Source organism: Ruditapes philippinarum, unplaced genomic scaffold (assembly GCF_026571515.1).
Source record: "Ruditapes philippinarum isolate M1 unplaced genomic scaffold, ASM2657151v2 ctg6014_1_1_1_1, whole genome shotgun sequence".
Taxonomy (NCBI): domain Eukaryota; kingdom Metazoa; phylum Mollusca; class Bivalvia; order Venerida; family Veneridae; genus Ruditapes; species Ruditapes philippinarum.
Window position 1 is genome coordinate 271 of NW_026865591.1, and position 64,502 is coordinate 64,772.

The 64,502-nt window shown below is 31.7% G+C and overlaps 5 protein-coding genes across 5 annotated transcripts; 2 read left to right on the forward strand and 3 right to left on the reverse strand.

Moving 5' to 3' along the window:
• Window positions 1-8,356: 8,356 nt before the first annotated feature.
• On the reverse strand, window positions 8,357-11,242 carry LOC132729649 (orexin receptor type 2-like). Its single transcript, XM_060715454.1, has one exon. It carries the CDS (start codon window positions 11,035-11,037, stop codon window positions 9,706-9,708), a length of 1,332 nt encoding a protein of 443 aa, XP_060571437.1. The 5' UTR covers window positions 11,038-11,242; the 3' UTR covers window positions 8,357-9,705.
• Window positions 11,243-23,116: 11,874 nt separating this feature from the next.
• Window positions 23,117-33,197, forward strand: LOC132729642 (orexin receptor type 2-like). The gene is made up of 2 exons (XM_060715445.1): window positions 23,117-23,516; window positions 30,462-33,197. The coding sequence occupies exon 2, from the start codon at window positions 30,730-30,732 to the stop codon at window positions 32,059-32,061; it is 1,332 nt and encodes a 443-aa protein (XP_060571428.1). The 5' UTR covers window positions 23,117-23,516; window positions 30,462-30,729; the 3' UTR covers window positions 32,062-33,197.
• A 4,160-nt stretch (window positions 33,198-37,357) lies between these two features.
• On the reverse strand, window positions 37,358-41,184 carry LOC132729646 (uncharacterized). Its single transcript, XM_060715449.1, has 3 exons — window positions 41,030-41,184; window positions 39,864-40,001; window positions 37,358-37,561 (listed from the first exon to the last, which is right to left on the reverse strand). The coding sequence occupies exons 1-3, from the start codon at window positions 41,064-41,066 to the stop codon at window positions 37,422-37,424; spliced, it is 315 nt and encodes a 104-aa protein (XP_060571432.1). The 5' UTR covers window positions 41,067-41,184; the 3' UTR covers window positions 37,358-37,421.
• A 1,372-nt stretch (window positions 41,185-42,556) lies between these two features.
• LOC132729647 (integrin beta-5-like) lies at window positions 42,557-44,421 on the forward strand. The gene is made up of 3 exons (XM_060715451.1): window positions 42,557-42,714; window positions 43,472-43,597; window positions 44,190-44,421. The coding sequence occupies exons 1-3, from the start codon at window positions 42,633-42,635 to the stop codon at window positions 44,312-44,314; spliced, it is 333 nt and encodes a 110-aa protein (XP_060571434.1). The 5' UTR covers window positions 42,557-42,632; the 3' UTR covers window positions 44,315-44,421.
• Window positions 44,422-50,020: 5,599 nt separating this feature from the next.
• Window positions 50,021-54,050, reverse strand: LOC132729643 (orexin receptor type 2-like). The gene is made up of 2 exons (XM_060715446.1): window positions 54,008-54,050; window positions 50,021-51,327 (listed from the first exon to the last, which is right to left on the reverse strand). Exon 2 carries the CDS (start codon window positions 51,311-51,313, stop codon window positions 50,021-50,023), a length of 1,293 nt encoding a protein of 430 aa, XP_060571429.1. The 5' UTR covers window positions 51,314-51,327; window positions 54,008-54,050.
• Between the last annotated feature and the right edge of the window lie 10,452 nt (window positions 54,051-64,502).

The following is a 64,502-nucleotide window of genomic DNA, read 5'->3' on the forward strand; positions in this document are numbered from 1 at the left end:
GTTTTGTACTGAACGCAATGACGTCCAATGAATTAAATGTTCTTATGTTCTTACATACGTTAATACATTCTGCTCCATAAAGTAAACGGGGGTAATAAGACGCCTTTGACATCGACACAGTTAAAGTCAAATTCCAGGCATTTGGTCCAACCTATGACTCGAACAATAGTCTGATCAGTTTTAAGTGTATGGTGTTCAAGTCCTTCATACTTCTAATAAAAAACAGTTCCTTACTGTAATCAGTTCCTTGAGCTATTTCTAATTTACACAGTATTTATAAACAACATTGAAGTAACACTCGTATAAAATATATTATCCATTATCTCCACAACCAATGAAGGTTTAGTTACATACTATTTAGAGCGTTTAAATGTGTGTTTTTCGAGACATTAATTGCATTCTTCTAATAATTAATGGTCTGTTAATTTTAAATGAATTGAATACAACTCCAGAAACATAAAAATGTCAAATTTTAAAATCATTAACGTAGAATTAAGATATCTGTACTTATTTAAAACCTCATTTTGTATGATGACAATAGTAAACGAAACTAATGACCAACATTCATTGATACATGATTGTCTTCTTACTGATACTGCACACCTTAAGTAAACCAGTAATCAATATATAATCATGATAACAAGATAAAATTGGTACAGCATGTGTACTCTGACGAAATCCATAACTAATAACAAAGTAGTTTCAACAGATAAACTAGTAGATACCAAAATACTAAGACGTTTATTTGCAAATAGAAAAAAACAGCAACATTGTTTAAACGTTGCATGTTTTCACTTTATAATCGCACATATAGAAGTTATTATTGCAAAAATATCTGATTCATTTATTTATAAATACATAAATGACAATAGATTAACATAATAAGGCACGATCTATTCTGCTAAAAGTTGGTTTATAATACATTTGTATCAAGAATAATTTTATAGTAGAGTTAAATCTAAATGGAATTTATCTTTTGTAAATTTTCGTAGAATACCTAAATATACACATGTTTATAGTTTAAACAATATTTCATTTCAATTAAACACATAGTTATACGTAATATAATTACAATCAAATGCTAGATGAATTGTGTAGAAAGCTACAGGCATTTCTAGAAACACTCTCCTGAAATATGTACATTGATTCATAATTAAAATTTCACAGATTATCATTGAGGGGGTTATGTTAATATATACTATAGATGTTATGTTAATATATACTATAGATGATATACATTTGTTGATTGAGTTTGATTCAGATGCAAAACAACAAAACAAAGCAAAAAAACAACCCTGAAATTAATATAGGATTTAATACAACAAGTTTATTAGCTGTTAAAGGCGTAGTAGAATTGCGTGATCAGTAAAATATCAACACGTCTTGAAATGCCAATTTTCAACCAGATCGTTTAAGTGGAACTAGAAATAGTTACACAGTTTAAAAGTTACATGAAATATTGTAAATAAACGCGCCTATCCAGACTAGTTTATCTTATTTCCTGTGGGAAATCAAAGTTTAGATATGCAAGGGGGGACCAGTTTCACAATTATTGCTAGCAGTTTTTAAAGACAACATTCTATGAATTGGTTACAATAAACACTAAAACCCATATTGACATATGACAAACATTTACAAATATAACTGTAGCAAACATCAGAATTTACAATTTGACTCTTGGCTGTGTCACTCATGAAGATATTGCATTTCAATAGATGCAATAAATTTCACTCTTTTTATTTTTATGTCAATTGTACGAAACATCCCTCTTTTAATATAATATAAAGTTTTACATGTAAATGTTTAATTATAACGATATATGAACTTATTTTAAATGATAAACATGTCTAAGAAGACAAAAATTCCAAGACCGAGTCAAAACTATGCATCATCAAAGGCGAGAACAAGAGAGCATTACCTGGATGAGAAGATATTTCTAAACTTCTTGCATTTTGTTAATAATTTAAAGAGAACGAATGTAGCAGTGGGAGGAAACGTCTGGCGTCGCTGTGTGCACTGAATTTAAGTATTGGTTACCCCAAGAGAGATACCTTGATACCTATTGTCAGGTGAACACAACTACATTTAGTTTTAGAAATCCAGAAAAATATCTTATATTTTCGCTATAAGTGACTGGACGTGAAAAAAGGCAATACGTCATAAAATATAAAATACAATGATTATAGAAAATATGTTCGCAACCAACTGCCATTTTCTCGTTGATGATTGATCTCATTTGGCGGCAATTGTTATAAACTTGTTTTGTACTATAAAATATCAATTGCAAACATATTTCATTGCCCTTTGCGATCCAGCCTCGTGTCATCACTTACTAAATATCCCTGTGATAAATCAAACATAGCATAATTATATTGTAATAAATTCGATTATATTTATTTCAAATATCAACATTAAAATATTTTTTCTTCGTCATAATTTTTATTGTTGTGTTATAGATACATGATGTGCTAAATGCAAAAAAAAAAAGTTTTTACATTAGTTGTTTAAATAAAAATTCTAGCTTACTTCATTGACTACGTGCCTTTCATTTAATATTACATGACATACATTTTATTCAACGTTATTGAAGGGCATTAAATTATAGAATAAAGTGAATAACCGTTTTAAAAGTTTGGACGTGTCAAGTGTTACAATAACCTTTGATTGATTACTCTGAAAGCAAATGATTCTGAAAAGCCATTAGCTTTTAACAAATCTGGACTGATAATTATCTTGTTCAATAATAAACCAATAAACCCTCGTAAAATACGGATGCTGATAATATTAGCAATTAATATCTTATGAAAACTAAATTAATGTTTTCTTTAAAACATCTCCATTGTTTTTAAAAAATGCTTAATTACATATATAAATATAGAAAAAGTATGTTATCGAGGTAAAAATTTGTTATCAGTTTTTTCTTCTTCAATTAACAAGAGAATGTTTAGACTGTTTCTAGCTCTTAATAAATAATTCTTGTATTATAGCTCAAATTAGCTTTCAACACAATATTACTCAGACATTTATAACTATGATCAAAACAAAGTCGTACATGAACAAATTGGAAATGTAGGATTTTCGTGTTTATTAAGCAGTGCCTTAAAATGTTTTTTATACCATCTCATATTCTAATATAATGCCCTGCTTATTTACATATATAAATACAAAAAAAAATGTTATCGATGTGAACATTTGTTTTAAGAATTTTTCAATTAACAAGATAATGCTTCGGTTGTTTCAATGTCTTTATAGATAATTCCTCCTGTAATTGCTCAAATTAGCTTTCAGCACAAAGTAACTCAGACATTTATCACAATTATCAAGACAAAAATGAACAAATTGAAAATGTAGGATTTTCATTTTTATTTAAGCAGTGCCTTAAAATTTTTTTTTATACCATCTTATATTCTAAAAATAATGCCCTGCTTAATTACATATATAAATATAAAATAAAATGTTATCACATTTGTTTTAAGAATTTTTCAATTGACAAGAGAATGCTTCGGTTGTTTTTATGTCTTTATAAATAATTCCTGTAATTTCAACACATAGTAACTCAGACATTTATTACAATTATCGAGACAAAGTCGTACAACTTGAAAATGTAGGATATTCGTTTTTATTAAGCAGTGCCTTAATTAAGATGGTAAAACATTTATATAACAAGATAAAGTACATGATAATAATTATATTGAAGTCTTGTCCTTCTTGATATGCTTTAACGTTGTTTATTTCTGAAACTTATGTTAAAATCGGTGCTGGGGTGCTAAGAGACCGTGCACCTATAACTTTCTCTTACGTTTTTGACATATTGCCTGAATGAAGCAAAAGGAAAATATGACCATAATACAAAAAAAAACAATAAGTTAAATATATCATTGTTATAGATGATTGTCGTTCTTCTAAGACAGATGCACTTCCTTTCACCTCCTTATAATTACAAATGAGTTTAATTATTTAAACCTGGAAATTCAATACAAATGTGTTAAAATAGATCACTTTAAGATGATATTCGTAAGTCGACAAAAGTTGGTTTATTTTTTTTATCTAATCACGGGTACAAACAAACTTAAACCATTGTAGATTCATGGTGCACATACGTTCTCAATTGAAAGGTCAACGTGCTGTGTTTCTTAACTATATATATTTACCAAAATTATAGAGTAAAAAATATTCGTACCGTGGTATTAGCTGGGACATAACCCGCATTTGCAATGATTCAGAGTATATCTATCCCTAACCAATTATTTATTTGCATTAGAAAAACTGTTTCAGTACAGGTATGAAGGGCATATATTATTTTAGTTATAAAGATTTCTTGACAGGCATTATATAATTTGTTGATCGGCTCGGGTTATAACAACCGTTGATATACGGCCATATAACCTGTCAGGAATATCTATAATGAATTTATAATACACCAAACTTCCTTTCTTAGAAAAAAATGCTGAGATTTTTTCATTATTTCACAACAGCCGCCGTGTACATTATATTTCATTATATGCAGCTCTAGGAAGCACAATGTATGTAAATAGATGGTAGGCACCCCATAAAGGGACAATGGCCTCTTCAACAGTATATTGCATTCTTATTCGATACATGATCTTAAAGTTATCACTATTACCATGTTAAAGATATTTCTAACAAAGACATTGTTTAAACAGTCTTTCATATGATTCGTAGCAGATAAATCGATCAATTAGTTTGCTAAACATACTATTTATTATCGGTCCACTGAATACTTCTTGAAATCTCTCTGTATATATCAAGAAAATCATATTTATTTCCTTTGAATAACTTATCATACCAATTATACGGATTATTTCATAGAACAAATGTTGTTGAAACTTTTCTCATTTGCATTGAACTTACATGTAAAAATGTTTTTGAAAACATCCGTGTAGAACTATCATACACATAGCTAAAAGGCCAATGAACCCTAAAAATTCCATCATTTTTATTGTTCAAAAACCTTTTAGTTTTGGCTTTCAAGTAGTTATTAATTGGCTATATAACTGAGCCATATTCTGTTTTCTAACGTTTTGGAAATTAATACACTTTATAGTGATTTGTATTTTGCATGGAAATCAAAATACAACTTTGTTTACAGTTTGCTACCTTGATCACAAATTCAACTCAACTTCCCTCAGGTGACAATCATCTCTTTTACTTTACTCCATTTTAAAAACATTATAAAACACATATTTGGAATTTCTATAGATGTTACCATTTAAACATTTCTGAAGCAAAGTGTGTTTTAATCAATACGATATTCTAAAGATATGGCCTACCACGAACCACAAATAACTCAAAAGCTCGTTCAAATATATTCTGGACTCCGCTAAGATGTGTATGACAATCTGATATTTGTTCAAGAAAGAGTGTTGTTAATGGATTTCACATCATCGACACATAAATTGTTTCTTATAACCTCTTCAGAGAATTATACCATCACCTTTTGTTGTCGATCACTCAAAATAACACTCATGCGGTAGACATTTATTATAATCAGCAAAGCTGTCAGAATTTCTCTTTAGCTTACGCTTCTATTCTAAATTGGTTATATGAAACGCAGATTTCGTAATTATTAAATTAAAATGTAGCTTACAACAGCAAGACACATTCAACAGTTACTGTTAATTTTTAACTTAAATATGCATGTATGTGCTAATTACTCCAGTTCCGCCCCTGCTGCTTATTTTACATGTAAACAATTATATATAAACGCCCATCAAGTTTAATAAAGAGTTAAAGACTGCTTTAATCTTAACGCACATATTGTTACCTCGGATTTACATATGATATAGCTATCGTATAATTTGACAAACGTACACACAAATATAACTCAATTACTGTTATTTGTGTATTGGTGGTAAGCTATACAAAAGTTTACGTTAAGGTGTATAAATATTATTAGAACTTCTTTACGTGTAAGTAATAGCAAGAAAGTCTGTATCTGATTATAAAATTCATCATTATGACCAGAATATGTATAATCATCTAACAATGTAAGAAGTAAGAAAACCGCTTTTGAAACGACCTTCTTTTCGAAGCTTCATAGGGAAAAAGAATTACATAAAATCGTACAATCAAAGAAGCGAATAAATATAATGTTTTCTGAAGTCAACATTGTTGTGAATACCGTATAAATTGCATTCATTTACAAATGTAAATAGAATAGACTAAATTTACAAGCACAACAAGATTTATTCTAGTCGTATAAAATACCTTTCTGAAATTCTACTTAACACAGCATCAATATGGTAAAAGTGGTAAGTTTGTTCAATAGTATGTGTATAATGTCATAAATATTGCAGGTAGCTGTTTGAATATGGAGATAACATTATTGGCACAAATATTTCATTCGGTTTGATGGTGTATAATCAAAAGGGAAAACATCATAATCTAGAATGATTTAACATGTTTGATATGATGTAGTTACAATGAGCCCTGATTTTATTTTCACCCTTACCTTTGTTGTCTCATTACAAAAATATGTTGAAATTCTTTACTGATGTCCTTTATCACAACATGTGCCCTTCATTTATTTTCATTAGATAATCTTATAATTCATAAATTCAACATTTTTTTAAAATACTCAATAAATCAATATAATAAAATATTATTGTTGATAAACTATAAGATCAGTACAAGCTTTAATTATCATATTATTTTCCTGCTTAAATTTTATTGAATATATTTTAAACAATAATGTCAATATCAACATGTTTTACTGTACCAATTTGAAATGAACAAGGGTTTGTTTTTACTTATATTTGCCTTATGATTAAGTATAAATCTGGCGACGATAAGGTTGATGCGAATGTATTTAGGTTCGATTGTGTATAGAGCTAGAAGCTTATTAAAACACACTCGAGTCTGTCCCTTTAACCAAGCAGTACTTAGCAACGTGTGTAAACTTTCGTGCTCAAAAAACAACGTCATGGCCCTGACGGGATTTCAATAACACGCAGCCAGCAATCCTTTGTCCACTAGTCCGAAGATTGGCACTGTAACTTCTTTAACATCAAGCCATAGAGAAGCGAGTTAAAAGGTTCGATGAAAATATTGACATTTTAAATTATTGTAATTGTTATATTACTGCTGGTTACTTGCATACATGCATGCATGCACACACATTGATCTTGATTGTGTCGTCACAAACCAATGTTTGATTTCCATTAACTCGTATAGTTACATTGATAATGCAATACAATTAACAACTCATCAATTTCATAACATTTTCCTTTCATTAATGTTTGCATTTCCTTTTGTTCAATAAATTATAATTATAAAAAATTATTTTATTTGATCAACGTCAAATTGTTGACATATAAATACTGGTTGGGGAGATAAACTCGGCCGAAAATCAGTGTTTTAGGCATATATTTTATTTATTTGTTTACGTATTCTGATGAATCTTGCACCATAATAAACTTCAGCGCTTCGATTTTCCGGTATCACCATAAAAGTTATATTTAGAAACATAACGGGTAATTTTGAGAGGCCCTGGAAGAGTTATGTAAAAAGGATATTTTAAACGCGTGCGAGTAAATAATTCCGGCTCTTTGTTTTTCTTCTTAATAAATGAGTAAGTTAAAACGTAAAATAACATGTTAAGACATTTAATTATTTCTTTGCTGTTTATTTATGCCAAATAAAAAATATTGTTACCAAAATTGTTGAGTATTACGTTAATATAATTAATATCTATGATAACACGACATCTATATGCAACGTTCTATGTTACATATAAATCATTTTTACGTAAAAACACATGCATTATCATTTATTAACGAAATATGTAGTTAAAGAATTAGTGATTCAAATTTATTATTGCTTAGCTTAACAGAGTGAAGAAGAAATTAATTTAGTGGTATTCAACCTACACATTAACATATAAAAGGAGCATTTAACATCAGTCTTTCAATCCATTCCACTTAAAGATTACAATTGTGTAATCAGCCTTTTTTCTGAGTTAGCAAGATAAAAGTGAGTCTGAATTTCATTTACAAAATGTATACATAAACTTCGTCTGCTTTACCGGTAGTCGGTCAATATATATAAGTACCCCTGTGCGGGCCTCAAAATGAGCATCTGCTGCACGTGCGCACAACAGTGAGATTCCCGTACTTTTTATAGGCATGTTTTGTAAACAAACATGTAAAAGTCTGTGTTATTTTTTAAGTATCTTACCAAACTTGACAAAATTTCCACATATTGTCGAATTCCAGCGATAGTATAAGATAGTGAGCTTGATTAGATTAAAATTTCCGATAACTCGATTTAATTATAAAAAGCCGAGTTTATCAACCAGCCGAAGTTATCTCCCCAACCAGTACAGATATATGTGACAGATTAGTATAATTTAATTTCTTTCAATACAACAAACCAAACAAACAGGTTTATCTGACTGAAAACATTTAAGTGCAACTTTCAGCATAATGCATGGTGGAAGTGATTATTTCTTCCATCATATCAAGTACTATCGATATGATACGCAAATCTGTTCCTAAAACTTTATCTGTAAATGTTTACATTGTTATTTAACATTTGACATTTTCACGCATGTGGGGAGAAAGGTGGAAACACATATTCAACATAAATATCACATAAGTGTTAGAATCCTCAGAAAAAAGGAATTTTTTCCAGTAATAGTATAATTTAACAGGTCCTGATATATGTATCTTTTAGTTACAGGTATTCTAATCATAAATATATCTGACACAACATTCAAATGTAATTTATTTATCTTTCAAACACGCAAGCAGTAATGTAAGAAATTCTGGCACCAATTTATCTGATAGGGAAGAAATTTAATTTAATAATGCCATTTAAATTTTTATCAGAGACACACAATTTAAAGGTGAACATTGTCAATAACCTGTATCCCATGTCAAGAGTTCAGATTTTACAAATATATCTAAAGGTATTGCAGCTCAGAATTCAACTTTTATACTAAATTCATCATCACTATATTGAACATATATAAATACGTGAAAATTTCAAAACTAGATTTTGCAGTTTTTTAAACAATCAACATTCAAAGCAAAGAAAAAATCAATTTTATTTGTTGTTATCAAAACATGAATCAAGCTTGTTAGGAAATGATATACATATTATTTTACTTCATGTCCGCACTATATAAACTTTGGAATAAAACAATCATCATTCGATTAACTTTTTTTACTTTATGTCCGCACTATATATACTTTGGAATAAACAATAATTATTCAATAAACTTCCGAAGCAATCTTCACCATGCAGATGAAAAGAAGTGATGATATTGTACAACATTTATCTACGACGTAAAAGCTTTATTAACATATTACAAAGCATCTTTCATTTAAAATAAATAAGCAAGCATTGAATAAAATGGCTGAAATTGACAATGTACAAACAAAAAGTTATCTTAGTAACTAAATAATTAAAAATAAAGTTAACATTGGCTTCTTTGCATTTTATATTACCAAGTCTAAAAAACGTTCCCATTTACAAAAACAATGTTTCAAACAAAGGTAAGGGTGATAAAAATCTTTTAATTTATAGACTTGATTTTCATTAAAAGTCTTTTAAAACGTTTGTTTTCTCCAAGGAAACGTCCTACAATATTTATATGCTTAATAATTTTATCATAAACAAACTAATATGTACATGGACATATTAAAGATACATAAACGAAAGATTCAGTATACGCAAAATTCACTACTTCAAGGTAACTGCTTCAGTACACTTCGAAAATCCTACTGATGTCGCTAGTGCACTATTACCGTTTCCATTGTCTGCATTATCCCCGCCTTTCCGTTTAAAACAACAAGTTAGTTTCTTGAGTAGCAACTTTGTTTCTTTACGAAATCTATGGTCCCAAAAGCTGTATATGATTGGATTGGCTACGTTATTAACAAGATATAATCTTAACATGAAATCAAGAAATACAGATTCTATAATACCACGATCTGCCCAGAAGTCTTCATCTGTTGAATCTAAGATTGAAATTATAATAAACGGAAGATAAGAAATAATGAATACTACTGTAATAGTCAACATCATTAAAGTTATCTTCATAGTATTCTTCTCTACCGCTTTAGATCCCGGTCTTACGTGACGAACCATTGCACAACTATTTCGTGCAGCTCCTTTGGAATTTTGATTGCCACTTATATCATTAAGTTTTGACTTCAAAAGTTCCCCCTCTCCATTTTCTATCTCCGATTCCTTTACAACACATTGGGGATCTTTATCCGTCTCGTCAATGTCATCAGCTTTGCCTGTATCCATACCACTTGTACCATTTTTACCTGTCGATTCATCATCTTGACTCGGTACAGCACAACAAAAACAAAATGTTTTTGTCTTTTCTAAGGTAATCTCCCCCGACATTCGATCATGGTGGTAAATCTTTCGGCAAATAAATCCATATATTATGATTAGAAATATCACCGACATCACAAAAACTAACAAGTTTAACCCTAGGTAGCCAACAGCTAACTCTGAGCCTTGATACCCGTCAGAAATAAAACATTCCACGCCGGTAAGATTGTCAAGTTTGGTCGGTACAGTACTTTGTCCGTATATAATACCATGAGGAAAAGATATCACTATGGCAACGAAACTAGCCAGTAGACATGCTTTTCTGTCGCCAAAATCTTTTATTTGTCTCTTCAAAGGTCTGCAAACCTTTAAATATCTATCCAGTCCAACCACAAGAAGAATAAATACCGAACTAAGCGTACAAGCTCCAATTAAGAAACTCAATATTCTGCACACGTTCGTATGAGTGTATGTTAAAATAAGTGTCAAGTCCAAAACATGGTATGGTATTCCAACCACGCTTACACTTAGATCTGCAATAGCTAGACTAAGAATGTAACATCTTGCACTTGATCTTGTAAATTTCCTTTTATAAATTATAAGGACAAGAATATTTCCCACAATTCCAATGAACATTATTAGTACGAGGATAACAGTTAACGGCAAATAGTTTGATCTTTGAAGTTGTTCAAGTTCCTCTATAGTTATATTCTTTTTCGTCTCCATTTTTGGTTGTTTAGGTCAGTTATAAAAACATAAAAAATTTAAAGTAGTTTACATTTTATATGTCAACTTTATGTAGATATATTTTGAAAATTTCACCTTTTTTCAAAGTGTTGATTTTTTCCTCAAATACAATAATATATCGCATGTGTCTTGTCATCATTACATTTGTGCTTTCCTTTTAACACATTTTCCTATGTGCCTATTCTTTCTGGAAATAGAAAAAAAATCAGTTATTTTTAAAACTTTATCTGTATTGAAAACACTTCGTCGTTAGTAAGAATAATAAAAATATGCATATTCCTGTTCTGAAATTCAATCGAAAGAATCAAATTTATCTGTTATTATTAAACACTTCGTTGGAATATCAGTTATCTGCAGATGTAAAGATCGTAAGAAAAGTTGTTCAGTTAACTATTACCTTATATTTAATCATCGTTACCAATGTACACCATAACTGTTCCATATCTAACGTTTATCTCATTTCTTACATTAATCTCGAATTAAAGGTTAGAGTAAAGATGATTTAATGCAAGGAACTTTAAAGAAAGACAAAAAGTGCTTCATAGTTTTTCATATAGTATAGATTTATCGTTCGGTCACTTTTATTAAATCAAATGTACTTTGAAGTTTTATTCTTTGCAAAGGAAGTATAACTTACATTTTTTTTGTAAATTCATTATTCTGGACTTATTTTTTTATTTTTAATTATTTTACAAGTGTTAAGTAAATGCAGTAGTTTCTCCAAGAAGATATTTGACAGTCATACAACAGTCTTGTTATTAAAACGTTATGAAGAATCAGGATTTATCCAAACAGAGCATTTGTATTATCACAAATCTTGTGTAATTGTTTATATTTCCTGGCTAAATCTGAACATTTAAAAAAAAATTGAAAGCCAGTGAATCTTCTGTTTCTGTATAACAGGTAATGGTAGAAATGTAAATGAGTTAATTCAGAACTAGCCGAGTTTTGTCGCTTAACATGGTTACAAATATGTCGTAGCAAAATACGATCACACTGTTTGGTATAAATCTAGATTGTCAGAATCAAATTGTATTTCTAAATAGCCCAAAGAAAGATTACAATTCTTGTAATATTGGATTTTGATAAAATTGTTATTAGCTTGAATAACATGGTAAAATTATATCTAGAAACACTATATTGAACTTGATGTTGTTTTGAAAATTATTTATATGTTATTGTGAGATTTGATATGTCAAATAGTTTAGATAGTGTAAGGTTAAACAGTTCTCATAAATTGTGTGGACAACTATATATATTACATGTACTTAAATGTTTCTTGAGAATGGCTCAGTTGAAGATTATCTTGCAAAATTATTTGTCAATAAAATAATATATGTTTTTTTTTTCATTTTACCTGAAAATTACTCAACTGTCTCATTTCCGTATTCAGAGGATGATAATGATTTTTCAAAATGTCCAACTTTAAAACGTGTGTTATAGCATTTTATATGTAAGTAAAAAGCACTGTGTGTAGGGATTACTATCTTGATAAAATTGAACAAGGCACTTACAAACCTGGCTTAGCTATTCTGAAAATTTGTTTAATAGGATACAAAAAGAAAAAAGAAGTGCAAGGCAAAACTATTTCACAGGTATTATGTAATTGTAGACCTCGTACAAAACCAAATATTTGTAGGTAAGATAACGTATCTATCAAAGTTGAGATGTAATGATAACTTGATTGCCTACTGAAAAAAAATCCAGCTTGATTTATATTAACTCAACACGTTGATCACGTGTCATTATTACGTCAAAAACGATATTACCCGGACTACATTGACGATGAACCTGTTAGACACTTTTTTCAAATTGCATCACATTTATAAGGTTTCAAAATATGTTTTCAAACTCCATTGATTTGAAATAGCTATCTTGAATTAGGAATACTAGTGGAAATATTAATGTTGTTTCCATTTTATGGAGAAAAATGTCGAACTGATAATTTAATTCAATATTTCTTGAAATGTTATCAATAGTATTTTTAAATGTTGGCATTTTTCTTTGGTTTCAACAAGTCTCTTAGGCAAAGCATTTCTTCAACTCAATCGTTTAAATTAAAATATGAACAATTCTTATTAAATGTAGTTTAAGGAATTAGAAGTTAAAAAAAAGTATGAAATATGAAGAACTTTCTTGAACAATTGGAACTAAAACAAATAGTTGAAATCGAAAGTCATTTTAGGCAATTCGTCGCATAACTCTATTCATTTTCACAGGCTTAAGTGTAAATGAATTATCAACACTAAACTTATTTCAGAAACACTTGATAAGCTTAATCACGAATGAAATAAATCCTACTGAACTGAGCTTGATTGGAATACATTTTTTTCAATTGTGTGTTTATTCAGGCTAGCTGCTATGGGGAATGAAAGTCAATATAGACATAACAAAATTTAATGGATTTTCTTATTTTCTCTGTTTTGAAAACACAAAAAATCAAAGAACAGAAGGCGCTGAATTTGTTTGGGTCTCAGAATGTAAGAAAGGTGCAAGTTGTGAGATTATATGTATAGTGCCACCAATGCTTTCCAGCGTTTTAATTGTAGTTAATTGGCTATAAGACTAATTGCAACACTGATATTCAATCCAATGTTTATTTGACTTTAACAATTTGAAAAAAAAGAGTTACCTTTACTGGGATTTGAACTCCAGACCTCTTGCTTCCTAAGCGAGCCCGAAAACCCTTCAGCCACGGTGAATTTATATGTGAACGGCTTGAAGAAAACCATATTATTCTAAATTAGGGCTTGTAACGACTTTAAATGTTGTTTTACACAGATGTAAATAATCCTGGAGCTTACTATAAGCATGTATATTTATAAAGAATCAAAGGTCTGCAAGTTCTGTGGTATTTTCTGATCTTTGCAATATAAATCGTACTGTATATCTGTATGCATTTTCCTGTATAAGTTAATTTTTATGTATTATAATTCATTTTGCAAGGCACCAGAGTTTGATACATACGGAATTCTGCATAACTAGAGTTGCATTAAAAAATCATTTATGTTAATTTTTTACGACAGCCACACTTTATCCTTGCATATCATGGCTACTTTCTTAACAAAGACACTTAACCTTTTCCCTTATATAAGCGTGTTTCGACGGCTTTTTGCACCCCCCCTTTTTTTTGAGGCCTCAAACAGTGAAAAAAAATGCCCTATTTAGGCCCCAAACACTGTATTTCGTTTAATAAATGTTGTTAAAAAAAGTGAGCACTTTTTCGGCGCCGTCCCCCATCCAAATAATACATCAGGGGGGTGCTAGAAGGGGGATGTGCCAAGAAAATTTTGAACATGTGACAGGCTAAAAATGGCCTCAGGTCGATCTTAGGGTAACTAGTAACCGACGCTGAAAAGCCTTGTACTCTATCTCAATTCATTGAGAAGTTGCAGCAAATTTTGAAATAAGTTTTGATGGAAAAAACAATGCATAGAGTGATATTTGGCAATTTTGAGACTTCCCCACGTTGCCATGGTAACAGGAAATTTACCATTGAGCATGCTGTTACAGAGGCTATGGTGTAGTCAACATTTATGCCAAGTTTCATTAGTATTAAAACATTTTTCATAGTTTCATAGCAGTTTGAACTTGTTACAGGAGGCTTTTCAATGAAAACGGCCATTTTTCGCAATATGCTCTTGGGGTAAAAGGTTAAAAAAGAATTTAACAAAAAAAAGTTTCCTCGACTGGGACCTGTTGTTTAAAATTGAAGTAAATATTTTAGCGAAAATCTTCTCGCCCAAACAGTCCGACATGTAGAATCTATATATTCCACTACTCGGTTTGTGTAGTATTCGGTAATCGATATCGCTAAAAATAGTATTTTCATTGATAAAATCATATTCATCCGCGTAATTTGTGATTGTGCATTTATTGACAATTCTTTAAGCCAACGCTATTGTTTAACTTTGAATGCGTTGTAATTTGTTGGATACTTGTAACAAAATAAAATATTTCTTTCTTTTAAATCGCTAGTTTTAAGCTGTTTTGAGAACTACTTGTTGTTAGGTTTGACGTAAACTTCTGTGTCAGAGATTGAATTTCCGCTTTGTATTTACTTCTTTTCGATCAGAAAATACAATAAAACAATATTAGAAATCTTCGACCATTCGGGAATAACTTTGCTTGAAAATTAATGCGCCTGTCTTTGACCATCTTTACGCAGTGATCTCCCCTGAATTTTTCGGCGTTAGTGTACATACAAAAGGGAAGTAACCGCTTCAAAAAAGTGGACTACTTTCGGCATTTGCAATTAACAACATTAGACTCTGAAATTTCGCTACCATTATTTGTTTGGTCTGACGACCAAAACAAATCAAAACTGTAACTATAGGGAAAAGTTTGATGAACTGTTTTAATTATTTCAGTACCGTTCCCTATTGCAATGGTCATGTTCATTTAATTAAGAATCAGAGTTTGCTTCATGTCAGATGAATGTTTGCTCTGCCTTAGAATATTGTAAACGCGGATGTTATCCGTGGTTTGTGCCTCGTTACGAATAATTTACATTTTTTGAATTCGAATAATTCACATTTTTCTACAATTATGCTTCATTGATGTTTGTAATGACAAATTTGATTTTTCATTAAATCTTATTCCATTTGTAAATACATCTTGTAGGCATCGGCCTTAGAATAAGCATAAAGCCATCTCTTGTTTTCTTATAATCATTTAAAGATCAAATTTTGGTTTAAATAAAGATTTTTTCGTTAATTTAGGAAATTATTAAATTAGGAATTCTGTACATACGTTTGTAATAATGTCAGTGTTTGTAATAATGTAACAGACCCAAAACGAGATGGTTTTATAATATTATTCATCTTACTCGTTAAAGAACTGAGACTGCGAGATGTGCTAGAAATGATATTATGCCTCGTGAGTATTTTTCCATTATGATAATGTTATATTGAAAACTATTCTACAAGATTTTTGCTTTAAAAAAATATCATCAAAAGTATTTTACAAGTAAGGTTAATAAAGTTAGATCATCAATATCAAGAAATATAACACTTTTCTTAAATCATCAAGTGTCTATCCGACGTACAAAAATTAATAACTTTTATTTACTTATTTTTATTTAACTAAAAACATTATTTATCTATTGATTAAAAACACATGTATTTTATTTATTTATATTTTTATTTTTTGTTGATTGATTTATCAGATAGTTGATCCTTTGGAACAAAATAACCATACTTTAACTCGCACATTTACTGTCTTTATATATATGTCGAATAACCATTTTAACTTTTTATTAATAAAGTCATAAAATGATCAGTAATTTATCTCAGATCAATTTCATTTTTTTCAAGTAAATACTTAAACATAAGCGACAAATTGTTGAAAATAAAGTGATACCTGTTATTTGTTTTTCTGAAAGCCTGCCTATAATATTCCCCATCAAAACTCTTCAACCTTTACAGTTTATTCCTCTCTGCCGATTGTTTATATAACAGTGTCTACGCAGAGAAAAAACTTCCGGGCTCAGAATTATTAAAACACACTGGCAGCGGGATAAACATTTATACTTCATCTGAACATTCACTGGCAAAAAAATCCCATATATCTTTTCTTTATTTTCCAGTAAATGTAACGGTTCATATCGGTTCTTTGATCGTGCCGCTGGTGATATCACTCTGACTTAATCATAAAAATTAAAGACTGTGTGAATTAAGATCATGATAATGTAACCTTTATACGTTTCTCTATGATAAATATGTGTACAATTACTTTTAAAGTCGTAAGTAATGATAAACCATCTCAAAACCCCAGTCGTGAGGTTCTTCCTTAGATATCATTTACCTAACAGATCCAAACATATTCCCTCAATTTGTTCAAATTTCCAAGCCAATGCGTGCCTAATTCGGTTCAATTATGACGTTTGATCTGTAATGCTTTGGATGTAATTTGACATGTTTGATGCGTCTTAAGTTTCTTCATCTTAAGGAAATATGAAAATAAATCTCCAAAACCGGAAAAATGAAATGGCTTGTGAAAGATCTCAAGACCTCTATGACGGATATTGAATTCCGGCAATTATAATAATGCATATTTGTAAATGAGTTTACCTTCCGGTTTTGACATTTTATTTTTATCTAGATCGTTATGAAAGCTTTACATTGAACATTTCCGTGTGTGTTACATGGAGCTAAAAAGGACTGGTTTCATATGATGAAGTGACCCTTCTTGGACTCAAACACACAATCCATGGTTTGAGATACTTTAGTTTCAGGTATTTGCAAACAAAATACTTTTAACAATTATGAATAAAGACGTGTATGCCGTATATAACAAGTGTTGCACTTATCTGTTTTATTTACATTTACAATTAGTACTTTAAAAGTAATTAATCACATTAATTAACATTTCTAAAGAAAAGGATTCATTGAAAATTAATCAAGACTTAAGAAGCAGCAATTGAAATAATAATTATAGCTCTTCATGTTATTGCATTATTAAACATATCAAGCCGTTTTTCTTACAAGAAGCAATATCGTACAAAATGTGTTCAGTCATGTTTATCTTCCACGAATGCGGTTTCTGAAATGTGAGGGCAAAATGTTAGCTGTAGTGTATTTATGAATGAACTCGTATCAGGGCGGCAAAGAAGCAAATTTGTTTGAAGGTCTTATCAACTTTTATAAGAATTGATTCTTCTGAACATTGACAATGAATTATTGTTTGTCTTGATCTTGGCAGAGCTTGATCATTTGAATTTTTCAAATAACATCAATTATAGCGCCTGTATTAACAAAAATAAAAACAAATGTGACAAAATATAAACTTATTTTAAATTTATCCTGAAATCATAATGTCCGAGAAAAAATTGCACAGATACTAATTATTTGTTTGTTTTGTTTTGTTTGTTTGTTTGTTTGTTTGTTTGTTTGTTCGTTGTTCTTTTGTTGAACATCAAATAAGTGAATTGCAACTTAACATCAGATTTACACTTTCATTCTTGTCTCTGACTTGATATTTAAGTTATATCACACACAAAAATATACCCACGGTGTTTACGACATATAAATGGAAAAGAAATTGCATACTTAGCAGGTATAATTTAATCAAAACGTTACATAGAATTGACAAAATTGCAGTAAATGTTTAGTAAGACGAGGCACATTTTTTATCATCAAAGGCGGTGAACAAAGTATTACCTGGATGAGATCTTATGCAAAAGCCTGCATAATCGTTTGATTATAATGCATCAGTGGGAGGGAACGATTAGCGTCACTATGTGCACTGAACTCGCGGAGATATTTCTTTAAATATCTTATTTTTTGTTTCCCTAGGGGAAAATACTAAAATATTTGCACTCAGGTGAATACCGTTACATCTGTGATGGATATTTTAAAAAAGAATCCTCAATTATATTCTGTCGGATCAACACAGTTGACTATAAGATATCAATATCCAAGTATACAGCATTTTTTGCAATTGATTTAATTATTATTTAATAATAAATGTTGGGATCTCCTGAAGGCGGTGCTAGGGTGCGTGCACGAAAGCTTGCTTTACTTTAACAATCTATCAACAGATTCAATCAAACTAAAATTGTAATATTTTACATATCTGCATTTATTTTGGTACAAACAGTTTCCAAAAGTTTTCTTAGAGTTTGCTCGTGAAAGATTTAAGACAAAAACTTGTTATCAAACCATATCTCAATATTAAATTGTATAAGAAGACTGTACTGTGATATATTGCATTTAAACCAATATTAACAATGAATTTATCTTATGTTGGTCACAAGTTGCGCGCTCAAAGATTGGTGTCTACAACATCAAATGGCTACATATTTTCCAACTCGTACAAATTGTTAATTAAGGTAATTGTATAATTATGAAAAGTCCAAAAACACTTTTTTTCAATGTATATTATTTCTATAATATTTTCCTTCCCATACACAGCGTATTGCATGGCGGCAGTTTTACAATTTAGAATATGTTTCCAAAAACCAGGGCGGATGATACCGTGACTTTTGTTTACGGTAACTTTGGACCACGTCCATTACTTAAAAAGTATTAATTTTGTTATAATGTTGTTATATCTTTCCATATTTGATTTAAAGATATATCATGTTCCAGGCAAAGATTTGCCAATTTCAATGCAATGTAGCTATTGTACTTTTCCTCATATGCTTCCAGAAATTATGACACAGTGTAACCGCATATTTCAATCAAAATATTGCCCGTAGAAAAAATTACTACAAGCATAATTTGAATGGTAAAAGAGCTACATTGGAAAGTTATATATCATTGGTATCGGCAACTATTTTCCTGGAACATGGTATATGTTTAATATTAAAGATATTACAAAATTATAACAAACACCTGTTGGTTTGGTGGTGACCCATTGTAACCGTAAACAAATGGCGCGTGATAACCCATTCTGAAAAACGCAAATGCACTTTTTATATTCTCTTTCTTAAGAGCTACCCTTTACTTTTTAGAATTGAGCCAATTAAAGAATCAAATAAAATATATGTTCTCAACAAAAATATTAAAAATGCTTTCTTTTGCTTAGTACTATAGTCATGGTCTTAAATGTTTCGCAAACGATCATTTGTGGGTTATAATGATAATAAAAAAGGAAAACGTGTGTGTAGTTGAAATCAATATCTGAATATACAAATTAATTTACAGTAGCTAGTTTTATATCATTATTAAAGAATTGTTAAACGTATGATATCATAATTAAATGATGCAGCTGGAAATGCATGGATATTGTATTAAGTTTGAAAAAAGAATCGTCATTATTGGCTTGTTTTTAAAGGGTGCAAATATCTTACAAACATTCTGAATGCAATAATGCACATGTAAAGAACTTCAAAGATGTCAATACGATGCTACTTCTTGCCTTCCCTTCCTTATTTCACAGATACAAAATATACTTTTAAACCGCTCTTTTCTCCCATTTAACACAGGTGGATTATTTCAAACACGTTAATAGTCTGGCATGCACTCAAAGACTTTGCTGTAAATAAACAATACGTTTTATTCAGAAATATTTACACATTTTAAAGTATGCTGAAGAAAATATAAAGACGATAAAGACGGTTTTAACTTTTGTATGATTTAGAATGTCTACAATTTACTATCTCTAAAGAAATTGAAATTTATATGTTGATGTACTATGTAAAGTTATGTAAGTCGAAATTTGTATCGTACTTGCAATATGAAATACGAGTATTTTTTTAGAAAACTTTAGTTTCAATGGGTGAATGGATGTCTTTTACGAAAAGAAAATTTTTATTTTGCTATTCAGCTGTAATAATATACCAAGTAATTTATGCAGCTTTAATTTAGACCAGATACGTCTGCCATACCCCTGTTGAATAGTTTTGTTGTTGTTGGTGGTGGTGGTGGTGTGGTATTTTTGTATATTATGATGTGTTGATGATATAATAATACGCTGCAAAAAGCATATAAAATAACCGATGAAAGGTATGCGTGTATTGAACCCGTCGTTTCAATACCTGTTACATAGTGAATAAACAGGACCTTTAATGGTTCGAGGGAAAAGAACCAAACTTTTCTCGGATTTATTGAAGCTGAACATATTTCATTTCGAAATGCAGTTTTTATTATGTCTCTCACAATTGGCACCATAGACAACATTTTGAAATCCTTACTTTCAAAGTCAGATACAGCAGTTGTCAAGTCTGGTCCTTCTCACCATTTAAGCGTTGACAATTAATGAGTACCCGCTCAAGCAGGTGCTAGGGTCGTGAAAATTTGCCTTTTTCACTTCCCCTTTGTACAGACTCAAAAAACCGAACCGCAATTTTATTAATTTTGTTGTGATTAAAAAATGCTTCGAAGGATATTTCCCCAATATTTTTGTTGAAATTAAAAAGACGAATTTGTTTTTTTGCAAACTGCAAAAACCTTTAAAAATTTCATCTTTAAATGTGTTCGAAATGTTAAGCAACTGGACTGCTTTTAATATTTTATAATTTGATATATTTTCTACCAATAAATCAGGATTATAATAAATAAAGATACACTTGATTATATTTCTACCTATTATCAAATAAAAAAGTTACCTAGTTATTATATTCATTATCTGTAATTCTTTATTAGAAAGGATATAATGACTGAATAAATTTATGCAGTTACGTAATAATAAGAAATGCATCCTTGACGCCAGCTGCACTTATTGTTCTAGACTGTATTAATTGTCAACAATCACTGTAATAGCTTAATACTAAGAAGTTGAAGTGCAGTGTATGATGAAAATTATGATGATAACCATTTAAACTATCATGTGTAATCATAATGGTTCAGATGTAAAGTAAAGTAAAGTAAAGTAAAGTAAAAAGTACAGTAAAGTACAGTACAGTACAGAAAACTATCGTAACGTAAGGCAAGGCAAGGTAAAGAAATGTAAAGTCAGTAACTCGGTCGGTCCATCGGTCGGTCAGTGAGTGTATGTTTATTATAAAAGCAATTGTAAACAGGTTTAAGAAAATTAACTTAGTTTAAGTAGGACGTATTCATCCCATATAAGTCTCTTTGTCTCCTAGTCAAAGCACCATATGACTAGAACACTGTATCAGTAGTATACAAAAAAAATCTGCAAAATCATGGATTGGTTTATCATGTTTAATGTATAAAATGTTTATTAAATCATCTAGAACTATTTTCCCGTCTATTTAAGAACGCTTTTAAAATGTATTTACAGGAAAATATAGAATTACAGGAAATAATCGTCAAGAAAACATTATTTTCAGTTGATTTGATCAAAGAGGAAATAAAGTTTGTGAAAGTAAATTGCTTACAAAACTCATTCATCCGTGTCATTATATAGATGTTACTTTTCCTGTTGACTAAAAGTGCCGTTATGCTCATAATAACTATTATGAATTGAAATTCCCGTCAAAGCTTTATAATGCATTATTGTTACATAAGGATCACATATCAATCCCTTAAAAAAATTGTCAAGGATTTTTCACTCTTTATTAATATTAAGAAGAGGCCTTAGCCTTTGAACAGGTTTGCAATGGTTATATCCATGCTATCTTGTACACCAGTAAATGGCTGATAATTTATAATTAAAGTGACAAAGGTTGTGTTCAAGGCTGTCTTGCTTGAAAAGATCCGATAGTGTTTTAATAATAAGCTTACAGTTTTACTAAATATGTTACTATAAACTAAAAGTTGAAGTTCCGTGTAGCGTCGAGTGGTTTTATAAAACATTGGAAATGTTGCCAACAACAGAATGCTTTTAGACGTCATAATGCAGCACGAGTCAAGATTTCGTTATCTTAAAAACAACTTATAAGTGGATGGTTGTCTGTAAGATAAATAAATAGCTGTAACGACATATCAGATGGCAGCACCGGAGTATTTGGAGGACTGATGATAAGCTCTGGGAGCGAAAAGCTGACAAAATCTCACATGAATTGCCAGTAGGAACTAAAGTTATGTATGTTGTACGCAATGATCGTTATTTATCTGTAGCTGCAAATGGTCTATTCAAAACAATTCTCTATTAAATACAATTAAGAGAGTTTTCCTATAAGAAACGTGTAAACTTATGACGGTCAGGATATTATTTTGTGCATAAGAAGGTGTTCGTCTACATTGATTGTTTGATTGATTGATTGATTGATTGATTGATTGATTGATTGATTTATTTATTTATTGACATGATTTAATAATACCATTTTGAAAGAAAGAAACAACATTAATCAGTCTTTACGATCATTTTCCTAATAATTGCAAAATTAATAATATTATTTAAAAATAGTATGTTGAATACTTGTAAGCACATCTAAATTTATATTTTATTAGAGGATTTTCATATGATTATATAATGTACAATAATGGTCTACTGAGGCATTGAATATAATGTGATATTTACTGGAAGATGATCACTCCGGTCAGTATCATTTTCTGCCGGTAAATATCACTGTACCAGGTTTTGAACATAACCATTCTTTTAAGGACGAAGTTGTGATTATTCTATGATACTTTATAACTAACTCAATGATATAAGTGATTTGTCTTGATTGTACACATTAAGTGTTCTTAACCAGCTTAGCATTATCGTCTCATGATAAAATCATTAATTTAGTGTAAACTTTTTCATGGTTGACAACAAAATCGTATATGTTATGCAATAGCAATGTGATAGTATTACAAAATTGTAAAACGCTTTCTTCATACAGTTTTAATATCTACAAAATAAGAAATGTTTTATCAGTTAAAATGTTTTAATTAAGATTCTTTCGCGTACGTTATGAAGAGTTATTTCCGGTAATTACATGTCATTTCATTAAACATCCTTGTGTAGTGTGTAACATTTTGTTTTAAGGACACTACTAAATAGTGAGGAATTTATATTTTGTAAAGCGGCATTTTCATCTGAAAGTCTTTTCGGTGTGTTGTGTCCAATAAAAGTGACAGTTATACACAAGAAAATATATTTATAAAGGATATAAAAATTAGGTAAGTGTTCAAATTATTATTTTTTATGAAGTATGCAAATTATCTTATAAAACATTATTTTTGTTGTATTATCTTCATTGATTTTAGTTTTAAGATATCTTATATCATGTTCATACTTGATTGTTACAGATAGTATCCCATATTGATACAGATGATAAACATTTGAACCGTGTAATAAAATGAGCTGTGTCACGACAAAACCAACATAATGGGTCTGCGACCAGCATGGATCCGCACAGTCTGATCAGGATCCATGCTGTTCGCTTACAAACCCGATTACAAGTAGAGAAACTGATAGCGAACAGCATGGATCCTGATCAAACTGCGCGGATGCGCAGGCTGGTCTGGATCCATGCTGGTCGCAAACCCATTGTGTTGGTTTTGTCGTGACACAGCTCATTTTATTTGTAGAATATTCCATTCAAAATATGCCCCTTGATTTAATGCAATTTTATTTTTACAGTTACACTTATTAAATCACGCGGCATGTACTATGAAGATACTTTAATTAAATCTTATCTAATCTTTCTTTCTTTCTTTTCTGAAACATACACATTTTAAAATGAATGTAATTGAATCCTACGGAAACGTATAGCGACCACCCCTACATGTTAGTTAAAACAGGATTTTTGACAATTTTATTTAATATATATCATATACCTAACCAATTTTTACAAACTTACTTGATCTGAAATATTTATCTAGTTATATCTACCGCCCCTGCATTTTGGTAAAAACAGAAATTAAGACAATTTATTGAACACACGATATATATCTGACCAATATTTACATTGTTATTTGATCTTGAATATATATCATTTACTCAATCTGCTGTTTAGATTGCTGGATTAAAACTTATGTGAATTTTTTCAGTTCATTTATATGTATTAGTTATAAATACTTGAGTTTTGTTTCCGCATACCTCTATCATTATGAAATATAATATAACATATTTTACAATTTATATTTGATAACGAGAACAGAAAAACCCTGCACATTACAAAGCTTTATTAAAGATTATACATGCAGCATGTGAATGAGGCTTCTGCATTTCAGAGATTAAGGAATGTGACTCCTCTATTAGGCGCGCAAATATGGCAGATCGGTTGTCTTTTTTTATCCTAATTAAGATTTCTCTCCATCACCAGCATATATTATCTTTATTAGCAACTGGTTGGTTAAGCCTTTTTTACTTAATCTTTATGATGTAACATCTTCTGTACACGCCAATTTTAAATCAATGAGTAGCAAAATTGGTGGAAACTATCATTTTAACTGCATATTATATATTTTGCAAGAAAGAGATTTTTTTCCTATGAAAAAATATAAAATATCGTGCCCTTCATCACCATAACATTTGATTTTGACCGCATTTTTGTACGTTTCTATAAATGGATAGTCTTATATGATGCGTGACACGAGAAAAGTCAAGACATTTGTATTTGACAAAGGAAGCAATTGAATCAAGTTATTTTGTAAATCATATATAATACGTATTTGTTCGTAATCTAACGTATGTTTTTTTTTATCTTCTAATGCAAGATAAACTACTTTTAACTTTCTGACAAAATGAAAAAATAAAACACTTACATCTTTTTAAATATGTATTTCTTTCCTCAAAGCATATTTACATATAACAAACATACTATAAAGCTAAAAAAAAAAAGTCATTTGATATGTATCATATAAGGGTTGTCGATATACGTTTCCGTAGAATCCAGATAGTGAAGAGTTTTGTTTACAAATCTAGGGCATATCTAGATATGTTTTATGATAATATACATTAATCATAAGGTTTAATTTCCATTATCTAATTCTTAAAACAAATACATGGAAAAGATAAGCATGAAAAGAGAACAGGCTATGGCATGAAATTAAACATATCTTGGTATATAACGTTATTATAAACAGATAAAAAATATGTAACGCTTTAAACTCTACACACTAAAGGTAATCAAACTATGATTACATAGTATCATTAAAAAACTGGCAGTTTTTATAAGAATAGACCAAATTAATTTGACAAGTAATAGGGAATGCAGCTTCCCAAGCATAGTTTATACATTCACTTATTCAAAATAGACTAGATTTCAAAAATGTTGTGCAATAAAAGTGTTCTACCGAAAGATGAACATAGTAGTTCTTTTGATTTGACAATTATAATAATTATGTATATTAAACGCTTTATCTAAAACAATCTAATCGTTTTCGCTCCGTTACTCTTCGCTACCTAGCGAAGGGTAGTGGAGCGACAGTTAGGATATGATTTTAATGATATTGTATCTAAAATAACTTACTTAGAAAACTGAAGGTCGCTTTGAGTTGAAAGTAAACAGCTAGGGTTTATTTTTATGTATTACATAACCAAAATAGTGTACCATAGTTCATTGATGACATGAACTTTTTAATAGAGAATAATTTTATACTGAAAAAGATGCATAGAACAGGAACATCAAATGCATAGTTAAGTTGTATCATTATGTAGGGGTACGTTTAGAAATTTTGCAGAAAATGTTTACCTATGGCTGTAAAGTTATCAGTTTTAATATATAACTTCCTGATTACCATTCAATCCCTTATTTGTTGTATCCATGCACTGTGTAGCACAGAATAAGTTGGTCGGAACAATTAATGTGGCATTGAATAAAAGTGAATCTTGGACATAAAAATCAAATTATTGTTTTTTCCCCTCCCCGCTACCTATCCATACAAATCTCAGCTACATAAAATATTTTATTGCCTAGCAAAATTGTATTATTACTATTATAAACATGGAAGCAGAGAGGTCCAATAAGAATCAAATACTTTTATATTTGCCTCAATGTTTTAATTGTAAAAAAATAACAAACTGGGATATATGTTGAATTAAAACTGCAAAAGGGTTTCTTATCTTTTAAACAGATCAATTTTCACAATTTTTTTGCACTCCATATAGTTTTGATAAAAATATACATATTTTATCGACCTACCTACCCTATCCAAACTGGCATGGGTCGCGGGAGGGGAAACACAAATAATTTTATTGCTTGCTTTGCCACAATGTCAGAAATAATGAGCGGAAGGATATTGTGGTTTTCCTGCTCAACATCAGTCAAAACGGAAAATAAAAGCAAGAAAGAAATTGTCAACATTGAAGGGTTGGACACACATTTGCTGATACAGAAAAAATAAAAAGATATGAGAATATAATGATATAAATCTGCAGCTTGACTCGAACAAGGGACCCTCGGAATTCCGTATCGCAGAAGTATCGACTGAGTTATCCGGCCGCTTACACTCTATCTGCCCTAAATATTTAATAGTTCTGAACCTCGAATTTCTGATGGGGTGCAGAGAAATTAGACTCGGAGTTTTATATCATTAAAGTCAGCCGTCGGGCGCCAGTTGCCGCTGTCCACTCTAACTAAATGGAAAGAATGTTGCATAATAGATTCAGGACTTGAGTGTGGCTGCAAAAATACAGAGCTGCGCTCTCAGAAATATTCATTATCGTAGAATGGAAAGTCTTGCTCGCGCCATCAAAAACCTTCAATATCAGTGCGCATGCGTTTCGGTACTTGGGTGGAAATAGAATAAATTTAGTTAATACATACATGTATGTATGAAATTGAATGAATGAAAAAAAAATGAATAATCACAAGAATGAGTGTGTAAATGAGTAAAAGGATGAATGGATGAAATATAAGAAAAGGGGAGCAAATATAGGACTAATCAAATACACTGACAAATACAACAGACATGACATGGAAAGTTATATAACATAATCTACGGTGTACAATACGAGACATGCAATGACAAACCACATATAATATGACCCTGCAAAATAGAGAAAACAGAATCCCTAAATATAGCCCAACACGGCAAAATTGAAAATGTTGCAGGCACGGTTTGATTGAGTCTGTTCGTGGCAGTACTGTCAAGTGCAAACAACGTCCACACCCCCTATCACCGGCTTAAGTAGACTTCAACATTTAAACACGACATTGGTAAAGTTTTGAATTTAGAAACATCCGCAGATCATACGGCGGTTATCAAGGAACCTTCAATGTGACACAGTAGTGCCATTCCCTGAAAAGCAGCGTATGGTCCCCAAATAAAAGAATGCGTGTGCCCTAAAGCAATGGGCGGAACTAAATAAAATGGAATTCTGAAAGGGGATCTGAGATTATGAAGCCTGCATATCACAGAAGAGACGTCAGTAGACAATTTAAAAAGCAGGCAACTTATCCTTAGGGTGATTATACAGTATTCAAGTAGGAATACTGGAACCATCCAAGTAAAAAAATGTCAAATAGAAGAAACTAAAAAATACCACATAACGTGTATACACAACAAAAATGTCGTGCTGAACGATCTTCAAGGATTGAAAATATAACATCTTTGCAACACGCTTAAACACATAATTACAAAAGGAAATTTCTGAAATCAGATATCTCATCCTCTTCACTAGATTTCGAGAAATCAGATGTGATGCAGCTATATTCTGTTTAATCCGGGTTGTCTTTGTTGACGATCTTATTTTGAAGTTTGTAGCCAGATATAAAAGATGTCGCGTTTTTTGTGCAGTTTCTTCCAAGGCGAGGCGGTGATTGCGATATCAGAAAATCTTGATAGACACATTTTCCTTTCATATGTGACGTCTGCTCTTTAAAATTACGCCTTAACATTCTTTATAGATATTTTACTTGCACTTTTATTAAACTATTAACTGTTTAGCTGAAAGCATTTTAGCACTTTTCAAAGATTGATTTAACAGGTGTTGATTATATAATAATGCCAGCTTTTATATATTATCTCTATCTATATCACATTTGGAGAATACAATGTACAATCAAAAGAAAACAAGGCTTATAGAATTTTAATCTTGAAAGGTATAATGGTCTTGTTTGCAGCCAAAAACACATAGCTCATTGTAACTAAAACAATGACTTTAAGATTTTATATATCAAATTGATATTTATAAGTTTAAAAGTAAGTAATGAATTCAAGATGAAAATGTGTTAATTTTTTTCTGCTGCATTTATATATGGACTGATAATAAAAATAAACTATTTCTGAAGAAGCTATTCAATTAGCTTACGGAACAATGGGGTCTGCTCGAGCGTGGAATAATGCACGAGGCGGCACCTGAAGTCTTCTTCAATCTGTAAAGCTGAAATTTTCCATGTGACATTAACAATGTTGTGCTGAATACCCAGCGAAACATTAACAAACATAAGATATTACCAAAATCATAATATTATCTATATTCATTATGTACTTTTTTATACTTAGGTAATACATATTTCATTATTAGAAGATCACGTTTTATATTTGTGCCCGGGTTTTTCTTCTGCAAGACAATTATGGCATGTAAGTTTATGTAGACACGTGATGTAATCGTAAACATCAAGTTGATTGCAAGCAGACGAGTGATTATCATATACTTTTTTATGCATAACCTTACCTTTGCAAACCTTCAAACAAATATTTCAGCACAAGTTATTTTATCTGCACATACCTCTTACAAGTTTTACGTTTTTAGTCCGCTGTATTTACTGTACGATATGCCTGTTTTAACGTTTGAACCGATTTGCAAAGTTCTGCTTTGAATAGTTGTTTTGAAAAACGACTTGTAATGTTTCGAAACTTACACTTTAACTTTATTTGAAGTATAAATATTGTTTTATTTTGTAGTATAAGTGTACATGTGTAAATGGCGGCATAATATTTACGTTGTTATATGTGTCTTCGGTTGCAAGAGAAAGGTGCAAACATCAACATAGAAGCACTGATTGGCGCATTATGCATCAGAAACGAATTCATAGTTTTCTAGTTATTAAATTATGGTTATAAAGTATGTCAGATGCTTATCATCGGACGAAAGTAGCACTGAATGTGAATTTTTTATATTTATAAGAAAAACATCCAAATGTAAACAAAGTATAGTATTTTGACTTCAATTTAATCACTAAGGGGCTAGCATAATATGCATTTCTACAACTCGACTTTAATAATTATCCTCTATACAAAGAGAAAGAAAATTAGTTATACTCGTTTAACTTCTTTTGACTGTATCGTTATGTTTATGCGTGTTTATGCGATGTTTTTGCGCTACCAATATGAGCAATTATACATCTGTTAATATGTGGGGAAGTAAGATTGATGAGAGGTTCTTGACTTTCTTTCCTTGAAAAAAAATCATTTTCATCCTTTATCAGCTACTAGCGGCACACATTCATGTGAATTCTTTTCACTATAATAAAAACGTAAGAATTTAAATTTTATTACACAATTTACGATACATGAGACATTTTTGTGAGCTTTATACAATATGTGTTTAATGTGCATATGTGTCAACACACTGTCTAGTAAATCTTATTATTGTATGTCTTTACAAATAGTGTAATATTTCTGTGGTTTGAGCATGCTTAAAAGCACAATGTAGTAACATTGTTCACATTTGAAAAATGTTTACTATTTTTATGAAATATCTTTTTCTTTCCGTATAAAGCATGTGTATGTGATATATTTTTTATATTGATTTTAATAATCATATTTAAAAAACATCCATGATTCTTAAAACGTAAAGATAATGTCGCTTAATGTGAAAGAGTTTATGATAAAGGTAGCAAAATATAACACCAACAAAAAAAGCTTTTGAAAAATAAAAAAAATTACCATGGGTTTTAAACATTTTTATTATTTTAGAATATTAACCATAAACAATTATCTGGATGCGTGCTGTTGTAAATGTCACGTGTCTAAAGTTAAAAACGAGGTACGTTTTACATTGTCAAGATTGTCTCTCAAAAAAAAAATAATGCTGTTGACTTCAATTAGAATTTCATAATCTAAAAATTGACCCTTTAACATAAACAGCTGTTAGCCTTATTTTGGAAGAACTCACACAATCAATGATAATGTATTGACAATGACAAGAAATTGTTTCTTTTCTCTTTCCAGAGACGTAAACGTTCATGTACAGTTACGTTGAGAGTGGATTGGATTACACTGGAAAAAGACGCTGCTGATACAATTTTCCTAAAGTCTAAATAGAACTGCGCAAGATCATCATAGTTCCCAGACATAGACTACAGACTACGGACATTGTTGAGAAGACAGAAACTCAACAAAGACTTTAATTATAAGAAAATATCCACGTTCTTAAGATAATATGTTGATAGATTATTGTTGATTGAAACAATGTTCAGCTAATGTAATTTAAGACAAAATGGAGTCAGAAAAGAATTTTACTTTAGAGAAACTAGATCAGCTAGAGAGAGCGAGTTATCTGCCCCTGACAGTATTCTTAGTAATCCTAATGTTCATTGGAAGTGTGGGGAATATTCTGGTCCTTATAATTTATAAAAGGAAATTTACAAGGTCAAGTGCAAGATGTTACATTCTTAGTCTAGCTATTGCAGACTTAAGTGTAAGCGTGGTTGCAATACCATACCATGTTTTGGACTTGACACTTATTTTAACATACACTCACACGAACGTGTGTAGAATATTGAGTTTCTTAATCGGAGCTTGTACGCTTAGTTCGGTATTTATTCTTCTTGTAGTTGGGCTGGATAGATATTTTAAGGTTTGCAGACCTTTGAAAAGACAAATCAAAGATTTTGGCGATAGGAAAGCATGTCTACTGGCAAGTTTTGTTGCTATAGTAATATCCATTCCCCACGGTATTATTTACGGAGAAAGTACTGTACTGACTCAAGCTAACAATCTTACCGGGGTGGAATGTTTTATTTCTGATGAATACCAAGGCTCGGGGTTAGCTGTTGGATATTTAGGGTTCAATTTGTTAATTTTTTTGTTGTCGGTGATATTTCTTGTCATAATATACGGATTTATTTGCCGAAAAATCTATAATCATGATCGCAAATCAGGAGAGATTAGTTTGAAGGAAAAGAAGAAATTTGGACTTTGTTGTAGCGTACAGAGCACAGATGACTGTGCTGGTATAAACGGTGCTGCAATTGAAGTGGATGAAAGAAAAAGTTGTAAATCAAATACTGGTCATCAAAGAATTGCGATGAAGAAGAAGAAAAAGGAAAATGCAGATAGAAAATCTTTAAGACAAAATATGACTAAGTCGAAGCGTAACACTAATTCTTCAAAAACTGTAAGAAATAGTTGTGAAATGGTACGCCATGTAAGACCGGGATCAAAGGCGTTAGAGAGGAACGCTCTGAAGATAACTCTAATGATGTTGACTATCACAGTAGTTTTTATTGTTTCTTATCTCCCATTCATAATAATTTCAATCTTAGATTCAATAGACGAAGGCTTCTGGGACGGTCGTACTATTGTAGAGTCTGTATTTCTGGACTGTATGTTAAGATTATATCTTGTGAACAATGTAACTAACCCAGTGATATACAGCTTCTGGGATGAAAAATTCCGGAGAGAAACAAAGCTGCTTCTTATAAGATTATCATGCTGCTTTGATGTGAATGAAGAAGACCTGAAACATTCAAATCGCAGTGGTAAAAGTGCATTTGTAACAACTAAGGGTATCAATACAGGAACTGCTAAATCTAACGACACGGCTTAGAACGTTTAATATAAAAGTGCGACTAAATCTGTCAAATTCTGATTGGCTTAAACATTTTGTATACGATGCCGTATATACCTTGAATAACGGAACCACGCATAAAACAACGCAATGTATTTCTACATGGTAGACGGTGAACCACTTAATCATTGCATACAATTTATTGCTGCGTTTTGTTCTTTATGGCATATTTCTCGACATCAAAAATAGTTAAAAATTATACCGCAGCGGTAATGATGTCCTTTATCTTCAATCACTTTGAAATACGTATGACTCATATTTACGTGAGTCAGTTTCTCGCGCTTTGATGAAAACAGTCTTAAGTTGCGGGATTTTTTTTAATTGTCTAAGTAGCTATTTGCAACGTTATAGATTCGTAACACAACTTGCTGACTTGATAAACGGGAGTAAATAGCGTTTGACTTTATCGGTTATTGTTTTCTTTTATATTTCTTTTTCTTTTGTATTTTTCTGTACTCTCATTGTTTTTTGTTTTGTTTCTGAAATCTGTTTTGGGCTTTCATATGCAAGGTGCCTTACAGGCATACATTCAATAGACGTAGACATCTGGCATTCCGATGTCTTATACAAATTGAGACTTTTCGGCATTTAAGATTGTCTTACATGATGGTTTTCTTCTTCATAAACAAAGAGTCGTTGATACGGGTGCATCATCAAGATGGAATTTATCAGATCTGGTGTTCCTCAAGGGACAATCTTTGCTCCCTTCTTTTGTTCATAATATTCAGGCGGCTACGTTTTTAGAGCAAAAAAATCTTTTTTACTATAATTATGATCTCGCCGTAACATCTTGTTTTCGTCATAACACCACCTAGCAGCGCTCGCAACGATAAAAAATAAGCCGGAGCTCCATCTTAAAGACAGACACGTTTTAGCTACTAACATGCGCTTTCAATCATTGTATATAATTTTAATCGCCGAACCTTCTTTTTTCCGTCACAACACAGCGTAGCAGCAATTGAACTGGGTAAAACAAGCCTGCGTTTTCTGTATAGTCAACCGTAATTTAACATTTAAAGATTCAGCTTGAATGAAATGTTTAAGAATCAAATGATACATGCATGTTAATTGTTTCTGATTAATTACATATGATCATTATTAAACGTTTTGTTGTTTTTTTGTCTCGGTTTGAAAGATTACCCTAACCCGCTGATACAATAGTGCGACGGTACAATGGCCGATGGCGATGATACATTGGTAAATAGCGATGATGCGACGGTACAAATTTGAAATCCCAAAATTGCGATGGTACAGTGGTAAAACGCGATATATATCGGATTTCTATCACAATGCCATCACAGTTTTACCATCACCATCCTGCAATCTAAAATTTGTGTTAATTCAAAATTCCAACATTATTATGTTTAAGTGATGAATTCTGTTTAAACCGGCGCAAGGGAGCACTTGCAATTACCAGAGCTGTCTTTGACACTCATGTGTATTTAGGTTTCGGGGTTTTTTTTGTTTCGGTTTTACATGAACAGGCTCAATCGAACCGAGCCTGCAACATTTTCAATTTTGCCGTTTTGGGCTTTCTTTAGGGATTATTATTTTCTCTATTTTACAGTCTCATGCGTTTTTGGTGTTTTTTTTGGGGGGGTGGGTGGATAAGTTTTTTTTCTGTTTTCTTTACATTGCTTGCTTGCCGAACCTAGTATTTATAATCATTATCTGTTTGATACGGTCCTGTATACATGTATAAAATATGATAAACAAGATCAACAAGGAAAGGCGGCGTTCAATGAACGCAACCCCCACACGACTTGGGAACAAGAACTATTGGCAAGGAGCTCAGGAGGGTCCTAAACAAAAAAAGGCAGGGCGCAAGGGGGAGCACGGTCAGGTATATTACTAAAATGATACATATCGAAATATGTCAATTTAATGAATTTAGTGATCATGCACCACTTTCGTTTACTGTTAAATACTTAGATACTAAATTTAATCCAAGAAATTTAAAAAGTGAGAGTACATATTTTAAATGGTGTGATGCTGACAAAGATAATTTTAGAAGGGGTTTATTAGGAAGAATGGCTGATTTAAACGATATTTTTGAGAGTTCTTCTTCGAGTGACATTGAAAATATTGTTTTAAAGTTTTCAAAGATCATTCAAGATGTAGCCTAGCCTCTTTTTAAGCGAAAAGGTAGAAAAAAGGGTGGAAACTCTGATTGTTCTTGGTTTGATGAAGAATGCTATGGAAAAACGTAATTATCTAAATGCTTTGTCGATTTTAAATAATTATAAAAACGAAACTAACAGGCATATTCTATGTGACTTGAAAAAAAAGTTTAAAAACATTGTTCGTAAAAAGAAACGACAATATAGACTTAAAAGGGCACAAGAATTGTCTGAATTGAAAACTAGTAAACCAAGAGACTTTTGGAAACATTTCAAAAAACGAAATGTATCACAAAGTTCGGATATACCTATTTTAGATTTCCAAAATTATTTTGCAAATATGTTTGAAGATATAAGGGCTACAACTAATTTTGATGCAAATATTTCAAATGATAATATTGATCCTAATATTAGTAACCCTACTTTTGAAGAGCTTAATATTCCCATATCTTGCGAAGAAGTTAGAGATGCGGTGAAGCGATTAAACCGCAACAAAGCGTCTTGTCCAAGTGATGACTTGTTGAACGAATACTTTATTTTTTCTATTGATATATTAGTAGGCCATACCACTGATCTTTTTAATAGTGTTTTTAATGCAGGCTATTTTCCAAAAATATGGTCTGAAGGCTTTATTATACCTCTTCATAAAAAAAGGTGATCATACTAATGTTAACAATTATCGTGGCATCACATTACTAAGTAACTTTGGGAAAATATTTATAAGTATCTTGACAAATTGAGTGGAAAAATGGTTTGATGAGAATAACATTTTGTCAGACGCTCAATTTGGTTTCAGAAAGGGGTGTAGTACAGTAGATGCAATTTAAGTGTTACATAATTTAATTAACCAGATGTTAACTCAACAAATGCGATTACCTTGTGCTTTTATCGACTTAAAAAAGGCGCTTGACTCTGTGAACCGCAATGCATTATGGTATAAATTGTTTAATATGGGATAAGATTGGAAGTTACTTAGAACTTTTAAATCAATGTATTCAATTGTTAAGTCGTGTGTTTAACATTGCAATACATTTTCAGAGTTTTTCAATTTATCGGTTGGGCTACGACAAGGCCAAAATAATTCGCCCGCCATGTTTGCACTATTTTTAGAAGCCTAGAATTATTTTACAAAACTCCGTCGATTGCGGATTGAATATTTCAAATAATTATGTAATATAGTAATATTGTTATTCGCTGACGATATGGTAATAATTGGTAACTCACAAGAGGATTTACAGCAAAGATTAAACTCTTTATTTGAATACTGTAATCTATGGGGCCTAGAGGTAAATACCGCCAAAACTAAAATAGTTGTTTTTCGGAATAGAGGAACAGTACTTCCTCATGAACGTTGGTTTTATAATAATGAAGCTTTGGACATTGTTGACGATTTTAATTATTTAGGTGTAGTATTTAATTACACTGGGTCCTTTGTACTTCACAATCAATATCTTATAGGTAAAGCTTTGAAAGCAATGAATGTTTTAATATGTAATATTAACAAGTATAAAATATCCCCTTCTGTTTCCTTACAATTATTTGATGCTTTTGTCGGCTCTATCATAAATTATGCTTGTCCAGTCTGGGGATTTACAAAATCTAAAGATATAGAGAGATTACACTTGAAATTTTGCAAGTTAATTCTTGGTGTGAGAATAAGCTCTTGTAATGCAGCAATTTATGGTGAGCTAGGAAGATACCCACTGTATGTTAATAGATATGTTCACATAATAAAATATTGGTTTAAAGTGATACATTCAAGCAATATCATTGTTAAATATGTGTATATAATTATATTGAATCAGTGTAAAAAAGGAGTAAAAAACTGGGCATATAAAGTAAAAGGAATTTTAGATGAATTTGGTTTTTCTGAGGTGTGGAATTGTCCTGAACTTTATAATCCAAAAGAATTTGTTAATATTTTTAAACAAAGAGTCATTGATGTTTTTAAACAAAAATGGTTTTGAGATATTGTTAATGATAACGTTTTAAATACATTGTATAGACATATCAAGGATAATTTTTCTATGGAATGCTATTTAGACAAAATTAAGTGTATGAAATCAAGACAACAATTAACCCGTCTCAGAATATCTGCGCATAATTTAAGAATAGAATCTGGTAGATATGGTAGAAACAGACTTGAAAGACATGAGCGCATATGTCAACTTTGTAATACACAAGATTTTGAAGACGAATTTCATTTTATACTTGTTTGTAATTTGTACCAGCAAATACGCACTAAATTCTTAATAGATATTATTATAAAAAAACCTAGCATGTTTAAATTCATAGAATTACTTCAGTCATGTGAAAAGTCTATATTATTAAATTTATGTAAATTTATTTATTTTGCAAATAGTAAAAGAAAAGATATGTTGATAAGTTTAGGTTATACATAAATGTAATGTTAAAATGTTGTTATTATTTTCATAGATATTGTAAACGTTTAGATTTCGCAAGTAATGTTTATATTAAAATGAGATTATTCTGATATTAAAAATGAGATTATACTGATATACATTTATTTTATACAAAATCAATTTTTTCCGCAGCAATATATGTTTATTCTCCAATATACTGTAAATCTTTGAATTATATCATGTGTTTATCTATTTATAATATTTGATATGTGTAATGTAACAAGATACTGTAGTGTATACGTTACGAAATAAAATTTCTGTTCTGTTCTGTTCATATGAAGAAATAATAGTAACCGACAAGGAAATCAAAGAAAACAAATAAATGAATGATTAAAAGGCCCACTAAGTAAACTGGCACAGGAGAATAAGCAAGAAATTCGGGGGAAGGGGGGGGGGGGTCGAAATAAAGAAATAAAACTAGGGGCAAAAGGGAAGATACTTACCATAGTCGAGAAAACAACAAGGGACACAAAAAAGTGTTACCAAAACAGTATGAAACAACAAGACATACACCTTATACACGTATAAGTCTCTTAGTCTGTTCATTTGAAAATTATAATATTCTCAATGACTTTTTTTAATATCCTCTGTCATTTCTAGATTTAAATTTTGCAAAGTTTTCACAAGCAAACTATAAAAGACCAAATACTTATATAATCAATATAAAGGCCCAAGCATGAGTAAAACTTGCCGAAAATTAAAATAAAAAAGAGCATGTAAAGAAAACTACAATTTATGACTGTATATTAAGTTTATTATTAAGTGTCAAACATTTTATTTATAGTAACTGAAATGTTTATTTGCCACCTGGCCCGCCGCCGCCGCCGCCGTTATGTCCCGTACAATGACAGTGACCGTTAACGCAGCCCCAGTGACCATGGTTACAATGATGACCACCATTGTGACAGTCACCAGCGTCCTGGCACATATGTCCTCCTGAAATATAAGTAACATGTTTCTTTTTCAACAAGCCTTTATTTCTGACATTTCTTTGAGATAGTGAGAGGATGTTAAGTCTAAAAATAAGAGACCAATGGGAGGAAACTACGTCATCGAGCACCTGCAAAATGCTCCCAATCGGTGGTTTTTTTTTAAAAAACGACATTCCGTCGACTCGTAGTTATGCATGTTTATTTTTTTTTAAATCGTTAAATCAAAATGATGTAGCGCACCAAATATTGACTTAAATACTTGATATAATTTTAAAGAAAAATGTTTAAAGTTTTACTGCCTGGGATAATCCTGGAAACAAGAAAACGTTGTTTTCCTTATTGCTCCCACTCGGACTCTCACAAAAAAAATGGTCGAGATACGAAATACAAGTATACGAAAAAAAGTAAACCTTAATTTATAAAGAGTTGACTTATGCGTGCTGTTTCTTCCCCTAGTTCGTTTCATGCAAAATTTTGCAGACATGTTTACTCTTAGACAACAATCAATATATCGATGCGACCAGTGCAGACCAAGCTTATCCGAAATATCTGTCCCGTCTGCTCATGTTCTACACTGTTCGCTATTCAGCAAGTATATACTTTGAAAAATTTACTATAATAATAAATGTTTTTTGTCCAGACTGAAATATGGACAATTATACATAAAATATTTAGCAGGGTTTAGTTTGTTTATTTTGATTTTCACATCACGTGCAGTATCTCCGTCGCGTTGTTCGGCAAAATATGCTAAATTTAACCTTATTTTGGTGTAAAATACTGCAAAATCAGTCATTCATTCCATATAACATGCAAATCATTATTTGAATTGTGGATATTTCTACTTTTCTGAAAATCCTAGTACACACTCTGTATATTATTCTCAAAGTTGATTTTCGTAATATTATTTTTTTTGGCTAAACTAGAGGCTACATCTTTAAAGTAAAAATGAACGTCTACTCCATGTTTAAAATGGTCGTCATTTAGTAAGTGGATGGATACATGCCGCTATATGTCACATTGATGTTCTCGAAATATGCTGCTATATGTCAAATTGATATTCTAGAAACATGTCACAATATGTCACATTGATGTTCTAGAAACATGTCCCTGTATGTCACATTGATGTTCTAGAAATATGTCGCTATATATATCACATTGAGGTTCTAGAAACATGTCGCTTAATCACATTGATGTTCTAGAAACATGTCGCTATATGTCACATTGATGTTCTAGAAATATGTCACTATATGTCACATTGATGTTCTAGAAACATGTCGCTATATGTCACATTGATGTTCTAGAAACATGTCGCTTAATCACATTGATGTTCTAGAAACATGCCGCTATATGTCACATTGATGTTCTCGAGACATGTCGCTACATGTCACATTGATGTTCTAGAAACATGTCGCTATATATCACATTGATGTTTTAGAAACATGTCGCTTAATCACATTGATGTTCTAGAAACATGTCGCTATATATGTCACATTGATGTTCTAGAAACATGTCGCTTAATCACATTGGATGTTCTAGAAACATGTCGCTATATATCACATTGATGTTCTAGAAACATGTCACTATATATCACATTGATGTTCTAGAGACATGTCGCTATATGTCGTATTGATGTTCTAGAAACTTGCCACTATATGTCACACTGATATTCCAGAGACATGTCGCAATATGTCACATTGATGTTCTAGAAACATGTCGCTTAATCACATTGGTGTTCTAGAAACATGTCGCTATATGTCACATTTATGTTCCAGAGACATGTTACTATATGTCACATTGATGTTCTAGAGACATGTCGCTATATGTCACATTGATGTTCTAGAGACATGCCGCTATATGTCACATTGATAGTCTCGAAACATGCCGCTATATGTCACATTGATATTCTAGAAACATGTCGCTATAAATCACATTGATGTTCAGAAATGTGTCGCTATATGTCAAATTGATATTTTAGAAACATGACGCTATATGTCACATTGATGTTCTAGAAACATGCTACTATATGTCACATTGATGTTCTAGAAACATGTCGCTATATGTCACATTGATGTTCTAGAGACATGTCGCTATATGTCACATTGATGTTCTAGAGACATGTCGCTATATGTCACATTCATGTTCTAGAGACGTGCCGCTGTATGCCATATGGATGATAAGTTGTGACAATGTAAAACAAAAGTTTTTAGTATAATAAAACTAGTATGTCTTGGATGTTTTGTTGAATCTGTGATTTATGTTGTTATATTGATGAGACAATAAACTACAATAAGAGTTAATAATCTTACCGGCGTTACCAGCACATACACAATGGTTGCCATCCGTAGATCCTATATCCATACATGTCAATGTCAATCCATCACTGCAAGTTGTTATACTTGTGTCACATGGGTTCGAGTCTGAACACAAGTTGGCATATGCACAACCTATTCAAAACACACTTTAAGATTTAGTGCCGAATGAGAAAAAATGTACTGTGAAGTAGTATAAGTTTTCATGTGTCAAACCAGTCAAATTAGCTCCAATTGTTTTATACTTTATTTTAATCAGACATGCTCCAATTGTTTTATACTTTATTTTAATGAGACATAATTGTTTACAAAGTTGTATGGTTTTTATGCTCGATACTATATAAAACATCATAGCGTTCCAGAATACTTATGTCGCACATTAATGGAAAATTGCCCTTGAGTTGAAAAAATAAAAAATAATAAAAACAAAAACAAAATATAAAAGGGAAAACAAAAACTGTTAAGACCTTTTTCAAGATTTCTTCGGGTATGTCATTATATACACGACCTTATTGATAGAAATCCTGCTCGTTAATGATTTATTCACAAGGGAATGCTGCCCGTGAATAAACAGATGCTGCAGAAAAATGACTGTATCTTAACTTTTAGTCGCATTTAGTGTATATATAAGTGTGTATCCATGTTTGCTGGCAAAATAAAACACAGGCTGAAAATGTTTACTTACATAATTTTTCAACCATTCAAGAGCATAATTGAAAGAAAATTATTTATTTATTTATTTATTTGATTAATTATCAACGACACACACAAACAATGTCCTCTTTTAAACGTTTATAAACATGTTATGTTAAACAACATTCAACAGACAACGTTAAATTCAATCGGTTAGAGCGCAAGACCTGTAATCAGGACATGATGGGTTCGATTCCCGGGCTGGCCAAATAAAATTACTTATAAGTGTCAGATGAGACTTTAAATCGAGGTCCCGTGGATGGGTGCCTTAACATTTGGCACACTAAAGAATCAGGGGAAGCTTCTGGAAATGGGGCATCTTTCATTATATGTATCTTGCACTATCCTCCAAAATATAAAATGACTGATACTCTTCTGGAGGACTCGCCCATATGGGCAACCGGTGAAGAGAAAATGTAAACTCAAATACAATACACACACAGAGACAACGTATTAAAAGTTGTACTTACCAATTACAAAGGCAAGAAAACACACTGCGACTTTCATTTTCACTTTGTCGAAATTTATGTTGAAATGTCTAAAGAGATAAAGCGCCGACTTTTATAATAGGGACAACAATATATACATGCCATCTGGAAACCAAGGTCATGTATATTTTATCGTAAATAGGCGAGTAGGGTAACTCCTTTTAGAAATCGTGATATGTGAGATAAGATAATTTCACAATTTCGTGTTTGACTTTTAAAGTAAAACAAAAACAACATGTTTAAAGCAGAGCGTTTTGTCCTATATAACAAGGAACAAGTAAGTTCGGTGCTTTTTGTTGTTTTATAAATGCTATGAAATTCATCTATTCATAACGTTAAATCAAATTTAGGGGATGTACTCCTCGCTTTTGAAAAAGAGCGCGTTTGTCAATATCTTAGCTTCCTAAATAAAAGAATTTTGACAAAAACACTTGCGAAAAGAATCTTGTTTGTGCCATTTTCCTGACAAGAAGATTTACTGATTTTATCTTTTCTAGAAAACCTATTTCATATAATTGTTTTTAGCCATTTTGGTAAGTTGTTAATGTTTTTCACTATGCCGGTAGCACTGTGATTTGACCCTGAAAGGACTGCTACTTACCCTGCATTGCTGTCACCTAAACATATATTATAATTGTTATATATAAACATGTACACCATTGTTGCGGGAAGGATCTTTTTTGCTAACAATATATAAATATATATATAATGTAATACACATGTGACTAATTATTTTCAGATATGAACTTCCCGTTAAAAATAGTATCATATAACTAGGGCTATTATACTCTCCTACTTTGTGCTCCCTTTATCGGCGGCGAATAATGCTTGCATATTGACCCCAGACGACTGATTAAATCCTGATCCTTTGAAAATGAAACAATAACATCACTAATGTCTTCTTATCTGAGTTTACACTTAATATCTATAGTGCTATATATTAGTTTAGCTAACGCTTTGTTGAACTGGAGCACGTATATGACAGTTTATTTCCAATTTATTGACCCTGAATACAATATTGCAAAATTATTATTTGATATGCAAAGATGAAAGCACAACAACCCAGACAATAAACAACAACAACAATGGCATCACAACTATAGATAATTATCTGCAGAATCGTACATTTGTTGGCATATTTATAAATTAATATTCTGCTACGATAAGTTGAAGAAAGACAGAATTCCTAAAAGAACTTCACAATTAATAAAAGAACGCCATAGGTTCTACTAAAGACAAAATAAGAATAATATATGCACGTGTTTCACATGTGGAATACAATACAGGGTCATATTTTGTTTCTCTTTAGATTTTGATCAGATTTTACATCCTAGATATATTTGGTTTGAGGCTGGCTACATGTATCGATAGCCGTATATAACAATCAATGGAATAACCCAATTTTTAAGGATTTCATTGTTTCCAAAAATAAGGACAACAAGGTCAATTAAACGTCACGTTATCGGTTCCGTGCTATTACTTCATGACAATTGTGTCACACTTTTAGACAAATTTAACGTTATGTGAAATAACATATTGTGAACTTGATCGGGGGCATTGATATAAAACAGAGTGTCCCAGGTTAATGTATTTACTTAATACTATTCCTGAAGTGAAGACATCAAAAATGAAAGTGACTCTTGCAATCTTGTTTGTTACACTAATTGGTAAGTTGATCATTACTTTATGTAAATTATATTTAAGTTGTTACACTTATTGGCAAGGTGATCATTACTTTATGTAAATAAGTTAAAGCAGTATGCAGATTCATTCCAAATTTTGAAGAACAAAAATGTAGATGAAATGTCACAATGTCTACAAAAAGAGATTTATTTTTCAAATCCTTTAAACAGATCGGGTTAGTGCGAATGAACGGGTGTATACTAGTTTACAGGAAATCTATGTGTGTCTCACATTTTACTGACAAGTTGATAGAAAAGGGAAGTAAAATTGAATGCTTCCTACGATAATATTAATACCTTCATGTAATTTTATGATTTATGAGGTATGCTCGACATAAGATAAAATGTGTGTCGGTAATTTTTCTATCATTATAATATGGCTAAAACATGCAGAACCCATTACAAATGTGAGGCACACATTTTGACCTGCAAAAATGAATACACCCAGTCATCCCCAATAACCCCCTACTCCAAAACTTCATCATCCGTAAACCACAACCATAAAGAGGGCCGTTTTTTTTGTTGTTGTTTTTTTTTATATATAATTACATGCTATTAATCAGCCATCAGCTCAATTAACGCATTGCATAATCGGAACATTTTGGCTATTATCAATGATATCCGAAGTTTGACGGAAATGGCCGAGAAGATGCGATTGATAGATGACCATAAGAGGTGTAGAATTTTTAATAGCTCAGTTGTTAAATTAGGCTCATCTTTTATGTTATTATTTATTTTGTAGGATACGTGTGTTCTGAACCATGTGGAAATACACAGGAGTGTGAACGTCACCACTTAACACACTGTCACATGCATACACATATTGTTTGCAATAGCGGCCAATGCGAATGCTCAAGTGGTCCTACTGGTAAGTGCATGTAAATATGTATATGTGAACATATATTTTTACACTTTGGTTTCAAGTCACGACGCTCTTTGTGGAGAATTTCTTGCTTTACTTGTGGATGTTAGTATATTCATGGTAATACATCAACTAAAAGTTTTTAGAATACCTGTATTAGTAGCACACAATACAAACGTAGCACACAATACAAACGTATATAAACATTGATCAAATATGCATATACTTTTGGAATAATATGTAAACTTTAAGGGTTGTGCAACATGATCGGCTTCTCTTAAAGCCGTCTTCAGCTTTTATTTTCTGTTAAAAAAACTTTTTTTTTCTCTTCAAACTAAGCATTTCAGTAATTTTATCTTTGAAAACTGTATAATAGCATTGTCAAGCTCAAAACATTGTCTTTAGAGATTTTCATAACGCGTCAGTGGCGTTCGTTTCTAAACATAGAAGTTCAGGAAACGATATCGATGCGTCCACTTAAGTAATTCCAAAATCGAGAAGGACCGGAAAATAAGAGGTACTAAGGGATTTCTTACTCTGTGACTGTATCATACGGTTGTTTAAACTGTGTATTCTCAAGTATATATTTCTGTTGCAGGCATAGCATGCACTCAGTTTTCCGATTGTAGCAGTGTTACCTGCAGAGATAATAACGATAATGCCCACTGCGTGGATGGTCATTGCCAGTGTACTAGAAGACCTGGGGGACAAGGTGGAAATTAAATAAACTTTGATACACCAAAGCATATATCATTAAACTAATACCATAAAATGACATGTTTTTGCTTGTTTCTGTAAAGTCACTAAACAATTAAATGCACACAAACATTTCTGTATTTTGATCGTTTTGATCAATTTGTTCCCGTGAAATTATGATATAATTCTGCTTTCAAAAGGTCTTTTTTTTTCTTTATTCTTATACGGGTGCCAATTATGTTAATTATTGCAGACAAAAGTGTAGTTAGTAGAGCCACCGTCTATACACTAAACTAACTAACATGAAATAATACAACTATGTAATTTAGTTTGAATCTAAGTTTACAACATGACTAACTCAGCCCCACCTCTAAATAAATTACACACAACTGGCAAAAATACTATACAAATGAAAAATCATCCGTTTTAAAGACGTATTTAACAAAACTATCATCATCAATATAGTTAATTTGAACATATCGGCTATTATTCATTAAAATCTCGGATTTAAAACGGATTATACGTACATGTAGTTCCAACACATGGTTTAAGATATAAACAAAAACACGTGTAATCATTCATAATTTATATGTATATAATGTGTATAAAATTTCGTAAAACCCCTAACATTCAAAAAACAAATGTTTGACCACCATTTGTCTGATTTCGTTGCGGATTCGATTTTGGACAAATAAGTCTCGAAGCCCTAGTCCAAGAATTACATCCGTGAGGTCTCCGCATGGCATGGTCGTTTTTATGACCGGCGATTTGTTTTTGTATATAAAGTGTAAAAAAAAATCGTTAAAATAAACCCACAATATTCTAAGTCTAACTGGTTAAACAAAATTTGTTAATTTTGTCCTATGAAACCACCAAGGCTAGGGCTACGATATTTGGCATGGAATATTGTCTAGTGCATCGGTACCTTATTATATAGCCCTAGGTTCCACTTTGGGGTTTCCTTATGCGTATATAGAAAAAGAAAAGAAAAATATTCTCTGTCAATCTAAAATGCTAGATTCCCTTTTTTCATGGATCAAAGCATTTCTAACAAATAGAACTCAGTGTGTTGTTGTTAATAATTATAAATCTGACTGTTGTAACAAGTGGTTTTCCACACGGAAGTTATTTTTGGACCAATATTGTTTCTTATATCCGTATTAAGTCCGCGGTCATTGGAGAGATTTAGGGTTTTGCGAATCAAATTGATGTTAATGAGTAAATTCACTCTCTGAAGTTGTGGTTCCCGCGGGGTTTTTCGTGAATAAGGTATTGATTTTCATAGTCTTTTAGTGTAAGAAAAAGTCCCTAATTTTACCTAAAAATTGAGGCATTAAAGAGGAATGAAATGGTTGACACATAAAAATGATCTTGTTATATAGGGGTAGCCTACCAATTTCTTCGCAAAACGACTTCAAATGGGATATCAACTCAAACAGTCTACAGTGCTTCCATGCAATAGTTGTAAACAAGTTGTTCACGGCAGTTTTCAAGTGAAGATAGCACTAATAACACTATTTGAGAGGATAATGCTCCATTTTATACAAACAAGCCATGCAGATGGAGGTTTACATGATGTACTTTATAGCTAGGGAGCTCTATACGTTTGGCCTACCATACTATATAGACTTGTATAGGACTTGTTACTTATTCCAATACTCAATTAAACTTCATATTCGAAGACACCTTGATGAGTTCTACCTACCACTTACATTGTCAGGTCAAAAGGTCAAGGTTACTTGGACTTGATATTTCAAAAACTCAACGGGTCATAAAGGGAAAGTGCGTATACATAATGACTTGATTCGTTCTGTGTGGATACGTGCTTAAGTGACCACTTTTTTTATATTTGTTGATGTGAGTAAATGATTTTATACGTTAGGAATATCTGGTCTAAGAATATTAATGATGGTTTAAAGTGAGAGAAAATTGCTAGGGTGTCCAATTTTAAGCAATATTACCAGAAATGCCAGTATAAGATTACAATAGTTTTTTTTCTTATATTAGTTGTAATATGAATATGAATGTGGAATGAAAAGAGAGAGAAAAAAACAAAAACGGACGTTGCGTCATTTGTCATTTGTTATTTTATAAGCGTCAATTTTTTCCGAAGAAAGCTTGTGAAAAGCGTTTGTTTTTATTGAACTGATTATATATGAATGAAAAGAGAGGAAACTCTACAGGTTATATTGTTGGAATTTCTTGCAAAGTTACTTCCCTTATTACGTTAGTCTATTGTTATTCAGAATAGTAGTAAGATTATGTATTATGTTGTAATGACTTGTATGGATGAGTATATATTCAAAACATCAGCTTCGGTAAATCATTCAATGAATATTATACATGAAGTAACTCATAACCAATCATCAATATATATACATGTATATGACATGACTAAAAAGTTCCTACACATCCCTCATTCCTTTCACTTTAATATGTTTCGCTATTAAAAGGAAATTTGCGGGTTGTGTAGCCGCTTAATGTACATGTATTCAAAGTCAAAAATCTATGTGCGTTTGCAAAATTCGTAGACAACAGGAAAATGCGTTAAACCATTTCATGGATTTCAAATTTGTGTGTCTCGACGTTATTGCCACTGTCTACTTTCTCACTATTTCAATTGTTTTGCTTCCAACAAGTTTACGCGCATAATTTAACGTTAATCACAACTTATGACAGGAGCTCATATATGTGTCAGGACGCTGGTGACTGTCACAATGGTGGCCATCATTGTAACCATGGTCACTGCAGGGAGTGCGCTAACGGTCACTGTCATATACAGGACACAACGGCGGCGGCGGTAGATGGCAAACGCAAATAAACATTTCACTTAGTACTATAAATTGAATGCTTGATACTTCAAATAAACTATATATATAAAAAAGGTATACTGTGGTTTTCTTGACATGATCTATTCTATTTTCTGTTTTCACAAGTTTTTTTATCATGGTGGGCCTCTTGTATGTATTGATTTTATTAGTATATTGTCTCTATTGTTTTGCTTGTGAAACCTTTGCTAGAAATGAACAACACATGCTAGGCTAAAAGTGTCGCTTAAAGCTATAATAATAAATTTGTTATACGTTTCAAGGATTAAGTATAATAAATCGTACTAAATGTAGCACGTGGTAAATAGGTACACCAGTGTGACGCCCTTGATTTTGTGTATAAGATTGTACTAACTGGGTACACATACCGGCAACCTCGCTGACGACCTTCCTTTGCGCTACAATCTGTGGACATGGAAATAGGTACACAGTGTGGCGCATTGGTTCTTGTGTAAAATTGTGGCACGTGGTAACAATGTATCACTTGGTAAAATATGCTCTGAAGTGAGAGGATAACCGTGACAACACGTAAGACGCAATTATATACTCTTTTTTGCAAAACTTACCGGATATGCAAAAGGATTTAAAAACATGGCAATTTTTTACAGACATTTCTGAAAATATAATATCAAGTTAGAAAGAGTCACAGAAACCCTTTCAAACCAGTACTTTAGACCCGTGAAATGTACTAGAAGTCGAGAATGACATAATGTCGATTGACACCTAGATTCCTGTCTAATGTTTAATTGAATTTTGAATATCGATCTCATGGCTGGCTAGAAATTCAAAGAAAGCTCGAAATTGATTACTTTTAATTAGGAAACAACCATACAACATGGTCAAAGTTAAAGTAAGCAGGAAATAGAATTGCGGATTTCATTGTCAATTTTTCCGGAGCTGATATAAATTGTAGTAGTAAAGGAGCAGGATCGTTCTTACGATCTTGGGCTTTGTAGTCCCGTAACAATAGTAGCACATTTGTAGTCAGGTTACCATAGTTAAACTGACGTCGTTATCAAACATTATTCTTACAGTAATCGGTGATGGTATGCAATTAAACGTTACACCATCATAACATTACATGTTGCACAATAAATGATTGATTTCAGTCTCAAGAGGAAGTAATGGTATTGAGTATTAAACACAAAATGATGATTAAAAAGGTCTTTTACATTAAACGCATTCAGTAATTTTCCAGCATAATGATAAGTTTTGGTAATCAATTAATGTAGTACAAACTCGAATCAATTGCATTTACAATCAGTGGCTTTTATTAGAGGATATTAATTAAAACATAAAATAGTAATACGAGAACTTAATAAAGTGGTCTCCTAACATTATAAAAACAATTGCAAACATTACAGGTACAGTTTTATGGATCGTGATAGTCGAGAATGAGAGGTTATAATTTTAAAATCTTTGCTGGTGCCAATCCCTACTCCCCCACACCGCCCCATCCACCCCACAAACCTTCGCATATTACGCGGATTTTGGCCAGATTCTCGACCACAGTCTTTATACACTACACACTTTACGAATACATTAACGAAAATCTACTTGAGAAACTCACCTGCACACAAATACACATGCAATATTCTCATGTCTTCGGTATTTTCTATTGTAAAAAATATTTTTTCGCCTCGCAATCGCAAATCATTTCCCGATCTTTCACTGGTATCTTTACGGACTTACTTTCTCTTCCTAAATTTCAGCCGATACATTCAGCAATTAGGCGCAATTTTCTAACAATAAGGTCATGTAAATAAAAAGTATGTAAAAACACAGATATTTGAAGTTTTTCTATAAATACTGAATTAAATTTTTCACTGCCACACTTGAAATGTTCATTTTCATATCACTCGGTGAAAATAAATTCCGTATTCTTAGAAACGCATATCAATAAATATAATTGTGAGAGTGTTATTCAAGACATGTAATGTAAACAATCCTTATAAAATTTTAAATATTACAACATGGTGGTCTTATATATCACCTTGCATTCAATGAATCAAATCTTAATTTAAATATATACTGAAGCTAATTTTGGTTACACTAAACTCCTTTCTGAATTCAGCAATTCTAAAAATGTAAACATGCTAGGGTTTCTTGCAAATAGTTGTATATATACTGTTTCCTAAAAAAAACATACAAACAGTAAACCAACACAAAGTGGTATTCATCTTCCATGTCATTATTGTTGCAAATAAAACATTTTCAATCACAACTGCTCACATTATAACAGAATCCTTGTTCATGTAAAATATGAATATGTTTTATTTCAATGCTTTTCACTAAATAACATGTTACAAAAGATAAGTCTTCATTTGGAGGATGAGAAAACAACGTTAAATTGGCTGCATATACAAAATAACTATACACAGAAAAGAACGATTTCATACAAAAGTTCATTTTGATAACACATAAAGTAAATTTGTATTAAGTGAAAAGTTCAGTTTTACGGGTTAAAAAAGAAGTGCCGCTTACGTTATATCTTAGAATGGTTGCGTTTAGTCTAAGCATATTACAAAACCTTCCCTAAACATGATAAATGGTTGTGTCCAATAAGAAGGATGGACAAGTCCACTTTAGCAATTTAGCAGGGTAAGGGTTAAAGGAACTCCACTGAGGTCTAAATGCCTAAAACATAAAATTTTAATTTCATACTAAGATCAACTGGGGGCGCTTAAAAAAAGAAAGATATGCAAAAGATAATGAAGAACTGTAATCCGAAATAAATTGAAAATCGTATATTTGTGCTAGTCTTAGACCGATTTGAGTGAAAAGCGTTGAAGTATAGACCTACATCGAATGGAACTTTAATTCCGAAAAGACATTTCCTGTCCCGACATGTTTAAAAACTTTAATCACATACTTCAGCATTTTTTTACATATAACAATTCCCGGCTTATAAATTGTATTCTGTTATTTTCGTAGAACGACTATAGGATGAATACTTATTTTTACATCTACTTTCGTTTTTAATAGCTTGTTTCCCACAACAAAATATTTTACTAAGAAGTATTGCAGTTTCTTTCCTAAATCGGAAATCCCAGAAACTGTATATGATAGGGTTGACTGCATTGTTTATTAGATATATACGCAACAATAAATCAAATATGATAGCTTTAGATTCCGTCAACGTGTCCCAAAATGTTTCGTCTAAATTATCCCTTACAGAAATAATCATAAAAGGGAGGTAAGAGATGATAAACACAAAAGTTATCGTCATCATCATCAGAGTTATCTTTCTTGTATTACTTTCCTTGTCTTTCCGTTTATTTCTTCCGGCATGTCTAATCAAGGTTTCCCTTCTTGCAATGTTTTCCTTTGTAGATAAGGATTTTTTATCTGAAGGAAGTTGTATTCCTTTCTCCTCTTCACTAGACACATTTTTACTTTCAAGGTCTATTTGTTTCGTCTCTTCCATTTCTATGTCCTCGTCACCGGTAGATGAATCACCATAGCAACATAAACACACTTTTCGCCTATTTTGCAAGATTATTTCCCCATTCGAGTCGTTTTTATAAATTTTACGGCAAATTAATGTGTATATTATTATCAAAATTACAACAGAAAAAAGAAAAACAATCATGTTAAAGACAAGGTATCCGAAAACAAGACTCGAATATTGGTAGTCATCATCAAGAAAACATTCTATCCCTGTATGATTATTCACGCCAGTGTTAACTGAACTATGTCCGTAGATTATTCCGTTTGGAACAGATATTACTATGGCTACAAAAACTGCAATAATGCACGCTTTTCTGTCCCCAAAATCCACAATCTGTCTCTTTAATGGTCGACATACTTTGAGGTACCTATCCAAGCCAACTACCAGAAGAATGAAAATTGAACTAAATGTACACGCACCAATAAAATAACTAAATACTTTACAAAGATATTTATCCGGATAGGTCAGAATCTGTGTTAAATCCAACACGTGATATGGTATGCCAAATATGCACACCGTGAGATCTGCAAACGCCAAACTTAGAATATAAACTCTTGCGCTGGATCTCTTGAATTTACTTTTGTAAATGTATATAACTAATATATTTCCAGCAATTCCTATACACATTATAATCACGAGAATTATAGTAACTGGCAAGTATTTTAATAACTCTGTCGCATTAAGTTGTACAATATTCACGTTCATTGTAGTTTCTGCTGTTATCACCTCGTGCACGTCTTCCATCATGAAACACGGCAAATCTGAAATAATCAGAATGTTTTTTCTCCTACACTAATTTGATTATTGATTGTTAATAGCAATCGATTAGAAATTGCACATTGTCTATGATCTGTTAAATTGTGTGTTCACAATATGGAATGGTGTGTAAATAATCATTTGTTTTACTAGCATTTGATAGATGTTAGCCCTGTACGATTTTCAATTATTACCCTTGTCAAGAGCTACAGTTGCGGCCTGGTCGCACACCCAATTAAGTGACTGATACATGAGGACTTGTAATCCAAAAATTGCTGTCCGCATGGGTTCAACCCCCGTCAGCGGCAAACCATTGTTTCCGCGTGCAAGTAACGTTACACACATCGCTTAGTACTGGTTGGTCCTAGGAACGGTTCCGAGAGTGTTTCAATCAGATTTATAGCTTCCAACACAATCAAATTCAAAAAAAGTCTTATATACTAAAAAAGCCAAAATCAGCATTAAATTGTATAATATGTTATCATCAGAAAATCATACAGCGGAAAATCACACTTTAAATTGCTGATAGTTGAACTACTTATAGTCCTTTTTATTACCTCATATTACAATTCCTTTAAAGTCCCATCTTGCCTAAAATGCTATCATTTTTTTAATTCCCAAAATGTGTCCATTTTTTTTTTTTTTTTTTTACTTTTACAGTTTCAAAAAAATGATATACTCATTTGCCACATAGATGAACTGTCTTTTACATCTTTAAACTATGTTAGCAATTGATATCATCATAGTGAACGTCATTGTGAATGATAGTCAAAATACTACTTTGTTTACATTTTGCTATACGACACAATACTGCACACTCAGCGCAACTTTCTACAGTTGTTTAACATTTAACATGTTTAAATTCATTATTAAAACATTATTTAACACATGTTTGATATTTCTAAAGAATTAAGAAAGAAATATGGAGTTTTGAGGCACGGTGTGCCTTTAAATTTCAAATACTGACTGTTCCAAAACAGAACTTATCCATTACTCAATTACTCAGATTCTGAAGCTTAAAGGTACATTATTCCTCAGAAACAAATATTTTTTTACTTGATCAAACATGATTTTTATGTTAAAATAATGGTTTTACAAAATATGAGACATGACGATTAGAAGTTATACGTAAAAAATTACGAATCAATTATCATTATCCTCTTTATCACTTAATAATTCAAATGACTGAATATAATTCACATGTTATTTACTTATTTGTTAAAATAGAAAAATCAAAGCACAGAAGGCGCTGAATTTGTTTGGGTCTCAGAATGTGTTGTGAGATTATAAACTAATTTGTTTTTGTATAGTGCCACCAATGCTTTCCAGTGTTTTAACTGTGGTAAATTGGCTATAAGACTATTTTCAACACTGATAGTAAATTCAATGTTTATTTGACTTAAAAAAAGGAAAAAAAATGAGTTGCCTCAACTGGGATTTGAACTCGAGACGTCCCGATTCAGAAGCAAGCGTGCAAACCCCTCGGCCACGGTGAAGTTATTGTTAGAAAACCATAGTTATTCTAAATTAGGTTTGTAACTCTTATTCACAGATGTAAATAATCACGGAGCTTACTGTAAGCATGTTTATCTATAAAGAATGAAACAATATTAGAAATCTTCGACCATTCGGGAACTACTTTGCTTGAAAATTAATGCGCCTGTCATGTGGTTTCACAATCTTTACGCATTGATCTCCCCTGAAATTTTTGGCGTTAGTGTACAATTAAAGGGAAGTAACCGCTTCAAAAAAGTGGACTACATTAACAGCATTAGGCTCTGAAATTTCGCTACCATTATTTGTTTGGTCTGACGACCCAAACAAATAAAAATGCAATCCTAGGAGAACGACCAAAAGTGTTGTTCAAAACGGAAATGCGGAAAAAAATCAGGAAAGAAAATGTAAAAGTGACATCTTTTCTGTCTGTAAAGATCCAGAAAGTAACAAAATACAGAACAAAATACATGATGTTACGATAATGAAAAGTCGATGATACAATGACACTATGCAATGTTACTATAGTGAAAAGAATAATTTCCTCGTGAACGGGACATTATAACTTATCGATCAGAAACTATTTTCATTTAAAAATGTATATATAATTTGCATTTTGACATTTCATCTACAGCACATTCACGCTGATTCTTTTAATGTTAAATCTTTTATAGAAGCAGCTGTTTGTTGTTGCTTTTTTTTTCATTTTTCACTTAAATGCATCTCTCATATAAAGACATGAAAAAAAATATATTGTATGAACAGCACTTATCAAATATGTAGGACAAATCTCCTATCTTAAATTTATATAGATATAACCGAGCGCCTGGGACGCTATTTTTTAACCATTAAACTGCTAAATTTGTGTAATGGATGTTTCCATGTTTTCAGACTGTATGGCTGGTCTGGCTCTATACCGTAGAAAAGGGCTAATCACTTCCGGTTTAAAACATTATATACGAGCTATTGATCGAATGGTCATATTATTTTCCTGACATGTTTCTTTCTCCATTTTTTTCCATGAAAATGAGTTATCTTAAATCTGGAGGCAAGAACAAGTTAAATACCATACTCTAATAACGTAAGCCTAAAACAAGATAGTCATTTCATTCAGCATTTAAACAGTTATATCAATCAAAGTCAATATTCAACCATATACGTGATATATTTTATTAAACTTTATATTCGTACCTGTGCGTTAATCCAAAAAATTACCCCGTATGAAACACTATCTAATGTATTCAACTAGAGAAATTTAAAAGTGTCGTAATCTTTATATATGTACATGTATGTTTTAAATTTAAACATGTCTTAAAAGTGTCGTTTATAATGTAATTGATGTACAATAATTTATTTTAAATTACATCTAATTTAAGAGTAATGGGGAAGACAGATTCAAACACATATTGATAATTTCAATGTTAAACACACCACAAATTATCCCCACCATTTAACAACGTACAATGTAGGGATAATCTAGAGTTATTCTTAATAAGATAATATGAAATATTCCGAATAGTTAAAGGGAAATAATAGCAATTTACAAAGCTTACACAAAATGCAAGAGTTTCTCCCCTTTTTACAATACATACAGAAATAACAAAAAAGTATTTGTACTTAAATATGGTGGCTGATTTAATACATCGCGCGTTGCGTTGTCGATACCTATATCGTCATCGCCTTTTCGTGGTGTCGCCTTGTCGTCTTGTCTCTAGCGAAGCACGCTAAACGTCGCGTTGTCGTGCGTCGCGGTGTCGCTTGGCTTATAAGCCAATCCTTCTATTTGAACCGAGCGACAATGTGACATCGCGACAACACGAAACACGACAACGCGCCGTTTTGGCGTACATTGTTAGCGACAAGACGAAAGTCCGATAACGCGCCTTTTGGCCGTCCCCTATTGATATTGGGATCACTATGTCAAAGATCAAGGTCACAGAAGCCTTAAATGTAAATATGTTTTCCGCTTATTGCCCTGAAAACTTTTTTATCACATATTTTCACATATTTATTAGTCATAATTGGTGCACTAGTTCAAAGGTTAAGCTCTTTATATTTCACATATTGATTGGTTATAACTAGTAGGTAATTATTTTTCTTATTTCCATAACTGAACACTTCCATGTACCAATTTATGGCAAGTTTCTATAACAAAATTACCAATAATTTGAGTCAATGGCTAGAAAAGAGGGCATATATATGTGTAGTTTGACATATCTTTTTGCGTAATTAATTGCGTAAATGTGCAAATATGCACCTTATCTGTTGTTCTGCTTACTCACGTAATAATAGAGAAGAGGTATGATGATTAGTAGAATGTTACGGTTTATGTCTGTATATAATTTATTCTCATAGGCATATTTTGATGGGTTACTTTTTATATGAATTGATAAAGGAATATATATGAATAATAACAATTTCTTAACAAAAACAAATTTATTTAATATTGATTATATCTAACACATGTGACAATTATTTTAAATGTTCAGATATCTATTTTTAAGTAGCATTAATTTAAAATTGATGATATATACTGTTCTCCTCGTAGCTCATTGTTTTGCTGTTTGGGTCATTGTCATCCGGGTAGCACTTGAAGGCCCATACAGGGGTTGTAGGATGGGGCGGGCTGTGAGACAGGGCGAGCCATACCATGGCTGACGTTAGATAGAGACAGGGGGATCATGCTCAATTGGGACAGGGTTGACAGTGACTCAAGACGAGGCAGACTGAGATTAAAATAACAAATATTCACAGATAATAAGATATATTCTATATCTTAATTTTTAAAATGATATTTTTTATGATCAATATTGCCAACTAAATAAGCATTAAAAATTGATTGTTTTCATTTTAGAGACGTTAAAGGTTACGGTCCTAGAATTGGATGAAACTTGGATTTACTGCTTCTGAAACAAACAAACTAGCTGGTAAAAAAATAATAACCAACATTGGTAATCAACTTAAAGTTGGTGAACATATAATAGACGAGGCATGCCATTTGTATGAGAAAGTTTTTGATTAACTATATAACACTTTATCAAACACAAAGAAGGCAATGTGCCTAGCATGTTTGTACTCTTCAGCAAGAATGGCTCACATTTTTATCAATATCCGAGAGCTGAGCTTCTTTTTAAATATAGAAAAATCTAAATCAGATTTTGACAAAGATATTGTGAAAATGGGTAATCAAATTATGCAGATAATGCAGCGTAGATCATGGTCACAGCGGACGATGCTGTACATCGTATTCTTGTATGTCAGACAGGATTATCTACCGTTTACACCGGTGCTAGAAAACTCTTTCTTGCATCTCAGACAGGATTATCTACCGTTTACACCGGTGCTAGAAAACTCTGTCTTACACCCCCATGTAAGACAAGTCGCGTGCTTTAAATGACGTCATTGACGCGCGCCTTTTATGAATGAATCGCGTTCTTAGTATGACGTCATTTTTCCGTTATGAATGAACAATCTCCACACAGTGATCTCCCCTTAATTCTTTGGCGTAGATCTCTGCCACCAAGGTCCCAATATATCAGAATTTCTGATATACCATATTTTTTCAAAAATTGTTTTATCTACTTCTTTTATCTAGCAGATAAGTTTTCTCTCATTTGTTTGTGAATAAATAAACTAAATAATATGAATATTTAGAAATAATTTTAAAAAAAATATGAGATTATTTTCTACCGAGACGATATTTTGATATTTTATATTTTTTTTAGCTTTTGAATTTATTTTTTTCGTTATTTGTATACTTCGATAATTTTTTGATAAACTATATCGAACGTAGGCACTAAAAGTTAAAAATAAAACAGAAAGAGAAAAATAACGTTAGATTTTCTGTGTAACGGTCGATATTTTTATTTGAATTTCGACGTTACGTCATGTGACTTTCATCATCATGTGACGTCTTTGAAGGCAGTGATTACAATTCTGCCAAGGAGGTAATCACTGTGAGGAGTTTGATGAATGAAGATTGTATGTTCATACGCTACTATAAGAAAAAAGTGCGTAATGAGAATATCAGTTTTCGTAATTTCTGTTCCGAAAATAATTGATATTAAATATGCAAGAAAAAGAATCAAACACCGGCTGTCGGTACAGACCGGAATATCTAGCTCTCGGATAACTGTTCAGCGGAAACTCGGCAGAGCCTCGTTACCGCCGTAAACAGTTACCCTCGAGCTAGATATTCAGGTCTGTACCGGCAACCGGTGTAAGATTCTTATAGTCTTACACCCCCCATGTAAGACAAGTCGCGTGTTTTAAATGACGTCATTGACGCGAGCCTTTTATGAATGAATCGCGTTCTTAGGATGACGCTACTATAAGAAAAAAGTGCGTAATGAGAGTATCAGTTTTCATAATTTCTTTTCCGAAAATAATTGACATGTAATATGCAAGAAAAAGAATCAAACACCGGCTGTTGGTACAGACCGGAATATCTAGCTCTCGGGTAACTGTTTAGCGGAAACTCGGCAGAGCCTCGTTACCGCCGTAAACAGTTACCCTCGAGCTAGATATTCCGGTCTGTACCGGCAGCCGGTGTAAGATTCTTATATGCTGTACCCTGTGCTTATTACGCAGAAATACGAAGAAACTTCAGAGAACGACATTGATACACCTGTGAAAGAAGAAGAAAGTTGGTAAATCTAGAGATAAGCTAATTAATGATGACAGTTCTGATATTGTAAATTTTGATCTTGGTTCTGATGATGATACTGATCAATATATATTAACACCAAAAGAAGTAAAGAAGAAGCAGAAAATGAACATACAGCTTGGTGGTTTAGATGATGACAAAAATACTGATAATGCTGTTGTTGAAACAAGTAAATCTGTAGAAACTGTCAAAAAGGAATCAAATGGTGCAGGTGATTTTGTCACAGGTGAAGGAAAGGATGTAGATTAATTGATAATGACAAAGTTAAAACTAAAATGTACAATGATGGTTTCCATGATAAATGTGAAGACAATAATGATGATTGTGATAACAATGATAATTATTGTAGTGATAACTATGGTCATAATAATGGTGATATTGACGATACTGATGAAGTTGAAGTAGCCAATAATTTTAATCATTTGTTATCAAGATTAACAAATAAAGCAGATGGGTATGAAGAAGTTGGTGATTCTTGCTCAGATGAAGAGTATTATGACTGATTATCATTGTTTTATTTGCTCAAAATTTACTTATATTCAGATCATTATAAATTCCACAGCTGATATCCATATCTATATTCAACAATTAACTGATAACCATATCTGAATAAATTGAACAATCCATGTATGCCCAAATCTTTATTAATTCCACAACTGATATCCAGGTCTGTATACATTTGTAAATTGAACAATTAACTGATAAACAGATCTATCTAGATTCAACAATTTACTGATAAATAGATCTGTATAGTTTCAACAATTATTAACTGATAGCCATATTTGTTTTTATTCAATAATTACAAATGTAATTGATATCCAGATCTTTATTAAATGAACAATTAGTTGATATCCTTACTTGTTATCAATTGAACAATTAATTGGTATCCAGATTTGTATTAATTCAGCAATTAACTGATCACCAGATTTGTATTTATTCAATAATTCACGGATACTTATATCTTTCTAAGTCCACTATTCATGTATAATACCCAAATTTTTATTAATTCAACAGCTAACTGATACCCAGGTCTTTCTAAATTCACTTTTAAGTTAATTATGCATGTGCCTAAATATACTAATTTCAAAAGTCATTTACATGCAATACAAATAAATTTCTCACTATTTGAATTAGAATGATATCCATTACTTTACTCTTATTAGCTATTTTGTATTAAACTATTTACTGATATCAAGAAGATGTTCTACAATTCATTAAAGACACATTTCACACAGGCCTTTCAATCATTATGTTGTAGTAGGTATAGATTTAGAACATGTTAATTGCTTATACCCTGAAGTAATGACATCTTAATTAATGTTCTGATTAAGATAGCAAAAATGTAAAGAGAGTTGTTTACCAAATCACTATAACTGTTAATAAAACTAGAACTGTCCAAAGGACATGGATGCCCCCACTGTGCAGATGTGCTCGTAAACAAGAGCATGCATATCTGTATGTAAGGTTTTTAAGTAGAACTCCTTCATTCCACTGTTTCATTTCTGTACATATACCTAAAATGATATACAGGTAACCTTATGTACATGTTGAATTAAATTTAAATTACAAATGTAAAATTTATATGTTCAATTATTTATATGGTATATACTGAAAAAATCAACAAAGGGCCATAATTCTGTTACATTTGGTCACAGCAAAAATTCCGTCCTTTACTAACATCTACACATTAAGGTTGTTCATCTCTGGAAGTTTAAGCAAAATCTGCCATCCGGTTTAAGAGGAGTTGCGTATTGTTAGCTGTAACCCTTAACCTGCTGGCACCAAAAGCGATCAGTCTTTGCCAACAGTATAGGGCCATCCGTGCAGTCTGACCATGCCCTATACTATTGACAGGTCATTTTTTTTGTATTTTGATATTTAAATCACTTAAACTTGGAATGGACTGTTTCAAATTCAAAACTTGACAGGTCCTTTATAGAAGGTTATCAAATGCTTTATTTATTCCAAAATTCATTGATATTTTGTGTTTAATAAATGAAATCATTATGTGATATCTAGTGCTTTCTAAAATTAAACAATTCACTCATGTCTAGAGCTTTATTTATTTGTTAGTTTACTTATAACTTTGTTGATGACAAAAACCCAAAGAGCTAGAGCTTAGATATTTGCCTAAATCATCTAAGCTTCTAGTGACAGTGTCTACCAATTTTGTTCAAATAAAAGCCCTGGGGTCAAAATTGGCCCCTCCCTGGGGATCATTGATTTTCCTGATATGTCTATTGTAAAAACTTAAAAAATCTCCTTTATAAAAACCCAAACAGCTAGAGCTTAGATATTAAGCATGAAAAATCTTCTAGTGAGATTCTCCCAAGGGGGTCATTGATTTACCTTATATGTATATTATAAGTAAAAACTCAAAAAAATCTTCTTTTGAAAAAAGAGCTAGACCTTATATATAGATATTATGAAACATTTTCTAATGAGTGTCTACCAAGTTTGTTCAAATAAAAGCTCTGGGGTTGAAATTGGCCCCGGACATGGGGGTCATTGATTTTCCTGATATGACTATTGTAAAAACTTAAAAAATACTCTTTTTAAAAAAAACAAAAAAGCTAGAGCTAAAATATTTGGCATGAAACATCTTCTATTGAGTACTACTGAAAAATATAATGGAAATCATAATCTTATCAAGAATTATTTGGACAGAGATGGCAATATCTTATATTATGATCCAAATTTATATAACGACCCTTTTCAATACGGAGGTTATGGTTGCCACATTTAAACCTTCACAGCGACAAAGATTATAACATCGTCAGCCAATTCGTCAGCAGTTTAGTGCGACCCTGACCTGTCGTGATTTCCGGTTCCGGTTGGATGTCAATCGCGCAAAATGTCGAAAAAAGATATTTTATGTCAACATTTGAAGAATTTTGAAGCTAAATGTAGAAGTGAATGTCTTTTATCTTATGAAGCAGCATGTCCGGTTTAAATGGTCAACTCCTCCTGTATCAACTTGGCACGGGTCATCTCGGCCTTAAGCGCGAACTTATTAGGATATATATTGTTTCGTTGATAAATATTTTACCAGGCTGGTGAAAATCCCCAATTGGGCTTAAACATAAATTAAATATCATATTTCTAAAAAAATAATTCATAAGTTTCATTCTCACTTGTTTTGTTTATTAAGCATTTATATATGATACAAATTTATTAAATTATTTCCCTTTTTCTCTTTTTCTGGAAACAAAATATTTGAAGTTCATAAAAATTATGTTGTAATGAAAAATTCTTTATGGAAATGTGTCCAACAACTTCATTTTGCTCTAGATTATTGCGCCTGTATCTTTATTCTGTATATTTGGATTAAATATTCTGTTTCTGGCATTTTTTATTTTGACAATGCTTTTACACTGAACATTATACTTTGAAGTTTTCTCTGAAAACTGGGTGAAATATATGCTGACAGGTGTTGGCGCAATGAATAAGAGCATTAAAAAGTTAAATTTAACCTATTTTGTTTTAAACTTTGCATATGTAACATATTTTTTAAGGACTTTAAAAATTATGTGTTATGAAAAGGGGGAAATAATTCTCACAAAAGTGACAGAAGCCAAATATTTTTCTTTCAGTTTATGTCAAATATTATTCTCATTAAACAAACAAAGTTAAAAAGTAATATATTTATTACTTTTCTAGAAATATGTTTTTTTGTGTCGCCTCTACGGAGTAGTGGCGACATATAGGGATCACTTCCCCGTCGTCTGTCTGTCCGAGCAAACATTTGATATTTATGAGCTTCATTCCGTAGTTAAATAAAGAACAAAAACTCATAAAATTCAAATTAAGAGCTATTTTTTTATGAGCTAAATTTTGCTTATGGACTTACGTCCATGTGTAGTTTATGAGCTATTTTGCCTCTTAAATATCAAAATTTGGTACGTCGGTCTGTCCGTCCGTCACAAAACTTGTCCGGACTACTCCTCATAAACTACTGTTGCAATTTCATCCAAACTTTACAGGAATGATCAGTACCAAGTCTAGTTATGCATATTGTCCGGTTCAATGATTTTTGTCAGAGTTATGGCCCTTTAATAATTTTCATTTTTAAAGTTTGTCTGGACTACTTCTCTTATACCACTGATGCAATTTCAATGAAACTTTACAGGATTGATCTGTAGCTCAAGTCCTTGTGCATATTGCACGGGTTTTCCGGTTGAATGATTTTTGGCCGAGTTATGGCCCTTTGATAAAAAGGTGTTTTTTTCTGTGTGTTTCCAGATACACAAAAGCTTGTCCGGACTACTCCTCATAAACTACTGGTGCAATTTTATCCAAACTTTACAGGAATGATCAGTACCAAGTCTAGTTGTGCACTGTCCGTCTTCTGTCCGTCTGTCACAAAACTTGTCCCAACATGAAATTGGCCATGAGGCGACACATGTGATCACTGATCGCTCTTGTTATGTCATAAGCCTGATCAGGCATTTTCACCAGCCTGTTTAAGCAGTACTGTAAACATCTATAAAATTATTTAGAGTTACAATCTCTAACAAATAGAAACTTGGACAAAGTCAGAAGCACAATGTTTAGAATTATACTTGTTTAGAAGACATATCAGAACAAGAATTATGTTTTTATGATTGATCCATACTTTTATCAGCATAAATACCATCATCAATGATAAATAAATACTAAATACTTTAAAGTTGATTAATGATCATTTTGAAATATTTAGTATATTTTGTATTGAAAAATTAAAAATCTCATTGGACATCTAGTCTGGCACTTAAGAAATCCCTTGGTGCCCACAGGAGTGTATTCGTCTTGAACACAGCCTGAGGTAAACTTTGGTCCTGCCATGATGCCAATACATTCTCTAAGCTTACATAGATTTATGTTGAAAATACATTATAAATGTGATATTATCTTCTATTATGAAATTACAATATTTTAGCTTAGATGTTTGGTACATGTATCACTATAAAGCTAACCTGGAAATTCCTTAAAAAGTTCTATAATATATTGATCATACCTCTTGGGCTTAAACTGGCATGTTTGCACATAGGCCTATATTGTCCTGCCTTAAAATGTGCCTTGTGGTGTTCTTATAATTTTTCTCTTGTTTGGCAAGGAATTGGGCAGTCTGTGACTGCTTTAACTTTACTTCCCGGTATTATGCGTAATTTTAGGCACAAACAGGCACCTGAGTAGAGCCACAGACAACTCAAAAACTAATGGATAGCTTTCTCACATGAAAGAATCCAAAGACTGTTGATTGACTCGAACCTACAGCCGTGAGAAGCAAGTTGTTTTAAGTCAATGACCTTACCATTCGGCCACGGACACCCCTGAAATCCAATTAGACAATGTTTTATGACATAACAAGTCTTAGCCAATTAATTATTTTTGTTTTAATTTCAGAACAACATAAGGAGTGTCTTCTTTCATTGTATAGAAACAAGGAATATACTGAAGTGAATATAATATTCGAGTTATTCTTGCGGCTCATTTGTTTGGACCATTGGCTGGTAGTTTTGAGATAGGAACAACGATTTACCAATGGAAGCAAGAAGATGTCCTAAGTGTAACATGGATATTAGTGAAAGTCTAAAGAATACATCTCTTGGTAATAAATCTTTATTTACTTAATATTGTTTTGGATGCATTGAGGATATTTTATCCTTAAAATTGATGGTAAAATGAATGATGTTTCTTGCTAAAATGAAGTTATTATATTTCTATGCATGAAAATGTACTTCATTACCTGCATCACTGTTACTACCTAGTTAAAATAATTGCTTAAAACAAAACAACTGGAATATTCTTTGGTATTGTGCAGTAATGTTTCATGTTACAACCATGTGAACCATTTACTGTGACATTTTAGTCTTTACTATTCTTTTTCAGCCAATGATAAAGCCTAAATATGCAATTTCTGACAATATTTTTTGCATAACCATTTCAGTAGTCTGTTTAACTTTTCATTTAAATGAAGAAAGAATACAATGCAAGCCTTAAGAAAATAGGTCAAAGACTAATCAAGTTAGATGCTTAGAAGTAAAATGTGTGTGGTTCAGGTACCATTGCAAGATAAGAAGAGGGAATTTTTTTTCATCCAAGTATTAACCTATCTCCATAATCTCCTTTCTGATATTATGTTTTCTAAGCAAGAGTTTCTTTCATTGGTTACACATTCTTGCTTATCAAATCAAAATGCGTGTAAACTGATTACTCTAAAACATGTTGTTTAAAAATTGAAGACAAAGCGCCAACAATACTGTAAAGCTGTATGTCTTTCAGTGGATAGCTAAGTATTGTTTTATAAGTATTCCCTATAGAAAAAAAAAGTGTTAACATACCCTAAGTTAAATGAATCGCAATCCGGTAGTCAAAAATAGAAACAAATCGAGAGAAAGCTGACTTGTTACACCCTAGTGATAATTATATTTGGAATTTTTTAGCTCACCTGTCACAAAGTGACAGGGTGAGCTTTTGTGATCGCTTTTCGTCCGGCGTCCGTCCGTAAACTTTTACTTTAAATAACATCTCCTCATAAACCACTAAGCCAATTTCATCCAAACTTCACAGGAATGTTTCTTAGGTGGTCACCTTTAAAAATTGTTCCCATGCAGAACTCTTGTTGCCATGGCAACCGAAAGAAAAAACTTTAAATATCTTTTTTTTAAAGAACTCAAAGAGCTAGAGCTAAGATATTTAGCATGAAACATGTTCTAATAGGTGTCTACCAAGTTTGTTCAAATAAAAGCCCTGGGATCAAAATTTGCCACGCCCCGGGGGTCCTTGATTTTCCCTATATGCATATAGTAAAAACTTAAAAAAATCTTCTTTGAAAAAACCCAAATAGCTAGAGTTTAGATATTAAGCATGAAACATCTTCTAGTGAATGTTTACAAAGTTTGTTCAAATAAAAGCCCTGGGATCAAAATTGGCCCCGCCCCGGGGGTCATTAATTTTCCTTATATGTGTAAAGCAAAAACTTAAAAATCTTCTTTGAAAAAACCCAAATAGCTAGAGTTTAAATATTTAGCATGAATT

What these genes read in the sequence shown, in the direction of transcription:
- LOC132729649 (XM_060715454.1), bottom strand. Translation starts at nt 11,037, where the DNA reads ATGGAGACGAAAAAGAATATAACTATAGAGGAACTTGAACAACTTCAA.
- LOC132729642 (XM_060715445.1), top strand. Translation starts at nt 30,730, where the DNA reads ATGGAGTCAGAAAAGAATTTTACTTTAGAGAAACTAGATCAGCTAGAG.
- LOC132729646 (XM_060715449.1), bottom strand. Translation starts at nt 41,066, where the DNA reads ATGAAAGTCGCAGTGTGTTTTCTTGCCTTTGTAATTG. An exon ending in TTTTCTTGCCTTTGTAATTG is followed by an intron (nt 40,002 to 41,029) that starts GTAAGTACAACT and finishes TGTTTTGAATAG; the next exon opens with GTTGTGCATATGCCAACTTG. An exon ending in TGTATGTGCTGGTAACGCCG is followed by an intron (nt 37,562 to 39,863) that starts GTAAGATTATTA and finishes CTTATATTTCAG; the next exon opens with GAGGACATATGTGCCAGGAC.
- LOC132729647 (XM_060715451.1), top strand. Translation starts at nt 42,633, where the DNA reads ATGTATTTACTTAATACTATTCCTGAAGTGAAGACATCAAAAATGAAA. An exon ending in CTTGTTTGTTACACTAATTG is followed by an intron (nt 42,715 to 43,471) that starts GTAAGTTGATCA and finishes TTTATTTTGTAG; the next exon opens with GATACGTGTGTTCTGAACCA. An exon ending in ATGCTCAAGTGGTCCTACTG is followed by an intron (nt 43,598 to 44,189) that starts GTAAGTGCATGT and finishes TTTCTGTTGCAG; the next exon opens with GCATAGCATGCACTCAGTTT.
- LOC132729643 (XM_060715446.1), bottom strand. Translation starts at nt 51,313, where the DNA reads ATGATGGAAGACGTGCACGAGGTGATAACAGCAGAAACTACAATGAAC.